We start from the raw sequence: 67,087 nt of genomic DNA on the forward strand, positions 1-67,087 counted from the left end.
TGTTCTATATTTTAAAAACATAATAAAAAAGACTTTTTTAAAAAAGAACGGACTGAGGAGTTTTGGACTGTTAAACTTTTTTGGTTGTTAGTGCTGATGTGTGACTTAATACTAGAAAGAAATGGTACTACATCTGGCTCTACAAATTGAAATATTATATTTTTCCCCATTTAATTATACATTTATTATTTATTCAATCAATTATTATACTTATTATAAATGACTTATAATGTAATCTATATTTATTTGTGGTGTGTATTTCTAATGATCTGTCCTTTTGTACTACTACTAATACAAATCAGGAGTACTACATGCTTCTGCTCGCCTTATTGATCGATAATTATTCATCATTTGATGTTCACTTTTGTGAGATCACTGCTAAAATAAATAGAATTAAAACTAATGTTAAAATATAGCTGTAACCCAAACCCTAAAGTTAAAGCACCTATATTACACAAAATTGAATCTTCTGCTTTGAGCTTTAATGTTTCCTCCTAAAAACAGACCTGGAGTAGTGCTTTGTTTCATTCACATGTTTGAGTCACACTTTATTATTAATCTGTAACATCTCCAAACCTCAAAACGCTTTTACCTTCAGTTCAGTAGAGATTGACAATTCCAGGACTGAAATGATCCAAATGATTCTAGTGAGTACAGCGGAGCACTTCCTGTATCACCACATGATGACATCACAAGGTGGAACAGAGTGTTTTCAGTTTGAGGAAGAACTCAGCCTGAATGTGAAGGATCTGTGTCTTGAACATGTGTGAATGAAACAAAACAATATTGTATAGATCAGAAAACGTAATATGGGCCTTTAAGCCATTTTTCCTTTTGTCAAGTCACACAGTTCAACACATTTGAACGGCAAAACAGTGCCCCTGGTGGTGGATTGCAGAATTGTTTAGAGAAAACAAATGGCCTGCTGAAATGTAGGAGCAGAACCACAGAATTCCCCAGTCCCACAGGCCCAGAGCTCTGCAGTGGCAGTGACTTTGCTGAGAGGTGGTTTGGCAAAGACACAAATGCAACTGGAAGCAGCGTACAATAAGAATGCTGCATGACACTGACTGACTGGTTTAATCTGGCTGGATAAAAACAACAAAAATAAATGTATGAAGGATATATGGCATTTCTGTTTGATTTGTGTGAAAAAAGAGAGATAGAAACAGGGATTGGTAATGTTTGTATTGTTATTGTTTTTGTGAAGTTATTAAAAACAATATAATAATAAGACCAGCACATTTGTGTAATAAAGTCTGCAGATCCATGGCTTTCAGCTCGTCGTGTTTTTAAAGTTAGGAAATGGGTTATGGTTACTGTTTGGTTAAGATTAGGAACAGGTCATAGACTGTATAAAGAAGTGGACTAAGTGAGTCTGACGTCACCCTTAGCGTTCAGCTCCAGTCAAATGACGCTTGTTGAGGCTAGCAGGTACAGGGAAAATTTGGAGCCAAGTTTCATATTTGGAATTCTGACCATGAGTATCATCTCAACCAAAGAATCAATCTGGAGTGAAGCTGATGATGCACCGCTGCTTTGGCTGGGAGCAGAGCAGGCGCTTAGCAACACTGTCAATCAAACGTGTTGCTAACGCTAGCTGAAGCAAGCTTGGGTGATTAATGTTCATATCTTGATTTACAGACACAATAGTGAAATAAAAACACAGGATCATGTAAAGTGTTTTAATACGAACATTTTAAAACCAAAATGACGAGTCTGACAGCAGCAGTTACAGAGAGAGGAGCGACATTTTTTCAATAGAAAGTGAATTGAAGCCAAGACAATGGAGCCGACTGAGGTTAGGACAATATTTTAGGATAGTTAACATGCTAGCAGAAGTAACTTTCAAAACGTGTCACAGGCTAGTCTTATCTCAACTTACACCATAAAATAAAACATACAATTGTTAAAAATATAACATTATAGCTACAGATGCTAACACATTACCATGGCAACCAGAGCTCTGTGACCACTTCCATTCCTCTGACCAAACTATCTCTCAATAACCTCAGTATAAGCACTTTTGCCCATTTTCAAGAATAATATTTAGTTTTAAATTGTTAAGTGCTATGGCAATTGCTAGTTTTCATCATTTTGAAACCCATGCATCCTCTCAAAATGAGTGAATCCAAAATATGTGAAAAATGTTTTGCAGTTAGCATGTTTTAACATCTTAATTTAGCTTATAAACTAAAGTCCATACTTCAGAGCACAAAAGACGTTTTATTCTTTTATTGTATGGGAAATGTGACTGTGTGTGACTCCAAACTGCCCATAATCGCTCTTTGTTGAATTTAAAACAGAAAAAAAAAGTCACTGACTGTTAGTGGTGCCCAGCTGCACGTGTGAAAAAAATGACTTTTCCAGGACTAATCCACAGAAGTTGAACCCGGGGATTCCCATAAAGCACTTGGCAGTAATCCGCATTAGAAAACATACAAAGAGGCATTCAATAGGACGAGCTGTCGTTTCCAGAGGCTGAAGTCAGTAAAGTTTAAATTTGAATGTGATGTAATTTGCTGACCACAACATTATGACCTGAGAATGGGAAAAACAGATTCCACCTACTCATATTTATTCAAAGCAGGGAGTAAAAATGCATTCACCTGCAGTATGAGTGGACCTGTCTGTGGGTTCAGTAAACAATATTGTCTTATGAAAAATGCATATTACAGACTTTGTGAGGGTCCCACAGGGGGTGAGGGGCTCGTAGTGAACATACGGTGCGTTCCAAACAACTGGTAACTGGGATATTTCTCCGTGAACTTGAAAAATGTCCTGGAATGCTGCTCAAACTGGTGCACTGGGAGATGTTTAGAGGACTCTCACTTCATAGGAGATAAACTGTGATGTGTAAATCTGACAATATCCTGTTTTTAAGCCTGTTAGACACATTTGTATAACATTTACCGGTACAAGCTACTTCTGCTGGAATGCTCTGAGGTCTGAACGCGTAATATTCAAGTGGGAAATAACCAACTTCCCAGTCTAAAATCTGGAACAGTCTTCCTGAAGATGTGAGACAGGCCTCTACTTTGACAATGTTTAAATCCAGGCTCAAACGGTTCTATTTATCTGTGCATACGACAAAGGTTTTTATTCTGCCTCTTCTATTTTAAAGTTTATTTTATGATATTTATGTTATGATGTGTTTGTCATGTGATTTTAAAGTCTTTCTTATTCCGTAAAGCACTAGTAATTCAAGTACTTACCATTGCCATTCGCCTGAAGCCCAAATAATTCACATTTAAACTCATGATTCACTCTCAAACTGACTCCACGTCTCCTCCTAGCCCACCCACCGTAACCCTCCTAATCGTTAAAATCCTCATAAAAATATTGCTGGATTAATACACATTGTAGACAACAACTTAATCGATGAAACAGCTAAAGATGTGCACTTTTATGTGTCTGTAAAGTGCAAACCAAAACAAACACAAACGTTGTATTGTATGTGATTGTGAAGAACAGTGGCGATAATCTTAAGAAGCTAATACTAGAGGCATTAACTTTATAACTTACTAAACTTTTGGCTTGTGTAAAGTTTATCTGACTTTCCTCGCAGTAAATCGCGCCTCACCCGCTTCGGTTTATTGCCTTGTGAACTGCGCTTGTTTGTGAGCGTTTCCATGGCAACTCAAACGACCCAAAGTGAGAAGCAGCTGCAGCCTGATTACTCCCTGGTCTCTGTGCTATAACCCGTCAAGTTTTCAGCCCAAAAGCAATGTTCAAATGTCCATATATTCAACAGAAACACCAAACGCATAGCTGGCTAACCACGCTCTGACGGTCTGTGCTTCATGTTTATAGTATATTTACATTGTCTGCATGCTCTGTGATAGCCCAGTGCACATGCAAAGCCATCCAGAAATTCTTCTCCTCCCACACATTTTTCTCTTGACTCAATACTGGGAAAAAGGGAGCAAGAGAGACATCATTATTAAGTTAGTTTTTTTGAGATATCTGCTATTCTGCATTGGTTCTGAAAGCAAATTAGAAGCATTCAGAGCTTCAAAGGGGAATAACACACCACAGTGCATTTGGACTATTGTTCATGTGACGCTACTGTGATGTCCACTGAGTCTGTCTACATCTGCACAGCTCAACATGCTCTGCTCCACCTTGATGTCATGAAGTGGTTTTCAAGTTAACAGCTCCTTTTACCTTTTCTTCAGTAGAGGTTGTGTGGAGTTTAAAAACACAGTGGAGCACTTCCTGTATCACCACATGACATCACAATGTGTAACAAAGTGTTTTCTGTTTGACAGAAGAATTCAGACTAAATATGGGGGATCCATCCATCCATTTTTTCCTCTTATCCGGGGCCGGGTTGCGGGGGCAGCAGTCTAAGCAGGGACTCCCAGACTTCCCTCACCCCAGACACGTCCTCTAGCTCCTCCGGTGGGACCTGAATGTGTTCCCAGACCAGCCGAGAGACATACTCCCTCCAGCATGTCCTGGGTCTTCCCCGGGCCTCCTCCCGGTGGGACATGCCCGGAACACTTCTCTAAGGAGGCGTCTAGGAGGCATCCTGAGTAGATGCCTGAGTCACCTCAACTGCTCCTCTTGACGTGTAGGAGCAGTGGCTCTACGCCAAACTGCTCCCATGTGACCGAGCGCCTCACCCTATCTCTAAGGGAGCATTCAGCCACCCTGCTGAGGAAACCCATTTTGGCCATCTGTATCCATGATCTTTTGGTCATTACCCAGAGCTCATGACCATAGGTGAGGGCAGAATGTAGATTGGCCAGTAAATCGAGAGCTTTGCATTTGGATTCAGCTCCTTCTTTACCACAATCAGAATCAGAATCACTTTTATTGATCCCCGAGGGGAAACTCTCTTCGTTACAGATGCCACCGACCCAAAATAGAAAAATTAAAAATAAGTAGTGTCATAGTAGTTCACAGTGTTAAAAACAATAAGAATGAAATAGAGTTAATAAGTAATTAAAATAGAGTCTATAAATATTTACAAACAACATATTTGCATCGATGTACAGACAGTAGATGGGATATTGCAGTACTTGTATGTGATCAGTTACAGCGAAGAATTGAACAGTTTGATGGCGACAGGCAGGAAAGATTTTCTGTGTCTCTCAGTGGAGCAGCGTGGCAATATCAGTCTGTGGCTGAACAAGCTCTTCTGATTGGCCAGCACCTTGTGGAGGGGGTGGAAGGGACAGTCCAGAATAGTCCTGATTTTGGCCAACATCCTCCTGTCCGACACAACAGTCAGAGAGTCCAGCTCCTCCCCCACAACATGGCCAGCCTTCCTGATGATCTTATTGAGTCTATTACTGTCCCTCACGCGCAGACTGCTGCCCCAGCAGACCACAGCGTACATGATGGCACTGGCCACCATAGACTCATAGAACATCCTGAGCATTGTCCTGCAGATGTCAAAGGACCTCAGCCTCCTCAGGAAATAGAGGTGGCTCTGACCCTTCTTGTAGACAGCGTCCACGTTTCTGCTCCAGTCCAGTTTATTATATCCAAGTACATTCCCAGGTACTTGTACTCCTCCACCACGTCCACACTAACCCCATGGATGGAGATGGGAGTCACAGCAGCTTTGGTCCTCCTCAGGTCCACCACCAGTTCTTTTGTCTTGGTCACGTTTAGTTGAAGGTGGTTCTTTTCACTCCAGGTGACAAAGTTGTCCACTACAGTCCTGTACTCCCTCTCGTCACCACCGCTGATGCATCCCACCACTGCAGAGTCATCAGAAAACTTCTGAAGGTGGCAAGTCTCATTGCAGTAGCTGAAGTCTGTAGTGTAGAGAGTGAAGAGGAAGGGAGAGAGGACTGTCCCTTTTGGAGCCCCGGTATTGCTGACCACTCTGTCCGACACACAGCCCTGTAAGTGTACATACTGTGGTCTTCCAGTAAGATAGTCCATGATCCAGGACACCAAGGAGTCATCCACCTGCATCACAGCCAGCTTCTCAGCCAGCAGAGCCGGCCTGATGGTGTCAAAGGCCCTGGAGAAGTCAACAAACATGACCCTCACAGTGGTAGCTGGCTTGTCCAGGTGGGGGTAGACTCTGTGGTGTAGGGTCAGGATGGCGTCGTCTACTCCAAGGTGGGGCTGGTAGGTGAACTGGAGGGGGTCCTGCAGATGTTGGACACTGGGCTGCAGCTGCTCCAAACAGATGATACAGTGACTGCATCACTGCAGACACTGATTGGCTTAATAATGGTGCATTTGTACTGGCCCATATTCTTTTTTTTAAATGTAAAATTGAGCCCTATGAACTAGAGATGCACCGATCTAGCTTTTTCCATTCCGATGCAGATAGGGACTGAAAATGGCACTTATTTCCTTAAAATACAGTTAACTTATTACTCAAGAGAGCCAAATGTGTTATGTAACTGTTATTTATCCTTCAACTCACTACTGAAAAACTCTGGATGAATAAAAGTTCAAATACTATGAGACGTTCAAGGTCAAAATCAGCCTGTAAATAGTCGTATTATCCCTAATATGAAGCATGGGACAATATGCAAAACAATAGGCAACTTCTGGCGTAAACACAAGCACATATTAAACACAAGAGCATTCGTCCACAATGGCACACACTTGAAACTTCCTTGAACACAGAGTTGAATTAAACCTGAGAAAGAACAAACAGATGGTGGCTGCAGCACTGTTAGGTTTTGCAGTTATCTGTACAGCGCATGTTAGTGTCACGTTCCTTCCATTTTCTCCTGGATTATTCCCAAAGCAAACGGAGCCGTGTGGAAGTCCTGGACAGGATCTGGTCCATGGATCACGTGTCGGAGTGACTCAGTCTGTCCAGAGCTTTATGCCAGGATTCCTACTGTACACCATGATAAAGGGAACAGTCCAAAACATTGTGGTCTGTAACATGTGGTATTAATTGAGTGCATATACTGGGTTAGGGTCCTGGGTTTTAGACATGAAACATTCAGAATTTAATTAATAAAAAATGCACTAAACCCATATGGGTACGTTAGTTCAGGGTGGTTGTTAGGCACTAAGATGAATTAATTGCAAGATAATTTCAAGATGTAATTTTTATTTTTATTTACAAATTGGAAATTATTCATACATTCAGATAAAATAAAATGGTTATGCAGATAATTTCACAACCTTAGAAGTTTATCAGTGAGCGGCAAAGGTATATGTGGGCGACAGTAGCTCACTCTCAACATAAACATCACTGGCAGAGCGGTTCAGCTTCCTGTCGTTGTGTCCTTGGGCAAGACACTTAACCCACCTTGTCCCCAGTCTGTGTACACTGGTGTATGAATGTGTGTGTGAGTGGGTGAGTGGTTCCTTGATGTAACGTGCTTTGAGTGCCTTGAAGGTGGAAAAATGTGACGATTTATGTGTGTCGCTTTCACCTGTAAAAGCTCAAAGCTAATCTAAAATGTAAAAGAGATGCTGCAGTCTAATGACAAATACAAAAGTCTACAACTCTGATAAATATTTAGTTTGGACTTGAAGAAAGAAGAAAATCAACTCAACAGTAGAAGAAAACCAGTTAACAGTGAGTTAAACAATAGGAACTCTGCAGGATATGCTCACAGTCATTGATACACTTGGGATCAGACACAAATAAACCTTTCTCTCCTTAAATAGAATGTTTCTGAGTCTGTGTATGGAGGAAATAATTATTTTGGAGCGAAAAATAACAAAGCTCCATGAACAAAAATAAGGCAATAAAAAGCAAAGAAACACATTTAATCAGTTAAGCTGCTCATAGGGGGCATTGTGTTTAAATATAATGATGCCAGTGCATGATTGCTCTGTTCTGTCCGCTCTTTGTTTGTGCAGTGACCACTTCCAACCACCGGGGTCGCTGTTTGATGAGCCTGAAATGATTGCGTGTAAGTTTCAGCAGATAACACTGTGCTAATTAATTAAAATACATATTGTGTTGATATTCTAACTCAAAATACGAAGTCACTGCTTAAGATAAAGTATTTTGTTGTCCCTTGGTTTCACAAAGCTAGACCGGTTGTGTGTAAGTATAACATTACATTTCATTAGCACTCAGTTAGCATTAGCATTAGCCTAGCTTGCATGTAGCAGTCTGTTCTGTTTAAAGCAGGTTTACAGCTAAATTGTTGTACATTATCAATAGATACAACAAAGGAAATAACACATTTTAAATATTAGCCTTACTGAGTATTTAACTATCACAAAAGTTGCATACAAACTTATTTTTAGCTGCATGTTTATGTAGTAAAGATTGCACACCACACCTAGTCTACGTCCATTGTATTATTCACTAATTAACTTTGTTTAGCAGTAGACCAAGCTCATCCAAAGCTCTTGTTTGTTTATTTCAGTGGAGGATGACAGAGACAGTAGTTAAGCTAATGAGAAAATGACAGAACGGGTCACATGGCACAAATCAACCTCCTGAAAAACACAAGCCCAAAGGACAGAAGGAGACAGATGCTGGTAAACAATGGGACTACCTACACTGCAGTAAATAAGGACTTTATTTCATTTGTTTATTTATCATAGTATATATCTTGGGATATTTTAATATATATTTTGACTGAATAATTTAAATTATGATAGAAATAAAAGGTATATACGGTGTTCCCACGGTTTACGTTCTAAAAATAACCCGCAGTAGGCAAGTAGTCAGCTTTATTTTTTATAATTATTATATATGTTTTAAGGCTGTAAAACCCTTCACCACACACTTTATACACTTTTCTCACACAGGCATTAACATTTTCTCACGTTTCTCTCTTGTTTAAACTCTCTCAAAGTTCAAATCTTCGTAAGCGCCTTTGTCGGTGCAGAACGTTTCATCAACATTGTGGGTTTTGTCGGGAAAAAAACTTCACTACACTGTCACTAAATTTGTCTGATCACATTCTGTACTGTACAGGAGACACGGCACGGAGGAGACTGATGGACAATGGTCTACAGTCCAACAGCCAATCAGGACACACAGCACAATGGTCTACAGTCCAACAGCCAATCAGGACGCAGGACACAATGCAAGTTCATATACGGTAAAAAAGCATGCAAAATTGTACAAAACAAATCCGCAAAACAGCAAGACTGCGATATATGAGGGACTACTGTACTTTAACTGTGCAACTGTAACTCATTTGGTAGAGTGTCCAGCGATTTTAAGGCTGGTGGTTCGAATCCCACTCTTAACATACACACAATTTCATAAACATCATTGGTTGAGAGGTCATATCTACTGACCCACAGGTTGACAGTGTGATTCCAGCTCCCCCAAGATGAATGCTGCCGTTGTGTCCTTGGGCAAGACACTTAACTCCCCCTTGCATACACTGGTTTATGAATGTGTGTGTGAATGGATGAGTGGTTCCCTGAGTACCCTGAATGTGGGAAAGTGCTATATAAAAATGTGACTATGATCATTTTATAGTGAAATGCTGTCTAAACAAAAACAAAACCAGGACTGAATATATTTTGAACTTAAAATTGTGCTTTCCCACCTTCAAGTTAACATATTTTTGAAAACATGTCTACAGGGTGAGCACTAAGCAGTAAATAAATAATGCCCCAAATAGTGAAGTGTCGTTGTGGACACTTGAAAAAACATTATACATGGTTTAATAATAGTTAAAGTTAAACATAGTGGGTGCACGTACCAACCGAGCATTTACTTGACCCACCTTGTGCAAACAGTCAGACGAATATTACAATATGCAGTAAACTTTAAACTAACACTGTGTCAGTATCTGTATTTACCATCGGTTTAACCACATATGTTGCAGATGTCACCACAATCAGGACTGTAGCAATATTAATATTTGAAGTTGAATATATTGCCAGAGAAAATATGACAATATAAATAATGATACTGACTGTAGGTCTGCTAATGCCACTATACTAACACTTTTCCTAATGTATTCCTTTAGATATCTGGACTGAGCTCTAAATATAGGTTCAATCTAATGTTATAGAAATGTTCAGAAATGCAAGTAAGGCAGCATTCACACTTGCACATACATCATATTTGTGGCCAAACCCGGTTTAAACATTGTCTAGTTTTGGGTTTATTCACAAATTTGATGTAGTGTGTGTGCACGTGTGAATATCCGACAAGGACACAACAACAGGACACGGCAGCAGTCATCTGTGGGAGCTGGAATCACACTGCCAACCTGAATGCGAAAATGTGAATGTGATGTCTAAACCAGGACTAAACCAGGACTACAACTGGTCTAAACTTTGTCGAGATTTGACTCAAAGCAGCACAAAACTTAGACAAGTCTGAAGGCACCCTTAAAGACACACACACAGCATTGAATCTCCTAAAACACTCTTACAGATTAAACCACCACTGGATTTATAGTAACCTGAGTTTTCACATCTTCTTTATTCCAGTCTATAACACATGACTTGGGGATTAATCCTATCTGGCCTTGCCATAGTCTCCTCATGCATTCACATTTTGGCCAGTGTCCAGAATAAATGGATGCCTCTCAGCTGATAGATATTTCATATATTCAGGCGGGTAGTACTCAGTTACAGTTACTTGAGTAACTGTTTAAAGAAATTGCAGTGCTCCGAGTAGTTCCGGTATCTATACCTCCATTAGGAGCACAGACTGTATAAAGAGGTGGACTAAGTGAGTCACCCATAGAATTGGGATCCAGTCAAATGAAGCTCATCGAGGCTAGCAGTTATAGAGGCGAATTTGGAGCAGAGTTCCATGTTTGGAATTGTGACCATGAGTGTCATAGCAACCAACAAGCCAATCAGGAGCGAGGCTGTTGAAGGTAACAGCCCACACCACTGGTTTGGGCGAGGGAGCGGGGACTTCGCTGTCAATCAAACTTGTTGCTAACGCTAGCGGGAGCAACCTCATGGAAAGGAGTGGCCCCTGATTTGCCTGTTATTAGCGATTTACGGACACAATAGTGAAATTAAAATACTAAGATAGTGTAGAGCACTTTAATACAACCATTTTAAGACCAAAATGACGAGCCTGGCAGCAGCACTTACGGAGAGAGGGGTGACAGTTTACATACACTATATAAAAAGACACATAGGCTTTTTTTTCTCACCGTCTGACATGAAATCAGACTAAACTTTTCCTGTTTTAGGTCAATTAGGGTTACCAAAATTATTTCTATTTGCTAAATGCCAGAATAACGAGAGAAGGATTTTTCATGACTTTCTTCAAAGTCATGAATTTACATACTATGCCTTTAAACAATTTGGGAAAAAACAGATGAGATGTCATATCTTTGGAAGCTTCTGATTCTGGTTTATTGACAACATTTGAGTTAATTAGGGGCACACTTGTGGATGTATTTGAAGGCACACCTGAAATACACTAGTTGTTTATGTAACATCATGGAAAAGTCAAAAGAAATCAGCCAAAGCTTGGACGTAAATGGACAATGGCCCAAAGCACACTGCCAAAGTGGTTACAAAGTAGCTTAAGGATAACAAAGTCGATATTTTGGAGTGGCCATCACAAAGCCCTGATCTCAATACTATTGAAAATGTATGGGCAGACTGTATGTAAACATCAGACTTTGAAGAAAGTAATGCAAAAATTGTGTAAAAAAAAATCCTTCTCTCATTATTCTGGCATTTTGCAAATTGAAATAATTTTGGTAATCCTAATTGACCTAAAACAGGAAATATTTTGTCTGATTTCTTGTCAAACAGTAAGAAAAAATTACATGTGTCTTCTTATATAGTGTAAAGTGTAAATTTCTGGTATCATCTGTATACAGTCTATGGTTTAAAGTAACAGTACTCTTGAGTAAAACGTTTGATTACTGTGGGAAAATGTATAACTGACAAAGCTTTATGGTGACAAGTTGAAATGAATATGTATTGTGCATTATTTCATGTTTTTTATCCTCTAATCTGAAATCAATTCTAAATAATACCTAATTCTCTCACTTAATAATAGTCTCTCAAAAAGCTGTTTACTTTTATTTGAGCAATTTCTTGGAGTACTTTGTACTTTTCCTTGAGTCATATTATTTTGAAGTAATGTTACTCATACTTAGTAGAATTTGTGACTACTGTACCCACTTCTGTTTGTACTGTTTATTCTTTGAACTTGAATGAAAGCAGCAGGAGGAGGAGGGGAGGGCTTTTTTTTCTAGCTTCTTGTTAGCTGGACATGTGATTAGCATTTCTGTCTGGTGCTTAGGTTCTGCCCTGCAGTCAGTCTGTTGGTCTGTCTCCAGAAACAGAGCCCTGGGGATATAAGTCAACAACAAGCCGCTGAGGTAAGTTACATATCACACATGCCACAAACCCTGGAGTTCTTATGCCTGCAAGAACTCCAGGGTTTGTCCTGTGCATATAGCTTCATGTTTTATATTTGTGGGTTAGAGAGATACAAATGTCAGCTTCATTTCAGACACGAGGACAAAGTTATAGTTTAGGATAAGCAGCCATAATTAACAATACTAATGTTTTTATGTGTATTTTGTTTAATTAGTGCAACTGTTTTTTTTTTTTTTTTTTTGTTTTGTTTTTATTTTAATCATATACATAAGTATGCAATTCACCAGTGGTGGAAGAAATACTCAATTTTGTAACTTAAGTAAAAGTACAGATAACAGAGCAAAAAAATACTCATGTAAAGGTAAAGTATTAAGTATTAAGTAAAGGTAAAGTATTTTGCGCAGATTTTGAGTTCTTATGAGGCTCCAGATGTAGTTTGATTTAGATTTTTGTTGAATTTTGTTCAACTGGAACAACTGAGTTAATTTTTTTCCACTAGTTTTTGTTTGTGTAGTTATGTTTATTCAAACTACGAACATGTTAAAAACAAACTCTTTTCTCCAGGTCTTACCATAAAATACTTTTACTTTTCAGTCCTGTTCAAAAATATAGTAGGAGAAAATACAGATGTCTACTCTCAAATGTAGTGAAGTAGACTATGGATGAAAATGTGTAAAAAGTCATTCAGTTTTAAGCCTGTGTTAAACTATAGGTTCATATAATGTTATTGATGTAACTATAAGTATGTGATATTTTGTAGAGAAGGAGCCGCACCTGTGTTTGCAGTCACACCTGGTTGAATGAAAGACTTCCCTTGGCAAACACTCAGATTCTTTGAGTAATTACTTTCTATAACTACACAAGCAGCAAATTCAACAGTTATAAAAAACCAGGTGCGCCTAACATTTTACTAATATTAAAAATGAACAATATTAGTCATTCACCATCTATATCTCTGTTTTTAAACTCTACTCTATCATTCATTTCTTTGCAAGGTAAGATGCATTAAGATCAGTGGTGAAAAGGCTCCAGTATCTGAACTTTTACTTAAGTAACAAAACTAAGCGCTTCTTCCACAACTGATTAAGATACACCCATAAAGCAAATACCACGAGGACACAGTACTTGGTGTTGTTTACTCAAGGTGAATTTGTCCATGAGGCGCCCACGGTGTATTTGAACAGATCTTTGCCATGTTGTCTCCAGACCTGGTCACTGCACTGAGCTTGTTTTAGAATCTCCTGCTACAGAGAATCTAATTAGATTAGGTCAGTGGATGCTTAAAGAGGTTTTGACGTAATTCGAGAAAAACAAGACAATTACGTGAAGGGCAATGCATTCCAGACCTGAGAAAATAGTGTCTTCTTCTTGAGGTGTATTGTGCTTGACTTAAAGGCATATCGTGTAACTTTTTGGGTGGCGGCCTGTCACCTGCTCGTTGCATTATCCTGGAATGTTCCACAGTATGCCATTAAACGTCTATGGAGACAAACAGGTCAGATATGTGGAGATATGACCCAGCCCAATATGCATGTTTTTTTAAAGTACTTTGGGGGCAGTTAAAATACTTGTACATGAATAAATGTAAGAAAATTAGGTTTAATGCAACACTGCGGAACATTTCTAACAAATAACACATCCAGGGGTTCACACAGCCACCAGAAAATTTACATATTGGTTTTAAGTGGACATATTGCAATGGATTACGTTAATAATTATTCTAAATGTATTGAACTACAATAAATAAATGACAGAATGGAACACTTAAGTAGTTAGTTTGCATCTATAATAAGTCATGCAAGTTTATAATTCAGTCTATTACAGTTCAAGTCTCATAATACTTCTGAAAAATACCCACGATAAATATTGACCCCAAAAAATGAAGTCGATGTAGTAATTATCATGACAGGCCTGACTGAGAGGCTTAAGGTTTCCACTTAAGAATCTTGATTTAGATCCTTTTGTAACAATATGATGGGTCACAGTTTCAAATCCCTACAGATCAGATGATACACATACGTTTTATTTTTTTTAAGAAGATAAGTAAAATGTAATAGATAGGGTTAGGGTTTAGGTTTAGGGTTAACACCTCATTTTGTCTAACATGACGTTTTGATGCATTTTAGAAAGAGAAATGTACTTATACCTAGACTAGACTATACATTCACAGACTTAACATCTGCGCAAAACATTTTTTCTTATATATCAGCAGTAAAACATGCATTGGATTTGTATTACATAACGTAAACACATTTGATTGATCTCATTATGAGTCACTTCCTCCTCTCAGTTATGTCATGCACTCATGTCAGACACTTTATTATAACTAGAATGACAGTGGTTTTGGATAATGGGAAAGAAAATTCAATTCCCGAGTTAATCTACTATTAGTCACATAAAATTGGGAACACACTTCACAGTTAAATGGGACATATCATGCAAAGAAATGTTTTCAGCTTTTTATAATGTTGTAAGGTTAAAGTGAAAACGACTGATTCTATTGAAAAATTGAAAAATCTGCACAAAATCATCACATTTGAAGCTTTAGAAGCCAAAGTCTGCGAGAAATACTTTTACTTTTTACTGCATCAGAGTATAAATAGGTGCAGTACATTTTTAAACAGGTACTTTAATACTTTTACTCAAGTAGATTTTTTCATACTTTTACTTGAGTATCATTTTTTACTTCTTCCGCCGCTGGAAAAAAATGCTTTGAATTTTGTAAATGACTTCAAACGCCAGGATCATTACCAGCTCAGGATGCATCAAGTGTGATAATTATAATTTTCTCCTCTGAACTGAACCGTGACTTTATTTACAAACCGTTTTCACACTTGTGATGCACTGAACTGTCTCTGAACTCTCTCACCCAAGGCTCTATTTGAGGCACTGCAGTTTACATAGATTTAAAGTACTGAGAGACCTGACTAACCCAATTCTCTCTGACCTAGTTGTGTTATTGGTTTTGTGGAACCTAATTTTACACACAGTGTTGGAAGAATACTTAGTATATATATAAAAAATAAAAAAAAACCTCAAGTAAAGGTAAAAGTATCACATGAAAAAAATTACTTACATATATATGTATAAGTATTAAAGTACCTGTTTAAAAATGTACTTAATTTTACAGAATTTGAGGCTTTGAGGCTTTATGGCAAAATCCACACATTTGAAGCCTCATAAGCCTTTTGGTAAACATTTGTGCTGGATTTTGTAGTTAAGTAAAAGTATAAAGTAAAAATAAAACATCCAATTTAAAATGTACTTAAGTAAATTGCAGATACCTAAAATTTGTACTTAGAAGTATAGTTGGCTACTTTGGTACTTCATTACCTTCCACTACTGTTTACACCTAAACTAAACACCTAAAGCTGCTGTTGTGAGGTTGTATCAATACAAGTTCAGTTTTTAAAATAATTGATTGCTTCTGGCTCTTATGTAGTGTTTTGTTGTAGTAGTAAAATGAAAAGGCAAACATTGCTGTGTTTACATGCTGCCCATGTGAAGACAGTTTGTTTAGATGTGACCATATGGCACAGAACGCTCATGGCGTTTATGCAGAATAAGAAGCATTTCTTTAATATCTCCTCGCTATTTACTATTCTTTAAGGTAGTTACTATGTCTTTATCACTAGATTTTAATTTTCTGACAGTATAATTTTATGATTTTGTTGCTTTTATAGGAGAAAATTAACTTGTTGATTTACGTTTGAGGCATTTAATGTTTTGAGAAAAAAAAAGGACTTAATCTAAACATTTAGCGTGAAGAATTTGTAACTAAGATTGTTCCGATACCGATACTGGCACAGGCAAAAACTCTGATGCCGCAAATTTTTCAGGTATCGGTATCAGTGAGTACTCAGACCAAATCACGATATGATACCACTCTGTATTCTCCAGAAGGAGGACCGTAGATTTGAGCGCTGCTGTAAACATCTGTGGCTAATGTTAACGCTAACATTCACAGCAGGTTAAATACAGACTGTGCAGACACTTAAAAGATGTTAATAATGACAGAAAAGACATTTGTTTTATCTCTTTGAGACATTCATTTAGGCTTTGGAGTTGACGCTGAACTTAGTAAAATAACTACACTGCTGAGAGTGCAGGTTGCCACAACAACAGCGCTAACACCACAACAGCGATAACACCACAACAGCGATAACACCACAATAGTGCTAACCACAGAGCTAACACGGACTTTGTTTACTCTGTATAACTGGCCATGTGCTCCGAGTAAGAGTGTTTTTTACAGGCCTCACTTTTGTTTTTATGTTCCATGTTCAAGCTTTGTGGTAAAAAGTGATAAGTAGAAAAGTGAAAGTGCCTAAATGAGCAGAACACATCAAAACCATGATACATTTGACTTTAACACTTTAATCCTCTCTTTTATTCTTGTGGATGGTCTTTAGAGATGCTCTGTGAGTAGAGTTATGGTTTGCTCTTGTACTGTAACAAATCTGAGTAGCCTTAGTCTACTTCTTCACACTATGCAGCATCGGACTGGTATCGGCGAGTACGCTAATGCTAAGTATCGGTATTGGATTAAGGAAAAAAAATGTATTGGAGCACTATTTATAACATAACCCTTTGTAAAATGTATAAAATCTATGCAATGGGATATAGTGATGCTTGTTTTTGCAATAATAGAGTTGAGAAATGTTGTTATAACAATTGTTCAGATGATTATTGTCGGCACCACCATTTGTCTCAACAGACTTTGGATCATAATAGGGAGACCATATCAGTGCTACTACTGCCAGTGGACTAATTCTTGCATTTCCTTGTTTTACAGAGCTGAAGAGCAGGGCACAGACTGGAGATCTCGTAGGTTGAGGGTTCAAGATGCCTGGCTCAGTGACCACAGGGAAGAAGCTGGACCTGTCCAAGCTGACAGACGAGGAGGCCAAACACGTGTGGGAGGTGGTGCAGAGAGACTTCAACCTGAGGAAGAAGGAGGAGGACAGGCTCGGGTCAGTACAAACACACATAGGACTGTATGTAGGTGACATTTTGAGGACTTTTAAATTATAAAGTATTTTGTTCAGAATTGTTAATTGTGTCTGTGTACACTGGTTCATGAATGTGTGTGTGAATGTGTGTGTGAATGTGTGTGTGAATGTGTGTGTGAATGTGTGTGTGGTTCCTTGAAAGTGCTTTGAGCCTTGAATTGGAAAAGTGCTATGTAAAAATGCGAACCTTTAACATAACCATTTACAGCAGTTCAAATCTTTCATCCACCTGAAATTATAACAGATGAAAAGTCATATATTAGTTTAGATATAGATGAAAAAAACATAAGCCAAACACAACATACAGCATAGAGGTACAAAAACTCATTAGAAACTGCATTAGCATTAGCAAATATTAGCTTTCACAAACATCCACATTTTGACATAGCCATGCACACCAAGAATTTAAAATTAAATTATTATTATTATTATTATTATTATTATTATTATTATTATTATTATTATTAATAATAATAATAATAATAATAATAATAATAATAATAATAATAATAATAATAATAATGCTTTTATTTATTTTATTATTATTATTATTTTTGTATGCTGGATAACTTCTATATACTACTTTATTGTCACTTGTTTGCATCAGTTTTGCTTTTATCAAATCTGCTCAGGGTCATGTTCGAGATAAGATAAGATCATAAGAGAAGTAATGTACATTACTGTAAAGGCATCCTAAATAGATTTCACAAATTGAATCTTTTATTTAGTGTGGGAAAATCTCCACATACTGTGAGCCTTATGTCTCTACCTCAGTGAGAACCAAGTTTTTTTTAGTTTTCATCAGCTGCAGTGACTTTCTCATGTGGTTCATATCAGTCATGACTCTGCAGTGGGAGGAAGAGCTCAGCAAAAATCATTTTACGGGTGATTAATCCACAGACAATAAATAGCTCATTTTAATTTCAATGTGAACCGCATGAAACTAAACAATGGTGCCGCAGAGAATATTATAAACCAAGAAATGTTTTCATCCAGAACAGTACTTTTTGAACTGTTTTGTGCTCTGTGTTAGTACTGGCTGTACTAACTGATACTTATTCAATATGAAAACTAGATATACCATTTAACAAGTATCATTATGAAACATGGGATGGCACAAATTCTAACCGTGCCTGAATAGTTTTACAATTCAATTCAGTTATTGTATTTATACAACACATTTAAAAACAAGTTCAACTGCCCAAAGTTCTTCACAATCTTTAATGCTTATTTTTAAGACGCCATATTGCAGATCCGTCCCTGTTTTTAACACCACCACTGGCATACACCCACTGCTCTGTCCTTATCGTATTTTCTGGACTATAAGTGGCTCTGGAGTATAAATCACACCAGCAAAAAAATGCATAATAATGAAGAAAAAATTATATATAAGTCACACTGGACTATAAGTCACATTTTTGGGGAAATTTATATTACAAAATTCGAGACCAAGAACAGACATTTTATCTTTAAAGTCAAGTTATAACAAAAACAATAAAATGTGGACCAACAGGCTGAATATCAGTACATCACGCAAACGTAACACATTTATATTTATTCAGCTCCATGAAGCACAGACAGAACTGAACACGTGTCTGGTTTGTTAACGTAAGATATTAACAGTTAATCAGATAAATAAAGCAGAAAAAACAACAAGTTTACTCTGGATCTCACTCCAAATCAATAAATACACTGAGTTCTTCATCCTCTGTGTCACTTCTGAACAACTCCACCAACTCCAGAGGAAGATGGAGCATCACGTCTTCTTCTGTCTGGCTGTCATACTGGTACAAGCCAAGTGCAGTTGTTACTGTGACAATAACTAAGATGTGAAATTATATATTTTAATAATTTCACAAATAAGTCACATCTGAGTCACACGTCCGGACAAACTATGAAAAAAAGTGCGACTAGTCCAGAAAATACGGTACTTTTTTCTTCAATTTTATTTACTTAATTGTTCATGTGCGTAGGATTTATTTTGGTAACATTTACGGCGACGTTAGCTCAGTTTCTAACGCAGACTTGTTTCTTTTATTAAGTCTATTTAATTTATTTTGCATATTATAACATAATGATCCATAGATTATAATTATATACCCGGCTCAAGCACAGTAGGCCTTCTTTAAGATATTAGCTTCAAAAACTCTCCAAATGTGTGGGGTATTTTGTATAATATTATAACTAATTTGTGCTTTGTCATTCTCACAGTGCTGAGCTGTAATCGGTAGCACATGCTTGTACTGACCTCTCTGCTGGTCAGTTATAAAATGCTTGATATTTGAATAGGTTCTGCATGATTAAATGTCAGAAATCTATTCATTTGCAGTCAGTGACCAGACCTCACTTTGTTCATTAAAACTAACAACGAGCCACATGACGTCTTAGCCTCAGTAAATATTGGTCATTGATATCAGTCTGTCAGTCTGTAATGTATTTCAACTGAGAGTGTCCCTTTTGCCAGAACAGGATACAGCAGTAATGAATCACATGAATTCTCCCGGTGTAATCCCTCTCCATATGTCTACACTTACAGGAGAATGAATATTTAGATTTTTTACCTTTTCTAAAAATATATATATATATAAATTCACTAAAGATCTGATTTGATTCAATTGATTGATTCAATTGATCTTCATTTTTGTAGAGCCCAGAGTCATAACAGCAGTTGTCTAGCAGAGTTTCACAAAAAAAAAAAAAAAAAAAAGATTCTCAGACAAATATTGTGATAGCGATTAGATTTGTAATATATAATTAAAAGTAGAATTCTGTTTAGAGGACACATTCTGAACACTTCCAGCAGGATTCACATTTCAGGGAGGACTGAAATATCAACTGATAAACTATTTCTATCCAATGTATTTCAGAACATGTTTGTAGAGGCCTAAACTACAGATAAGGAGAAGATATTTGTTTGAATATAGAGGATGTCTGTTTTTTGCCGAGGACATTCCTTAATCTAAATACTTGCAGTAAGTTTTCATATTGCTTCAAAATAAAAGCACGCTATTGTCCATAAATATGTGTCCCAAGTTCATTTTTAGTTTTATTGTGACAGTACAGTTTTGTCTCCTGTTTTGATCCGTGTGTAGAGTATAAATAGGTGCAGATTGTAATGTGGGTTTCTTATAAAACTGTCATGCCTAAATCTTATGAAACCTCATAGGACAAAAACATTTCATTTGGTTTGAACTTCATCCTTTTATAATCACATATGATAACCATTTGTGCTTCTTTCTGCTTTATTTTTATTGCTTTTTATGCTATATTATAGAGCATTTTTATCCTCCTGCGGCATTGTTAGCTTGCTAGTTGTTAGCATTACTGTGGCAACAAATATACAGTGCCCCGTTAGTATCTATAATGAGTCCTAAAAGTCACAAGTACAGTTCACATTTTGTTGTAAAACCATAACAAAAATTTCCCCCTAGTGGAAAGACCTTTAAAACGGTCTCAGGAGACAAGACTAGCGCCCTTTATAGAACTACAGCGAGTTCCCAGTGAGTTCACACAGCTTCTCCGTCAGATCCACTGTAAACAAAGAGAACAGAGAGAGATGTTGATGTGATTCATTGAATTGTTCAGTGTCTCTTGTCCATGTTTGGGAGCAGCCTGCTGTCTGTGTGAACCTGCAGGCCAAATGTGGATTCCTCTGCTCTGTCTGCTCTAGCTGATATTAAACACTGAAGCGAGACAAATGAGAGTTAAAAGGACTGAATTTGGTGCTGGTACTTGAAATACACACGGTACATTCAAATGTTAAGTTTAGGTTCAGCTAAATTCAGCTTCACTTATAAGCACATACATAGTAACAGAACAATAAAACACCATCATGTCCTGTCTGGCTGGTATTAAATGCCAGGGAGAAGAGGTGGGTTTTCAGTCACTGTGTTAAAGGCAAGGCAGGTTATTATTTGTACAGCACAACTCGTACACAAAGTAATTTAAAGTGCTTTACAGAATAGGAAAGACATTGAAATCACAATACAACAAATCGAAACATAAATAATCACAAATAATCATCATAAAATTAACATTAAAGGAGAAAAGTGCAGAATAAAACCCTTTCAGTCGTATGTACAGATAAATAGAACCTTTTTGAGCCTGGATTTAAACATTGTCAAAGTAGAGGCCTGTCTCACATCTTCAGGAAGAATGTTCCAGGTTTTAGCTGCATAATACTGAAATGCTGATTCCCCATGTTTAGTCCTGGTTTAGTCCCGGTTTAGTCCCGGTTTAGTCCTGGTTTAGTCCCGGTTTAGTCCCGGTTTAGTCCCGGTTTAGTAAGATAGTAAGATCATGGTAGACAAAGTGATTACACTGAAGTCACTTGAACTGCTCTTTGTCCTCATCCATATTCTGCACTGAACATAACTACACTCAAAACCACCTCAGAGCTTCACTCGACCGGCTCTGGGTTCAATTTTATGTCTATTATTAAGTCCTTTAAAAGTAATCTGCTGCTCTTGAACTTTGAGTTGGAACAGAGTAATTTCTCCATTGAGGGACAAATAAAGGTTTGGCATATCTTATTTTATTCAACTAGTGATGTTCAAAGGTTAGTTTGGGGCCTTTGTATCCTCCTCATACTTGAAAGATGAGGGAATGAGAAGTAGAGAAGAGGGGACGGTGGGAGGGCGGAGGATCTAAACAAGAAGACAGAGAAGAAGCGAGTGGGTGACAGAGAGCATACATTTTCTTCATTAAATATAGTCGTCATGATGAAAGACACTGTTAAAATGTTTTCAGTTATTCAGTGTTCTTTCTAAAGCAGAGGTGTCCAAAGTGTTTTCCCCCAGGGCCACATACTGAAACATATTTGAAGACCACAGACCAGTGTCGATACAGGGTATCGACACTGGTCTGACAGAGACATCGTACCTTTAACAAGACTTGGAAGATTATTTTTAGGTCTGTGTCACAGTGCAATGCGATGTTATTCAGGTTATAGAGGTAGAATTTCTTCAGTTTGTAGTAAAAATACTTCCTGATCAATTGGGCCAGTTTAGGAGGAGGCATGAGGGCATCATCATCATAATAATAATAATGCCTTTTCTTAACACTTTCGAGGCGCTCAAAAGTTGCTTTATAATAATACAGACTCTGGTGAAGTGTCTTGCACAAGGACACTTTGCTAAAGAAGAAAGTGCAGTCTTACTGTGATCAGGCATCAGTTTGAGAAAGAACAGAGCCTAAATATGCAGGGTTTGTGTGTTAAACATGTGTGAAGGAAACAAAACACAACTTCAGGTCTGTTTGTGATGAGGAAGCAACATTCGAACAGATGAGAAAAGAGCGTAACAAGGTCATTTAAAAAGAACAAGCAAAAATCAGGTACCACGCCTTTAAAGAAGTCCCTGATCTCCTTCAGTACATAGAACAGTGTGTGTTTTGGTTAACTCCTCACCACAAAATATTGCTGCTATTTTTCCACTGTTTATTTACTAAAAAAACATAAATCCCACAAAACAAACAGGATGGAGCAGAAATAAACCAGATACTTACATGTAGAGCCAAGGGTGCTTTGTGTTGTGTTGCTATGGTGATGATGTAATACTAGCAAAACTCATATGACTGTACACCATGTGGAATATATTTCTGTATTTTCCTATTCATTTGGTGTCATATGAATATTATTTTTCTTGTTATTGAGTTTATATTTAATCTGTCTCTCCCACATAACTAAATGCTAACACGCGCGCGTTCATATTATGGCTCATTTGGCAAGTCATGCCACGCAACTTATGAAAGCATGAATTATATAGCCATTTAAACAAATATCGGAACAATTATTACAATTATTTTTTGGAATTCAGTTGGAGTCCAAATTTTCCAAAACATTTATCACAGGCAATCATGTGGGGGGGACAAAGGGGTCTGTTGTCCCGCGCCTCAGAGTTTTAGGGGCCCCGCTAATAATTGATATTAGAATGGGATACATGTAAGACTTCTTTCCCCAGACCCTGAAATTTCTGCCGACGGGCCTGGCTGCTATAGCTGTAAACAAATACAGTGGTCCCTGGTTTATCGCGGGGGTCACGTTCTAAAAATAACCCGCAATAGGCGAAATCCGAGTATCAGCTTTATTTTTTACAATTATTCTATATGTTTTTTGCTGTAAAACCCCTCACCACACACTTTATACACTTTTCTCACACAGGCATTAACATTTTCTCACATTTCTCTCTCGTTTAAACTCTCTCAAAGTTCAAACCTTCGTAGGCGTCTTTGTCGGTGCAGAACGTTTCATCGACATCGTGGGTTTTGTCGAGGAGAAAACAATTTGCAAACATACAGCACTTCAGAGTCACACTGTGATTCAACATTTATGTAAATTTGGCCAAAAGTATTCTATCTTTTGAATGGTGAAATGTCTTCAAAATTTCACAGGAAGTTGCAACTCATGAATATAATAACTGACAGCACTGCATTTTTAGAGCGGTGAGTGGTTTTAATAATCTCATTATCTTAACTTGCCAGTAACGTTTTTTATGTTTCCTTCACTGAAATGTTTCCTTGATCCAAAGAATTTTATAGTGTCTTGTAGGGCTGGCTGATGAGAAAAAAAAGCCAAGATATATTTATTTTTTTCTGTTGATCAATAAAACAAATATAAATGCAAAATGATCATTAGAAGTCTTGATTCAAATGAGACTAATTGCACAGCTCTAGTTGCTTTTGTCTGCGCACACTGGTGTATAAAGTGTGTGTGAATGTAAAGCGGTTTGAGTGTGTTGTAGTTGGAAAAACGTTATAAAATTGTGACCATTTCGGCGCAACGTGTACTGAATACAGCCAGCACTCTTCTTTTCAATATACCACCTCCTCAGCTCCATATTTACACTTGGACTCTTTTTACTCGTGCCTGAAGTGACTATTTGTGTTGTTTGGGTTTGAGTGGAGGTCAGATTGAACACATGATACTTCTCTTTCCAAATGACCCACAGCTGTTTGCGTGAGAGGTCAAAGAAACGTATTTGTACTTTTAAATGTGTCTTCAATTTACAAAAGTGCTTCAAAATGCCGTTGTGTCGTCTCCATTGTAGTGCTACTCTCCACCCATCCCCTCTCACACATTTGGGACTTGTTATTTGAATGTACTACAGTCAGTGTATAGTGCTGAGTGGGATGCTTAGATTTCAGATATCAGCAGACGGTAGCTCAGAATGCACAGATATGAAATAGAGTAAATGTGCTTTGTATTACCATGTTGTTTTCATTATAGTATATTTAGCTTTTATTTAAATGTTTAACGTGCACATTTGAAAACAGATAGTAGGGCAGATTTTTATTTATTTATTTACTTATGTATTTATTTTTATTTATTTATTTATGTATTTATTTTTATTTATTTATTTATTATTTTTATTCCCACCTTCAAATACACCCAAATGCAGTGTACGCAGCATTCGTCGCCCAACACTTACATAGTATTCAGGTTTGCAATTTGTTTTCAAAATCAAGAGAAGATTGAAATACACTGACAATCAAAGATTCCAGGCTTTTCAAAGTACCAATTGTGTTTGAGTAAAATTAGTCTTGCCCCAGTGCAGATATATCCCATAAGCAGCACTCGAGATCAAAATAAGTACGCTATCCGATAATCTGAAAGTGCGTGTTAGCATGCTAGTTGTTGTTAGTTTTCCCCTCACTGCACTGGTTTCTGCGAAAAGCATTCTTAAAGTCACTGCGGTGAATAATTAGGAGGCATGGAGGTAACTGATGAATAACTGCTAGTTCTGCACTTGTCATTTGAGATTTTCAGTTTCATTGCGTAATATTGTGCAGCTCACAAGATTAGTTAGGTTAACAGCCAGCACATACTGATTTGAAGTTCAGTCTTGTTTAAGGTGACCAGACGTCCCTGTTTACCCGGGACAGTCCCATTTTTGAGCCCTGTGTCCCCTGTCATAACAGATTTATCCAAAACCACTGATTTGTCCCAGTTTTATACAAGAAATGTCCCAGGTGTCTCTATTTTTGACCAATTTGAACCCCGCCAACAGTAAAGAGTGGAATATATTGTCTTTTGTTCGCTAAAATAAAGAAAAGGGTGCTTGAATATGAACATAAGGGGAAAAAACCCTCAGATTATGACTGACACAAGTGCACTGAGAATGGACAATGTTATGGGCTATTTTCACAATTTTATTTATATGAACCCTCCCAACGTGGATGTGTCCCAGGTTTTAATTTTGAAAATCTGGTTACCCTAATCTTGTTGCTTAACACCAATTCATTATCTTTGCTGTTTTGGTGCCACTTCTATTATTACATTGTCTCAAAAGCCTCAGTCTGAGTGTGCCCTCGTTGACATTTGGTGATAGTGACTTGCTGTAGCTCTGACTGTGGCTGCCAATCTACGCCAACATCCCAATGGCCTGTAAACAATGTCTAAATTTAATATTTACTTCTTATCTGGCGACACAAATAGGTTATGTTTGTGAAATTTGATTTTTTTTTATACTTTACCATTAAATATTGCAATAATACTTACTATACATGTCCAGTTATTCATGAAAAAACTCTTGTCTATACCATGTCTATTCAGTTGTGATATCGTTAACTAAACTAAAGTCATTACATGTGTTTTTGTGGCACTAATAATCTCCCTTGTTCTAACCACAGAGAATTGAAGACTAAGATTGAGAAGGAGGACACGAAGAGGGAGCTGCTTCACCAGACCCCCCTCACAGAGTCCTACTGTATCCGCTGTCTCAAACCGTTCAAGTTCCTGGTCATCAACAAAGTCCAGTGTTTGGACTGTGCCCTGTCTGTGTGCAAGAGCTGCAGCCACTACAGCAAGAAGGAGCAGGGCTGGGTCTGCCACCCCTGCCACATGACCAGGTATGCAACTATAGACCTTGTATATAAATGGACATAACGAACCTGCTTGCCTCTGTAGTTCAAATAGGAAGTGAGCATGGGCCCTCGACTCTGGCCCCAATTCACTTTCTGTTGGTCCTCTTTCAGTAACTGCAGCTGTTTGGCTCATCATTTTGGTCTAAAGATGTTTGTTTTAACCTGCTCTACATGATCCTGGTATTTTATTTTATCAAATCAGGCGTCTTCTTTCCCCCGAGGTCATTCCCACTAGCGTTAGCAACTGGTTTCACTGACAGCGTTGCTAAACACCCGCTCCCGGCTAATGCGGCTATGTGGACGGGAAGGGGCGTTACCTTCCAAACATAGACATTATTTTAAGTTAGAAAATTTTAAATGCTAACCGCAAGGTGACCCATTGTTTAAAAGAGAATTAAATCCACAAGAACATAATGTTTGTGCTTTAAAAACACTGTGGTGTGGCTTCCTTTATCTTTTTTTTTTATTTGAGTAATTTCTTACTACTAATATTACTAGTCTTAGGACATGCATTTTTCCATTTTCACATTTCCCTATCCTATTATCCTTAAAAACATATTTTTATAACTTACTTTCAATGCTTGCAGACATTATTAGTTTAGTCTCACAGCTTTGGGACCTCACCTCTATAATTATCCTTTCCCCGTGTGTTTTCTGTGATCATCTTCCATTTTTGGTCAAATAAAATCGCAATTATGCCAATTTTTATAAACATATTTCAATTTTATGAAAGAGAAACCTAATCCATACACTCCTGAAATGTCTTGTAAAATTGTCTCTCTTTTCGTCGAGACTACACTTTGTGGGCCAGTAAAACCTAATACATGCCTCTTGTTATGGCTCCATTATGGTATTGTTTAAGACAGAGCACTTGCACTGGCCCCTCACTGACCCGTGTCTGGAGAACGTCATGTTCTGCTGATGCTTAACATATTCCACATGAACAAAGCCTGCCATGCACTTTATATGGCTCTTGGATTATAATTTTGTACATTAACTATATTTAAAAGTAGTTTGATTGTTAGGGTCTTAATTGAAACCACAACAAACTCTGCCAAGATTGTAGCTTGTGCTGCACTGTAAACAAAGAACATAGAACCTTTTTATGATTTTTTACAGGGTTGGTTAAAATATCATATGGAAACAATATATTTAGCAGTTTTGAAAGGGCATATTATTCTTGCATCCCTTTTATCTTGTGCATTCATTTTTTTAGTCCAGTCACTATATCGCGGTTCACCTTTTGCGGTCTCGCTGTTTCGCAGATTTTTGTGCAATTTTACATGCTTTTTTTACAGTGTATGAATGGGCATTGTGTTCTGCGTCCTGATTGGCTGTTGGACTGTAGACCATTGTGTTGTGCGTCCTGATTGGCTGTTGAACTGTAGACCATTGTGTTGTGCGTCCTGATTGGCTGTTGAACTGTAGACCATTGTGTTGTGCGTCCTGATTGGCTGTTGGACTGTAGACCATTGTGTCGTGCGTCCTGATTGGCTGTTGGACTGTAGACCATTGTGTCGTGCGTCCTGATTGGCTGTTGGACTGTAGACCATTGTCCATCAGTCTCCTCCGTGCCGTGTCTCCTGTCCAGTACAGAATGTGTTCAGACAAATTTACATAAATGTTGTATCTCCATCATTTTTATTTACAGTATAGCAAAAAGTTTATATTTTTCTTTCTCAAACAAATGTTTGGGCCTGAAAACAGGTCTTGATCTTTGGTTTCATTCGATAATACTATGCTTATTTTTTTAAATCTATGACGGTTTGAACTTTTGGAGTGTTTAAACAAGAGGAAAATGTTAATGCCTGTGTGAGAAAAGTGTATAAAGTGTGTGGTGAGGGGTTTTACAGCCGCAAAACATATATAATAATTGTAAAAAATAATGCTGATACTTCGCGGATTTCGCCTATTGTGGGTTATTTTTAGAACGTGACCCCCGCCATAAACCGGGGACCACTGTAACATTTAGCTTTGAATTGTTAATCACTATGGCAATGCTCCTAATTTTCATCTCTCTGAAATCCATGGATACATTGTACAATCAAAATTGTAGAGATTCTAAACAATTTCCTTATCAAATTTTACCAAAAAAAATTATAAAGGTGATGTCAGTCAACATATTAGCATAGAAAAAAATGTTTCTTAATTTTAAACTTTTTGTAACAACTTGAGACCTGAATTATAATCACTTAGATTTCTAAAGTGTTATGAGACCATTTAATGAAAGAGTTACATACACAGCTGTACTTGTACACAGCCTTGTCACTTCTCACCTGGATTACTGCAATTCTCGTCTCTTTGGTCTCCCACAAAAAACACTCCATAAACTTCAGCTGGTTCAGAATTCAGCAGCTCGCATCATCACACGCACCCCTTCCATCAACCACATGACACCGATCCTACAGCAACTTCATTGGCTCCCCATCTCACACCGCATCCAATATAAAATCCTGCTCCACACATTCAGAGCCATCCATAACCTTGCACCTCCACACCTCTCAGACCTCCTCCATATTGCCACACCCGCTCGCTCTCTCCGCTCCTCTTCCTCTCTCCATCTCTCTGTTCCCTCAGCCCGGCTTGTCACCGTGGGGAGCAGGGCCTTCAGCCGCTCTGCTCCCCAGCTCTGGAACTCTCTCCCCCCTGACCTCCGCAATACTGACACACTCTCACACTTCAAATCCAAACTCAAAACCCACTTGTTCAGACTGGCATATTCTTTATAATCCACACCTGCCCTGTCCTTTTTCAATGTTTTTTATCTGAATGCTTTTAACTGTATGTTCATAAATGTTGATTTTAACTGTCTGTATATGTATATATTGTATGTAAGGTGACCTTGAGTGCCCAGAAAGGCGCCCTATAAATAAAATGCATTATTATTATTACATAATCCAAACAAACCTGAAAGGATTTCTAAAAGGTTCGGTAAGACTCTGTGGACCAATAAAAGCCTCTTGTTATGACTGCATTATGGTATTATTTAAGACAGAGTTTAAACGATACCATAATGGAGGGATCAGTTTTAACAGACTGTTTTTTTTTTTTCATTTTACACTTTTTGAAAGAATTTGAAACCTGAATCATAATTGCATTTAGAATTTAAATAATCACCTTATGTTTTTCTGTAGGGTGCTGAAGATCGGTACATTGGAGTGGTACCATGAAAACGTGCGTGCCCGGTTCAAGCGCTTCGGGAGTGCAAAGGTCATGAGGTCACTGTTCAAAAGACTGAATGGAGAGCCCAGTGGATCAGAGAGTGAACTGAGAGGTGAGTGAGGAGCAGAGGGAGATTGATATCAGTCTGGTCCCCATGTCCTCCGTTGTGTCTCAAGGTCAAACGTGATCACACAGTCAGATTTGTTTTGTTGTTTCATTGACACATGTGGAACGACGGAGCTCATTGTCACCTATGATTTACAATTAAGGTCTAATTTATCTCACCTCATTGAAACTGCAGAAATCCGCTGTGTTTATTATCCCCCTGTGATATTTTTTCCTTTACTTCTAATACGGACAGACCACGCGTGTCCCTGATTGGCTAATGCACCTGTCAGTTACACCCATCTGAAAACGAGGAGAGTTTGTATTCTGGATCCCAGGCAAGGAAGTATCTGCTTGTCGTCTAAAATGTCCCATACATTGGTAATAAGACTCAGGTATGCACAGGTTAACCTACATTTCAAGGTTTGGGGTTGAAGACGACAAAGGTCAAAGCGTGTTGTGACATTAAAGAACAGCTATGGGGCGAAATACTGAACACAAATTGTATTTTTAGAAGTAAAATTCACACTATTTTCCCCAAAGACAAAATAGGGAAATGATACAATAAAAAACTAATCATGGCTGCCCATTGAAGTCAAAGGGCCGTGCTCAATGGCGCAGGTCGAAAGTTTAGCCTTTAGCAGCTAGGTACATCCGCTCCTGCCCATGGATCATGTGCAGTTAAGCTACCTCCTCATGAGGCTTTGAGCGACGAGAGCGAGCTGTGAACGAGACAAGGGAATAATAAATAATAATTACCGTAAATTTCGGATTATAAGCCGCTACTTTTTTTCCACGCTTTGAACCCTGCGGCTTGTACAGCAGTGCGGCTTATTTATGGATTTTTTTACTGGATAACGGCCCCTGGGTTTTATTTTCACGGACAAGCCTTCTACACGTGGCAGATAAATATGGCAAAAACAACTTAAGTGCATTAAAAAAATACAACTCACCAAACCGCTGCATCAGAGGGAGCCCTGCGCTGATTATGTGATTATGTCTACTCTGCTCCGCAGTTTCTTTCAAAAACTCTAAAGGCGTATCGTTTAATCCCAGGTGCTTATTCTCCATGTGCCAAAGCAGTTTTGAAGGTTTCATTGCCTTATTTGCTTTTCCCGTATGTTACGTAGAGCGGACTGTGCGCGTGAGTCACCTGCAGCGACAAACCCAGGTTTTAAGTAGGCATTGTCTGTTAAATTTATCTTTCTTTTTCTTGGAGGTGTAGTCTCCTCTTCTGGCTCCTCAGTTGTCCTTTTCCCCTTTGTTAAAAGCTCTCCAAAGACTTTTGTTTTGGCTCATTTTCACTCGCTTGTGGCTCTACTTTTGTGCGTCGTGTCTGATGTGTTATACGTGATACGTCACCGCGGAGACAAGAGCAGATAATAAACTTGCTACTACATCAAATAGATTTCTGTGGCGATTTCCAGCAGGATTTTCATGATACATCTATGGACGAGCTTATTAGTGTGTCATTAGGGACGGGCCAAAGTTGCTCCTGACCCCTGTGCGCACAGCGTCTGAAAATCAGGGCTCTTTACGCAGGACTGTGAGCTGTGTCTGTGTCTGTGTCTGTGAGACGTGAGACGTGAGCGGTGTTTGTTTTGAACATTGTTCCGCGAGTGTGACGCTTATTTTGAGCAACGAAAAATAAGAAAATATAATTTTATTTTAAGATCATAATAATCTTCCAATTTAAACTACAACAAAAAAGAACTAACACAAATAAAATACACTTCAGCCATGCAGAGCCGCAGTATAAGGCTGAAAGAGGCGCATACGGCTCCGGAGCCGCGGGTTGCAGACTCCTGAAATAGAGCCACTGCACGTAAGCTCGACATCAATGAATCCAACTTGGTCAATGTAAAAGACGACAAAAGTTTTCAGAGGAAATAAAAGCAGATTTTCCGTTTTGGTGCAGTTTTATTTTCTAAACCTGCAGATGTGTTCATCCCGTGTTGTTGTCGTGTTGGTTCCAATTTTCAGGCACAGTTTAAAAAAAAGCGTGTCAGTGCACCGTCTTTCTGTGTAAATATCTCATGTTACAATATGAAAACCTGCGGCTTTTATTCAGGTGCGGCTTATATATGTACAAAATTGATTTTCTCTTCAAATTTAGCTGGTGCGGCTTTTAATCAGGTGCGCTCTGTAGTCCGAAATTTACGGTAAATGATCATGTTTATACTTCCAGGAGCTTCTGAAACCTGTGGCTCTGTTGGGCTCGTTTGTATCCCTCACATTTTGTACTACATGACAACTCTAACCAATCAGTGTGTGAGCTTAACTAGAGTGGACATAGAGTGTAGATGACTAAAAAGCATTTTGTTAAAGAAAAAGTTCATGATCTGAAAACAGGTGAAAATCACCACAAAATTCGACCTTTGTGAAAGCTGTCGGGGCCCTGTCAGCCGAACACGAGCAGTTTGCGATTACATTTCGCTCTATGTGAAAATATCCTTTCTGGGCAGGAGGGACTTTTTTTTTTGCAGTACCAATGAGTGGGCACTAGTCCAACAAGAGACAGCTACAAACAAGCAACACCCTGTCCAGTTATTTTAATAGATCCATGGGTAAAACTCCACACACCGAATCATGTGGATGATTTCAGATCTGGATTTGCCCATCTCTACTGAACTAAAGGTAAAAGGAACTAAAGGAGCTGTTCACTTGAAAACTACCACTTTATGACATCACAAGGTGGAACGTCGCATTTTGAGCTTTGGAGATGTGGACAGACTAATAATAGTGTTACTCAAACATGTGTGAAACAAAAGTCAGAGTATGTTTTTGATGAGGTAACAGGATTATGACTTAAAGCTCACATGAATCTATTTTGCATAATATAGGAATAAAAATCAAAATCAAAAAATGCAAAAAAAAAGTAGTAAAAAGTAGTAATGTAGTATGAAGTAAAAAATAATAATAATGATTAAATGATATGATAAATTAGATAGTTAAGATAGTTAATTGCTGATACTTCTCTTCATACCACATTGACCTATGCAGAATACATTTTTCAGGTTTTTAAAAATTACACGTTAGACAAGTTAATGATATTTTGTGTTTTTTGGATGTTTCAGTTATGATTTGATACAGATTTGATACATCTGTAAATTGGTGCCTGCTTGGTGTCTAAAAATGCCTCTCTCTGCCTGGACTTGGCAATGTGGTCTACAATCTTAAGAATGTGCAGGTTAACCTCAGGGTTTAAGGTGAGGGGCAAAGGGGAAAGATCATTTGTCAAACAGAGTGAAACTAAAACACTGTCAAGAAGTAATGCTGAATTGACTGTTTGGTGTGTGCGGCTGGAATGACACTCGTGAAAAAATATATAACCGTAGATCTGAGCCAAATGAAAAGGCTTTGTTTATTGAATTTATATGATCAAGTTGGTTTGACTTGAGGGATAAGGAAGAGTATAGAACAGACTAAAGACAATGACCTCTAAATTACCGAGAGCAGGTCTTTGAAATGGCAAAATGGAGCTTGACTGATTGGGTGAGATACACAGTTAACATCAGCTTTTATCAGAGCTGGAAGAAGGACTCAGTTTTAAGTAAAAGTACGGATACCGGAGCAAATCACATGAAAACATCTATTCAAGTAAAAGTATTAAAGTACCTGTTTAAAAATGTACTTAAAGAGTAAAAAGTAAACATATTTTACACAGTTAGTATGCTTTTATCAGTGCTGGAAGAAGTACTCAATTTTGTTACTCAAGTAAAAGTGAAGATACCGGCGCAAATCTCATCAAAACATCTACTCAAGTAAAAGTATTAAAGTACCTGTTGAAATGCAAAAAGTAAAAGTATTTTACACAGATTTTGAGGTCTTATAAGGCTTCAGATGTAGTGATTTTGATAAAGATTTGTGCTGGGTTTTGTTCAACAGAAACAATTGAATCGATGGTTTTATATGTGTGTTTGCTCAAATTATGAACCCCTCTGCCTTTTCAGCAAACAATAATAAAAAATACTTTTTTCAGTCTGGTTCAAAAATGTAGTGTAGTAAAAGTAAAAAGTATCCACTTTAAAATTTAGTTTAATAAATAGAGTTTAAACAAGAGAGAAATGTGAGAAAATGTTAATGCCTGTGTGAGAAAAGTGTATAAAGTGTGTGGTGAGGGGTTTTACAGACAAAAACATATAGAATAATTGTAAAAAAATTAAGTTGACTACTTCACGGATTTTGCCTATTGCGGGTTATTTTTAGAACCTGATAAACAATGAACTACTGTACAGTACTTTACAAGTTTTCCACTTTTCCACCACTGGCTTTCATGCAGGTTTCTTGATTGAATTTACACTCATTGTTGGTGTTGTCAGTTCGTGTAAGTTAGCAACCAACATGGGCATGGCTAGCCACATTCTTTTATGCTTGTTGTGCTGCTGACACAAAAGGAAGTAATTCTCAATGGCCTTTGGAGGGATTTATAGGATTTAACAAAAAATGCGAATTACAAACACCCGTTTCTCTCAGAGGTTAACCTTAATGGCCTCTTGAGTATTTATTTCAGTCTGGGGCCAAATAGTCATGTCTAAGCTACGTTCCTTACGCTAGCACAGCTCAGATTAGATTGAACATATTATGGTCTGCAGTTTTAAATATTGCATAAGTAGTAGTAGTAATTGTTTGGTCATTGTCAAAAAGGAAAAACAATACATAGCAGTGTTCTATAGGCCAAAAAGGTTTAATTTTTTTTGCCTAACCCTAATACCAACACTTAAATCTTCTTTTAAGGTGCATTCACACATTGGGACTAAACTGAGACTAATCCTGGAACTAAACCGGACTAGACAAGGACTAAACCAAGACTAGAACAGGACCAAACCGGGTCTACATCAGGACTAAACTGGGCTCAAACCAGGACCAAACCAAAGTGAGATGCTGAGCAGGAGTTTATTTGCCTTTCCAGAAAACAATAAGAAGGCATAACCTAGCTCTAAATTATAATCAAGACAAAAATATTACTTTTTGAATATTTTTTGAACCACTGAATCTACAATAAATGAGTCAGATGGACGCCCCTTAAGTTATTTCCGTGTTTACTTTCTGGCATCATTTGATACTCTCTATTTCTCTCTCTTTCCATCTCTGTCTCTCTTTCTCTTTTCCCCTCTCTCTTCCCCTCTGTCTCTCTTCCTCTCTCGTTCTCTCTTCCTCTCTCTCTGTTAGAAATGTTCACAAATTTCCATCTGTTTTGCTCCTGACTTTTACAAGCCCCGTAGAGGAGCTGCAGGTCAGTGCAGCCTGCCAGACTTACACAGCACACAGCTATAAGTCCGTCAAAATCAGCACAAGAAATCCTCCAGAAATGAAAGTCTTTGAACTGAGGTTAGGCAAAGGCAGAATGTGCTTTGTGTGCGCTGGTTGGAAATCTTCTTTGGGACTTTTTAAATGACCTCATCATTGTATAAGAGGACACATATAACTCTGTGTTTAATCATGAGTTGATCAGTCCACCAGAGGTCAAACGCAAACTGTAACCTGCCCAGCCCAGAGTAAATCTATATACACTTCCTTTATTCTGTATATGTTATTTTCAGTAAAAGCTATGCACAGTGTTTGCACACCAGATTTTTTATAGGATCATCACACGTTTTCCACATGTTCTAGAAGTCCTTGAAAATAATTGGCATGTTTTCCAGACATTGAAAACACATGGAAAATGAGACAGTCCAGCAAAACAAAGGTTTTAGCTGGATTTGTTGGATATCAAATTAAAGACTACCCACCAAACTGCAGGAAATGGCACCAAATTTGAACAAAATTTCTCAGAAAAGGATCCCCAAACCCTGTTGATACTTTGCATCAACTGCTACAATAAATGTTTAGCTGCTGTTCTTATTGTCATTGTTTTGTTGCAGTAATCGCTAAAACACAGAGGGAACTGCATAGACCATAATCCTTTGCTCAATTTCAGTGCAGATTACACGACAAAATAACTCAAGTCCCGAGTCAGTGGCCCACAAGTCCAAGTGGAGTCCTCTGCTTTGAGCTTCAAGTCATTCCAACTCGAATGTACCGAAGTACCAAATACAGCTCATATTTTTACAGTTTGTGTTTTTAAAATAAATTGTACCACCTAAAAAGTCATGCTACACATATGGATATATTTTACAATATACAAATCTCACAGTACAATATTGTATTGCAATACGTTGGAGAATCTAACATAATTATAGATATGCCATTTTTCCTTTTAAAAAGACATTAGTGTGAATCATTGCAGCTGATGTCATTAACATTCCCTCAGGATGTGATGCTAACTGTAGGTACTGCTCCGTCTGAAGCTCTGTTAGTCAAGTTAGGCTTTAATCTGAGCTTTGTTTTAACACAATCTGACCAGAAATAACTGATTTAGTTGGAACTACAGCAGGTGAGCTGACTCGTACTGTTCTGTCATCAGTTTTAGTCCCTTTCACCTGTTTGTTGAAAATCTCCAAAACCATGAACGCTTTTATTGATCACAAGTTCCTGAAAATGAGTTGTTTAAATCCATTTTGTAGTTTTCTGACAGTGCTAAAACTGTTTTGTCTGTGTTTGCCAATGTGTGCATTGTGTTTCCATGGTAACTGCTGAACATTTCACCATAGACATACATAAAGAACACCCGTGCATGATGTCTCTGCAAAGTATCCATTACATAAAATTGGGCACCCATTGCTGCAACAAGGCCAAACAGCAGCCCGAACAAAAAGGTAGTTGCTAAAATCTTTCACACTTGTCCATTTGAATCATTTTAAAGGAAGTACATTTGGAATAATTCTATAAAAACAAACCCAACTCTTTCACATTTGTCTTCACTGCACATTTGTCTCCACTTGTTGCCATCTGTTTGAAAGACCCTGTGTTCCCATGATTCAAAGTCACGAGATTAAAATGTCCTCCTTTTCTCTGACAGTTTTCCATCTACAGACTCGTGCCAAATCTGTCAGAAGCATTTAATCTCCGCTTTTCTCTTTTTTGTGGAAGTTTTAGTCCCCAAACAGCTGTGCTCATGTCCAAACTCTTGTCCTGAGCTGACCATTGGACCAGAGACAGCTTGGCCCATAGGGAATCCATGCATTAGTTCATGAGATATTTTCCGTAGCTAGAAAAGTGTGGAAATAGCGTTTATGTTAGATGCTTGTGTTACAGCGAACGGAAAAGCTTAGCCAACAACACAATTCAGTTGCATTTCGGCTCCTCTGGTTAGCCTCTGTCACACTGTTAAATTGTTTTTGCCAAAATGTCATTCTTAGCTGTGCCAGAACTACTTCTTTGAACTTTAAAGGTCTAAGTTACACTAAATTGACTCTTGTGAGCTTTAAGCCATGTTATAATGTCATTACCCTGCCAAAAACATGCCTGAAGTGTTTTGTGTCACTCACACATGTTTGAGTAACACTTTATTATCAGTCTGTAACATCTCCAAAGCTCATAATGCTCTGTTCCACCTTGTGATGTCATGAAGTGGTGGTTTTCAAGTTATCAGCTCCTTTTACCTTTAGTTTAGTAAAGATTGACTATTATTCCAGGGCTAAAATGATCCAAATGATTCTAGTGAAGGTGTGTGGAGTTTGAAACACAGCGGAACACTTCCTGTATTACCACATGATGACATCACGAGGTGGAACAGTGTGTTTTGGGGTTTTTTTGGAGTTTTTTTTTTTTTTTTTTCAGAGAACTTAGCCAAAATATGCAGCGTTTGTGTGCGAATGAAACAAAAAGCTCCAGATACACTTTTGATGAGGAAAAAACACTATAACGTAGATCAGAAAATAGCATAATACAGGCTTTTTAAATGAAACGTCTCATCACTGTCCTGGTTTACAGCAGCCCTACAGGCCAAGGAGTTGTTCATTCTTCCCACGTGAACGCAGACGTTTTTGAACTTTGAAACAGGTCAGATACGCAGTCTTGGTTCAGTGTGGAGGTAAACTGGTTATAATTCAGTTTATGATGTGTTGGGTCAGCCTTGTTTACAGTGGAGCGTATCAAACATGTGACTCCAACAGACTTTCTCAGTTAAACCAAATGAGATCATGACATCCGTAGATCAATTGGCTTTGAAGAGTTGTTTATGCTGCGTCACTGTCGAGTATTCTGGGATCCGGAGCAGAGGTGAGCGGGCGTGTGAGCGGCTAGTCACATGTCCACAAAGCAAGGGCTGGAATAAGATCACAAAGCTGTTTATATGTATGCCAGTTCCATGTATTAAACTTTCCTCTTCACCCATTATACTCTTACTCTCATTATACTCTGGGGGACGTGCCAAGAAAAATCATATAACATTTTTATGGAGCCTAAATCACAATTTAATGTACTCAATATGTTATACCGCCTTTTTCTGGTAGAGGGTTTGCCACCTATCACCAAGGAGATATTATACTTTTCCTGGAATGTACTATAGTATAGCATGAATAGATGATACCTGTAAGATCTGTGGAGAGGGGACACAACTTAGAATGCATGTTTTTCAACGACATGGTAATAAGTCACATTTTTATGGCGCTTTTCCACCATCAAGCAACCACTTTCCGATTCGCACACACACTCACATAGACACTGGGGGCGACGTCGGTTAAGTGTCTTGCTCAAGGACACAACGATAACTGGAATCACACCACCGACCTGACGTTTATGTCGAGAGCGGGACTCAAACGCCGACCTTTAGATCAGTGCATAAACGCTTCACCAACTGAGCTACTGACGCCGATATGTTTGGAAAAAAATAAATAAATACCTGAAATGAAATAAACGCACAGCAGATACGTGTAAAAGCTATACTGTGGAACATTTCAGGAAAAGCAGGCAGTAATCTCCCTGCACTAATAGAGTTTTAAAATTATTTTGCATGTAGAAATAAGCAGAGAGCATAACTATAACTATTGAACACAAACACATATGTACTTAAATGATGTCCCTGCACTAGTAGTTTTAAAATAATCTGTATTAATGTGCAGCAGAGTCAGTCATTTTTCAATCCTGAGCGCTGCATGTGATCTGTGGATTAAGCAGGACATGCATGACTTCACTCTCACATTCTTTCTCTGGGTCTGGAGCAGTGGTCCGCCAGGCCCCTAACGATCCACTGGTGTCATCCGCAGTGTCCACGGCCAGGCCTCCGTATAAACAACACAGGCTTTGTACGCAGACGGGCCAATAGGAAAAACATACTAACTCAATTACAGGGGGGATGCTGACTACAGAGAATCAACTCGTTTTCCAGGCTAATTCTGCATCTGATTTGGGTGATTTTATTTTATGATTCAAAGATGTTATAAAAGGAAAAGTACCTAGTTTAGACCATAGCTGTTGTTTATCCATATTTTTATATTAATTATTTATATGTGTGTTTATATATTTATTTAAAGTACTGAGATACAAGAGATAACCAGTTAAACTTTTCGTATTAATTGTAATGAATCGATGAAATAATTCTAAAGTCATCGAATAACACTGTCTTCATTGGCCTTTGCGATTTCAAGTAGTTGGTGACATTACAAAAGACTGCCCTGATTACAGCCAGGTATTTTGGCTTGCCAGCAGCTGGAGAAGGGAGAGTTTCGAGTGTGAGTACCCATTAGACCAGTTACACCGTTCCTTATTCCCCCCAGATCCTGCCCGCCCTCCTCTCATTCTCTTCTTTAGTCCTCCAGGTACTGCTCAGTTTAGTGTCTATATTTGAAATGTGGTTGTGGAGGGAGTTTAGGTGTCCCACTTTAAGTTTAACGTTTCAACACGGTATTAGTATAGTTTACAGCACCCCTACAGGCCAAGCAGTCTCACTACACTATTTAGACTAACGGTGGGATACACTTAAACAAAATAATGAACATGAGGAAGTTGGTTTTGTGTGTAGATTTACATTGTAAGTGCATCGGTTTACTCTAGTGATGCAAAATGTAGCACACATCTACAACTGTCAAGTATCTCCATTGATATTTTGGTTTCTCCAGAGGTTTATCTTCAGATTTTCTATTTAATCAAGAGAAAATCATCAAGAGAAAGGAACAGTCAACAGTGTGGCTGATGTGACATGCTACTGTTGTATAACAATGAAGGGAAACTCCAGTTGACTTTGTTATCTTTGACATTATACAAGAACTCATTTGTCCTCTGACATTTCAGCAAGTTCATAAATAAATGTGTTTTGTGATCACTGTAATTCAATGAGTCCTGTTTACTTCTGTGTCTTGTAGGACCCAGTGACTATGACACGAGGAGCATGCCAGACAGTAAGTTACCTCATCTCTCTTTTATTGAGCTTAATATTTAGCAGAAGTCATACGCTTTTGTGTTTGTATTTTATGGTTTTAAATAAAGGTTGTGAAAATAAAATGGTAAATGGCCACATTAAGGAACCATTCACCCATTCACACACCAGTGAACACAGACACTGGGGATGAGGTGGGGGTGGGGTTAAGTGTCTTGCCCAAGGACACAATGACAGTATTCATCTGTGCATGTTGTTGTCATCATGTTGTTTACACCAACCAGTGGACAAACACAAACGGAGCTACTGTCACCCATACATGTGAAAACATGTATTCTATGGGTCAAAATAACTAAAACCCTTAGACATTCAAAACTGAAGTGTTGATGTAGTTTTCATCATCTCACCCAGCCCTTTTTAGCCAGACATTTTTTATAATTATTTAATAGATTTTATGAAATAAAATCAAATTAGTAGTTGCCTATTTCTAAAGCTAAAACATAAAAGTACACGCTTACTTTGTACTTTCTTCCATTACATGAAACAGTAGTTGAGCTTCAGTGGCTTGGAGGGCCTGGTACTCATGACTCACTCTTAATAATTGTTGCCGGTGGGACCTCCCTGTGGATAAGCCCTTTTTGTGGGTGGTCTGAATGTGCCATTTTAATAACCAACTTTATATTTTCATTTTATACTTTCAAATCTAACAGAGCAATACATTTGTATTCACAAAATCAAACATTAGAAGAAATAAACACTAGAATTGTTGCTATAACGCATCGGTTTGGAATGACTCGGAGTTCACCAAAATGTCTAAGTGTAATCAGTGTTTTGGCTTTTGGTGAAGCGGCTAGATCCATGAGAGTTAAGTGCCTGGTTTAAAGCTCTTAATTAAAGTCATTTATTGGGAAAGCTTTCTGCTGAAGCTGAGTCTACATCTGTAAAGTTTTAGAGGCAATTTGTCTCAGTAATGTGGAAAAATCGAATGGGAAAACGAGGATTTTGAGAAGCATGTCCAGTGTTTGTTTTCTGCATAAGCTCTTAATTGGAGTTGCTAAGTGGATACGGAGCTGTTTGTATTCATGTATTTCCACTGACTAAAAGAAAGGTGTGCAATATGACAACAGTATCACCATTTTCTCAGGGCCCACTTCCACATTATCAATATTATCACAATAATCTACACTTAGTGTCTACAAATGGACTTTTTGGAGGTGGAAAATCAAATGCTTGATTCCATGGAAACATGCACAACACTGACTCTGTGTTTGGGCAAACTAACCCACTGCTTGGGCATGACAGTGATTGGTCCTCTGTTGGTTATTTTTGCCCTGCCATGAGGAATCTTTGGGTGACTGACTCCATGTTCAAACTGGACAAGCATATTAACTCTGTCATAAAGTTCAGTTTCTTTCAGTTGAGGCTCCTTGCTAAAGTCCAAACTTTCACTGGATTTTGAAAAATTCAATCCATGCATTTATAAGATTGTGTCTGGATTATTGTGTTTCTTGTATGTGAGGCTGGGTCAGGGCTCCCTGCAGCGCTCACATAATGTCCAGAACATTGCAGCTCATCTGCTCACCAAAACTAAGAGACGGCATTACGCCTGTGCTGTACAACCTGCACTGGCTCCTGTTTCACACCTGGTGCAATTCAAAATGTTATGTTTAAATATCTGCATTCTATGGGTCCTCTTTATTTGAAGGAGTCACTACAGCCCTATACTCCTCCCAAAGCCCTGAGGTCAGAGGTCAGCTGACCTGTTGGCTCTGCCCAAAGCCAGGGTCAGGACCAAAGGTGACAGAGCCTTTTCTGTGGCAGCACTCAGACAATGGAACAGCGCCCTCTGCCTGTCAGATCCTCTCAGTCTTTAACACAGTTTAAGAAAACCCAGCTCTTCTTCCTGGCATTTAATAGTAAGTAGACAGGATATGTTGGTGCTTTATTGTACTTTTCCTATGTATTGTAGCATCTGTATGTTTTTGTTGACATTTATGTGAAGCACTTCGGCCATGTGAAGTTGTTTTAAATGTGCTATATAAATAAACTTGAACTGAATTGAGTTGGAAATAGAAAGTTAATACTGCACTTGGAAACATTCTCCATGGATATAGTAAGTTTCTTGCCAAACAGTGGAAGACAAATAGGAACAACATTTACGTTGAAACCTGCAGTAGAAGGTTGTCCAGGCTGAATAATAGTCAGTTGGTGTTTTACAGTGCAACAAAACAGCAACAATAAAAAAAACATGCATTTATTTTAGTCAAATTTTGTCTAAAAAAGTTATATACTATGGCTTTTAATGTCCACTGTAACTTTTCTGGTGGATGGTATGCCACCCGCGTCTCATGTTTTACCTGGAATGTTCCGTAGGATAGCTTTCAACTTTTCTACCTCCATGGAAACAAGCATCTGATGTAATGTAACATCTCTATTGTTTACATCCTAACATGAAGGATAGACAGCACTACATCCTGCTGTTGTATCCTTCAGCAGAGCACTAGATGGTTGTATATAAATAAATGTAAACCAAAGTGTATTTTCTGTGTTTATAGCAGGTGGATTTGAGGACAACAGCATTGATCAGTCAGACGGACAGCACTACAAAGAGGTGAGTCAAACCTCAAAGGCCACATGACGTATTGGTTGCACTGCTGCTTGTAGTTTAAACCATATTGAACCTATTAACATTTTTAGGTGTTAACATTGTGCAGAAAATATTTTGGTAACATGCCTCATAAACAAGAAGCAGATTTGAGGCTTTTTGTGTGGTATTAGCATCATTTGTACTAGGGCTGTTCAATATATCTAAAAATATCAACATCACAGTATTTCCTAACACAATCATTTATATCAGTTGGGAAAAAAAACATAGTTCACAAAGTTTACAAATCTGTTCATATGATTTAGATTTATTTATTATTATTTTTTTATCTAATAGTTAAAAAAAGCAGACTGTATTTTTTCATTTTGCTAAACTTATTGTCTCAAAAAGTATTTTAAAACATCAAAGTATTTCGTCAGCCACCAACAGTGCAAGTTCTCCCACTTAAAAAGATAAGGCCTGTAATTTTCATCATCATTTTCATCATCATCACAGACCTGTAACTTCTTCTTTAAAAGGCTCCTCTGTCTTGCACAATTTGTGGCTGACTAAATACTTTTTTGCCCCACTGTAACGCAATACAAAATGCAGTTATTGAATACTGCATCTTTACCTCATTATTGTCTATGTACCGACCGCAAGTATCATAGCAACCAAAGAGCCAATCCAGAGCAAGGGTGTTTAAAGTAACGGCTCTTCCTCACTGCATCGCTGGTTTAGTAGGGAGCGAGTGCTTAGTAAGGCTGTCAATCAAACCTGCTGCTAACACTAGCGGGAGTGACCTCAGGGAGAGAAGGCGCCTGATTTGTCTGTTATTAATGTTCATATCTTGGGTTAGCTCTGTCCATTTATATTTACAGTCTGTTTGTACCAGACTATAGCTCTGGAAGCTAATTTCCATCTGCAGGCTATGAGACATACACAACACTGAATACACAAATAGGATAAAACAATTCGGTCTATATGCACAAATAATGACATTAAAGAGCACTATCCTCTTCCCCTTGTGAGCTTAATCAGATACAGGAAACACACCAGTTTCACTAATGTTGGCACTGTTTATTTTGTACATTTACTTGTTCAAAATACTGAGACAAACCAAGAAATACCATGTGAAATCTGTTGCCAAATATGTTCGAAAATGTGTTTAACTTTTGTCCATATATTTGAATACTTTTGCTTACACTGTCCTCACATGATCGAGTCCAGCCTCTGCACTGACAGCCGGTTATGACTAAGGTTATGCACATTCAAACCACCTCAGACCGCAGTGCATTGTGGGTACATTCCAGGCTGTCATGCTCACACAGTCAAAAGGCTCAAGTCCTACTCTTGTAAAATGTCCACACAGTCCACTGGAATCGATCAGAAAACTTAGATTGCTATTGTCTAAAACCACTGTGAAATGCAGCAGCCCTGTTTTCAATTACTACTGCTGACTGTGAAAGTAAAGTTATAGTTTACGTTTTTGGAAATTTCTGTTTCTGTTTTATACTGTTTTTGTAATGCAACTCCAGAATGAGATTTCATATTTTAGTAATTGTAATTTTGAAGATTACATGTGAAAAAACTCAGCAACAGAGTGAGGCAAAGAAGGAAGTCTGTTTCTACTTATACACAGTGCCCTCTAGTGGTACATTGGGTTTAGTGCATTGGTAACTATAGTGAGGCACAACTAGGTTAATGGATTTTGAAGTCAGAATATTTACAATTTTGGATGGAAATTTGAGATAACAGAAGCCTATCTGAAATCATGCATTGTAAACAAACAGAAAATGTCTACATATGTAAGGTGGATGGAGTGTCTTGCCTAAAAAGCTGGGATTTCACTGCCAACTTTTGTCATGCTGGTAGTATACATTTATCACACCTGTATAATATGAATAGATAAAATGAAATACTTCATTAGTCCTACAATAGGGAAACCTTTTGTCTATCAAAATGATGAACAATTAGGACCGTTGCCATAGCGATTAACACTGTAAAACTAAATATCCTGTCTATTGAATGGTGAAAGTCCTCAAAATGTTGCCTATAACTGTAAGATAAAGCCCATGAATTGCAATGGCTCTCAACGTTTTCACTGTGAGTAATATCAGATCTAAACAATTTTGGGTGTGTATCAGGGTTAAAACATCTCTCATAAGACTAAACCACCACCACAGAAGTTCTAACCAATAATGTGTCCAAGGGAGGACAACATGTGGATAAAACTGAGGCTTTTCTTAAGCCCCATTCACACATGCAACCTGACTAACTCATTTCCTTGCATTTTTAATCTGGCAATTTCCCGTGTAAATTACTGTGAATATGCAGAGTAGGTTTGTGTGTGAATAAAGTGATGGGGTTCAGATGACATCGCAGCATTCTATAGGACAATGATATTTAACACAGAGGGGGGCACCTAAAATGAATCTTGTTAAAATGCAGACCTTTGTGGTAATACAGTGAGCTCTGCCAATCATAAAAATGATCAGGTTTAACATTTGTGAATTTATCTTTTGGATATTTCATGACAAAATACAGTTTAATCAATAGAAAAAACTTGATCTTGTCATATCTGGAAGTATGACATTATTACATTCTATTCCAACACTTTGTTACCACATTTAAGAGCTTGATTTTCTTGGTTACCAGCATGGTCTCATAATAGGCTCTTTGCACAGCATTCGCACTAACTAGCTCAAGGTGTCTCAATGCTACAGTCACTTTTAATCAAATCAGAAAACATGAAATATGCAACTATTAAAATTCAAATGATTTAAAATAGACACTACCCCATTATTTGTATTTGTAGTATATATGTACATATATGTAGTGTATATGTAGTATATTTATTATGCCTCAAAATTAGCAGTAGCATTAGCATTGAGACACAATCATTTCTCTTTCTAATCTCAGAAGTGTCCGCTGAAGTATTCATTTCATTTGTGTTTAGCATGTTGTCAGTGACGTCCATCCACAGCACCTTGTCCACTGTCAATCTTTAAATATGTATTAATTTTAGCGTGACTCTGCAAAAATCTTATAGAGATGCAACTGGACAGGAAGCAGTGGCGCCGTTGTGCACAGAGCTTATTACACTATTAAATGTGGAAGATCAATACTGGGTTTTCTGGCATTTTGTACCCAACAATTTACCAGAAACTATGAGTGATTTGTCTTTGCTCTTCTTATGGTGATGGGTTCTTTCTTCTTCCTTCTCCTGTTAAAGATGAAAAAGCCAAAGCGCCGCCTCACAGTGGACCCCATAGAGCTAGGCTTGGGCTTTGACTATCTGAGTGAATCCAGAGGACGATATTATCAGGTACAGGGAAAGAGCTGCATCCTTTTAAATCTGCATCACACTTTCCAATGCATCAATCATTTCAATTCTACTGTCAACATTATGATCTCTACCTTTACAAAATACATATCCTTATCTCAGGCTCGGTTTTATTCTGTATGTTTGGTTTTGATCCAGACATATTAATTATATAAATAACCTTTTCTTTCATTAGCCCTTGTGCCTCTTGTTCTTTAATCTTTCAACCATTGCAGGCAGACTGGAGTATCTGTAGTAATAAGAAAATTGTAGACAAAGTTTATATATACAAATGTGTCAGTACCCTTTCTTTTCTGTTATAATTACTATAGTACCCCAATAGTACCACTGAACACTAGTACTTTCCTGTACCCACTGTTTCAGGCCCACAGCCCCAGTTATAGTGTGAGTGAAATGGGGAAGAGAATGAACGACAACAATGGACTGGACTACAGCCAGGGGGTGGAGTCTGCGATCAGCCCGCATCAAGGTAAAAACGCTCAGCTGCAATATATTATCAAATGTAAGGTGGACTTTGAGTGAAAACCAATGAAAAAGATATTCATTGATGTTTTTAGTGCCGACACCTGCTCAAATGAGTATCTAACTTTTCGATTTGTATCTGATTTTCGATACTTTTAACAACCCTAGTCACTAATATCACTAATCGTGCTAGAAATCTGGATCTTTTCCCCCGTCTAGGAGAATAACATCATCACACTGTAGAATTTGAAAAGCACCATTACCATAAGACAAATAGAAAGTACTTTGAAATATCTTGAATAAGTCATTAAAAAAAGTAAGTGAAATGATCTCATCTCCTCATTTTTCGCTCAGATGAGTTGGTGTACTCGGAGGCCTCTGCTCCTTCCCGCTCCGTGTCCCGTCTCAGTTACTCATCCTGTGGCAGTGGGAGTGCAGGGGGCCCCAGGAGCTCCAGGTTTCTCCCAGGAGCAGAGGACTCAGAGGAGGATGAACACTTCCACACCTTCTCCCTGTACCAGAGTCACCTGTACAGACACAACTCCCAGGAGAGCCTGCAGTCCAACAACCCACAACAGGTATGAGGTAGCACTGGAGTAGTAGTAGTAGTAGTAGTAGTAGCAGTAGTAGTAGTAGTAGTAGTAGTAGTAGTAGTAGTAGTAGTAGTAGTAGCAGTAGTAGTAGCAGTAGTGGTGGTTGAGTTTTAGATATTTTATGGAGTTAGCTCACTGCAATAATGGCTGTGATGGAACAATTCTGCCACTTAATGACAATATAATGAAAAAAAAAATGTTTAACTTCCTTCGCGCTGTTAGAGCAGTGGAGATTTTATTGCAGTGCCTGGAATGTTCCACTGTAAAGCATTAAACTTACCTCAATGGAGACAAGGTGACGTCACAAACCCGTTCATGGCACAAATGCTTATTTTTCAATCTATTTTATAGCAGTAAAAACAGGTGGGATTGATTTACGCAAGATAGAAACAGTGAAATATTGCAGGTAAAGAAGTATTTAAAGTATCTCCATGGAGACGAGCAGGTGGCAGAGCAAGTTCCATAGTGCTCCTTTAATAAGACATTTGACTTTTTTATCATACTCATCCCTCACTCCGGCTTTTTCTTTACAATCTGCATAAATCCACTTCTGATTTATGTCGCTAAGTATCTTGTTTAGTGCTTTGTGGTTCAAGGGCACTCATTAACCATTTTCTGTCAGACCATCTCGTTCACATTATGAATACACCCACAATAAAAAAAAATGAGTTACAGTTTAATCACATTACAGAATAAATTCCCACCCCTGGCAGTCTGATATCAATAACAGCCCATATGGTTTAAAAGATGTAGTTCAAAGCTTTGTCTTTTTGGCAAAATATAAAAGAACTGAGAAGACACAAAATTTGAACATATTGAAGTATACTGCCTTCCTGGGATTCAGAATATACACTACTTCAATACAGAGATATGAGTCTGGTCAGCATTGAATCTTCCCGAGTTCAGATGGGCGTGATTGAGTTCAGATGGGCGTGATTGAGTTCAGATGGGCGTGATTGACAGGTGGAACAGCCAATCAGGGACACACGTTTCATCCATATCAAAACAAATATGGAAGCTCACGACGAAAGGACAAAATATCACAGGGCACCACAAAATATTTCTCTAGAAGCAATGAGTGAAGCTCTAAACTCTGTTCATCAGAGGTGAGAGAAATGTCATTTTGAGGAAATTAATATTGAAGCCAAAAACTGATTGGTCAATTTAAATCTCTTAATTAATGTGCCCATATTAAGCTTTTTTCTCATGTTATAATCCTGTTACCTCATCACAAACAGATCTGGAATTGTGTTTTGTTTCATTCAAACATGTTTAACACAAAAACCCTGCATTTTCAGCTCTTCTCTCACACAGAAAACGCTCTGTTCCACCTTGTGATGTCATCATGTGGTAATACAGGAAGTGCTCCACTGTGTTTTTAAACTCCATACACTTTCACTAGAATCATTTTGATCATTTTAGCCCTGGAATTCCCAATCTCTACTGAAGAAAAGTTAACAGGAGCTGTTAACTTGAAAACTACCACTTCATGACATCACAAGGTGGAACAGAGCATTTTGAACTTTTGTAGATGTAACAAACTAATAATAAAGTGTGACTCAAACATGTGTGAATGAAACAAAACACAACTCCAGGTGTGTTTCTGAGGAGATAACATTCTAACAGGGCTAAAAGCTCACAAGAGTCCATTTTGTGTAATATAGAACCTTTTAATTACTTTCTGTAAAAAGTGAAAAAGTGTAAGAATGAATTTGTAAAATCTGCTGACTATCTAAATAAGTGCTGTACTGTGAACATGTGGATAACAAGTAAAGTAATTGCTGCTTGATAAAGACAGAAATAGGTACAGTTAAACACACTGCTTTCTATCAGTGCAGTTGACACCAAAGTGCCATACCTGCTAAATATAGGGACAGGAAGTGACTGGAGAGAGACAGGTCAGGGAGGACAAGTCAAAGTCCTAGTCACTGCACAGTAAGCTCGAGAAAACCAACTGTAGTCAACTGAGAAGAGACAGCCCAAAGTGAATAAGAGCGACATAATTTCACATCTTAATAAACAAAAAATAAGTCACATTTACAGAGTACTCAGTCAGCTTTTTCCCTTTTGTAGATTAAAACTAAGGCTACGTCTGTCATAGCTACACTGAAAAAGGAAATAATTATGGTTCATGTACTTGCATGTAAAGCTCAGGGTAGTACAGCAGTTGTCCTATTCAGCTTCCTGTTTATACACTCAATTTCGAGCACTTCTCTCCATTCAAAAGATATAATATTTTTGGCAGTTTTGCTTGAGTTTTCATCTCTCTCAAACCCATAAATATCTTGACAGTTGGCAGTTTGAATGAGCGAGAAAAAGACATTGATGCAGATTGTCAGCCACTGCTCATTCAAATCCAAATTTATCTTGCTCTTAAAGTCAAAATAGGAATCAGTTAGAATGCTAGTTATTGTTAGCATTACTGTGATGGCAAAAATTTGTGAAAAGTGGTTATAAACTCACTGTGGTGAATAAATAGGATGCTCATAATGCAAAAGGCAAGTCAGGAATAACTTTATACCACTGCAAACTGTTTAAAATTAGCTGTTTTTATTTTGGATTGGCGTTCTATAGCATACTGCTCTGACTCTAATGTCATTTTTAGATAGTATAGGGAAGATCTAGCTGTACATAATGAAGAAAAATTCAGCCCAGAGCTCAGCGTGATGACCTTTCCGCCTTACCCAGTGCTGTAAGGTATTACAAAAGACTATCCTGTCCATTAGTAACACCAGATAGGAGCTGTAATAATAAACAAGTGTTAACTCATCATTTTGTCCGCTTAAGCTCGCCCAACATCTCAATGTAAACAGAGCCAGGGTTTTTCCAGTTGCACGCCTTGCAGTTTGTTTCTAAGTTTATCAGTGTGACATGTTGAGTGATGCTGGGGGACAGCTGCGTCTGCTGGAAAGGTTAGTTACATTACATCAGGCTCTATTTACGCATCCCAGTCAGAGAAGGCGTTGAGAAGAATCATAACAACTGTTCATTAAAAACATATTGTGTTTACCATTAGTTAGACTAAAGCTGCTGCTGCTGCTTGGAGGAGAAATCCAGAAAGTACATATATATATATATATATATATATATACATACACTATATTTTCTGGACTATACGTCGCTCTAGAGGATAAGTCACACCAGCGAAAAAATGCTTAATAATGAAGAAAAAAACATGTATAAGTCGTACTGGTCTATAAGTACAGCACGCTAACGTAACACATAGACAACAAACTGTCTGGTATGTTTACATATGATATTAACAGTTCATCAGATACGCTACGCTAATGTAACATATGCGGCTTGTCCACAAACACGAGAGACGAGAGAGTTCTTTTCACTGATGTTTACTGTGGTCTTACTTCTTCATCACAGTTCACACCGTAGAACGAGCAAACACATCAAATATAACATCAGCTCTGACTCATTTTATTTCTCAATTGTTTCTTAAATTGTCCTCTGTCGGGTAAGACATAGCATTAGCGTAAAAGGCTGAACAGGAAAAGAAGAAGTAGTTTTCACGACCTTAAACTAGACTTATGATAAACGTTTACAATATTGTTCCAAATGATGAAGGGAAAATAAATAAGGGGAAATTAAATATGAAATGTATAAAACTAAATGAGTCAAGTAAATTTTCTTACAGGTATTACAAACACAACAGCACCATCTAGTGGTCAAAAAAGTGAACTGTAACATGTATAATCAACCTTTACATAACACATACTTAAACACATACATGAAGCACAGACAGAACTGAACACGTGTCTGTTTTTTCAATGTAAGATATTAACAGTTAATCAGATAAATAAAGCAGAAAAAACAAGCAACAAGTTTACTCTGGATCTCACTCCAAATCAATAAATCCACTGAATTCTTCATCCTCGGTGTCGCTTCTGAACAAATCCACCAACCCCAGAGGAAGATGAAGCTCCACTTTCGCGTGGCTGTCACACTGGTATAAGTCTAGAGTGCCCTGGTGCAGTTATCAGTGTGACAATAACAAAGATGTGAAATTATATATTTGAATAATTTCACATATAAGTCACATCTGAGTATAAGTCGCACTCCTGGACAAACTATTTTAATAATATGGAAAAGCACAACGGCAATAGTAAATGGTTTGAAATGGTCCATAGTTATTTCTCACTTTCTCAACCAGTTTATAAGCACTTTTCACAACTTTTAGTCACAGTAAACATAGCAACAACTACCACGCTAACGTGCACTTCCTGATTATAAGACAACACTTTATAATTAGATGCAGACAGCTGGCCGCTGACATATTCTGACCTCAAGAGCTGCTTGTACAATATATCTGTACGAGGGTAAGACAACATCTGCTCAAATACATGTGAAATATTGGGTAGAGACATAACAGCCCTCCATTCCCAGGATTCCCAGACACAAAACAGGATTTAAACTCCTCTTTATAATCCCAGATTTAACCCTCAACATGACAGGAGCAGCAGACAGGCGTGAGTTTACTTAAATGAATGTTGTTTACAAAGAGGAATGTGGGTCAGAATAATCCCAGCTGCTCGACTGAAGACGTGAAGTGAATAACTCCCCCATGTGACGTCAGTTTGACAGTTGCAGTTTTTAAGGCTTAGTATTTCTATTGCGTAAGATAGCATTGTTTTACTACATACACGATGTTTATATTCTGCAGTCTGCCAGTTTATTGTTAGTTTATTGTGTGATGTCTTTAATAAATTGACAAATGAATTAATACAGCAAATATGAAGAACTTATTTTAAAACACATACCACCAAACCATTATTTTGATCCTTTTTTTGTATTATTACACAATATGAATAAAGTATTTCAAATGGACATTTATTATTTTTTCTTTATTTGTTTATAATTTATATATTTTTACCTTTATTTAAACCTCCCATAGTACACAAAATTGGCTCTTGTGACTTTAAACCATGTTATCAACCTCATCAACAACACACCTGGAGTTGTGTTTTGTTTCATTCACACATGTTTGAGCTTTATTAGGCTGTCGACACGCTCTGTTCCACCTGGTGATGTCATGAAGTGGTAGTTCTAAACTTAACAACTACCTTTTACCTTTAGTTCAGTAGAGATGGGTTGAAATGATCCAAATGATTCTAGTGAAGGTGTGTGGAGTTTACAAACACAGTGGAGCACTTCCTGTATTATCACATGATGACATCACAAAGTGGAACAGACCGTTTACTGGGCAGGGTTTGTGTGTTAAACATGTGTGAATGAAACAAAGCACAACTCCAGGTCTGTCTGTGATGCGTAAACAACATTATTACATAGATCAGGAAAATAGCGCAATATTGACCCTTTAACCAGGTCAGATCCAGTTTTCAACGACAAACAGGTAACCACAGGGTCCTATGTTAAAATGGGTACTATAATACTTTACAATACTTTCTACAATACTTCATTCACAGCCAGCCGATCGACCACATTAGCTAACTACTAAACCTCTGCTGAAACTGTACACCAGTGTTGAGTGTTGTTTCTTAATAGTCATGTTCCTATTACAACTATGTTACTAACTTTATACCAGTGTCCCGCAGCATGAGCCCTTGTGCATCTGATCCTGTTGACTGTCAGCATCTAATAGATTTCTATCACACTCACTTTGATGCCAGCTATGATTTCAGCATCAAACCCTCACATTCAGATAAGCACTGTGTGTAAGATTAGACCGAGGTCCACAGAAGCATGTTAGGCAGGTTTTGATGTCTGCAGACTATGTTTAGTATTGTGTTTGTGTTTGCCCTTTGAGTTCAAACTGCCATGACATGTGATCTGAAAGAGGTTTATCAGCCCTGAACCAGATGGGACTGAAACAACAGGGCTGTAGACTGAAACTGCTGAGACCAATCATAGAAAACAAGAATATTAAAGGTCCTATATCACACAAAACGGACTCTTGTGAGCTTTACATCATGTTGAAATGTTGCTGCCTCCTCAAAAACAGACCTGGAGTTGTGTTTTGTTTCATTCACATGTGTTTGAGTAACACTATTATTTGTCTGTGACATCTACAAAGCTCAAAATGCGACGTTCCACCTTGTAGTTTTCAAGTTAACAATTACTTTTTACCTTTAGTTCAATAGAAATTGGCAATTCCAGGGCTGAAATCATGATGATTCTAGTGAAAGTGTATGAAGTTTAAAAAACACAGTCATATGGTGGAACACAGTATTTTCCATTTGATTGAAGAACTCAGCCTAAATATGCTTATGTTTATGATGAGTAAACAACATTATAACAGATCAGACCATTGCATAATATAAAACCTTTTAATTGTAAATATTTGGCAGTTCTTTGGTACAAACACTCTAATCATTTTAACCTTCCTCATTTGCTCTTAAGACAACAAAATGTGATATACAATAACTTAAAGCAATACATATTTATAGCAGATGTATTAATACAAAATAGATTATTTCTAGATGTTTTCTCCGGGTGGAGGTGAGTCTCTGCCTCAAGTATCTCGGGGTCTTGTTCAGGAGTGAGGGGAGGATGGAGCGTGAGATTGACAGTTGGGTCGGTGCAGCGTCTGCAGTGATGCGGCCGCTGTATCGATCTGTTGTGGTAAAGAAGGAGCTGAGTGGAAAGGTGAGACTCCACCTTGTTTTTTTTGTTTGTTTTCTGTATCATGTTTTTGCCCAAAAAAAACATGATACAGAACGTTACACAGCAACTTCACAAACTTGATGCAGTGTGCAGTAGTTTTATTTGTGGGATGCAGCTGATAGTGTTGTGATAGTGCTCTGAAGGGGGAGTGACGCACAGAGAGCAAAAGGAGGGGAGAATCAGAGCATCAAAAACGAAAGTGAAACTTATAAATCATGTTAATATGTTTTCAAAGAATAAAGCATTTATATATAGCATATACTGAATAAAGAATAACATCAAACCAATAAAAAGGTCACATGGTGATCCAAATATGTTATATGTTAGCAGTCAATACCCCAGAGAAGTAAAATACCTCCTCTTTAAGCTTACTAGGAACCCTGACAATGATTTTCTGTTTAATCTAAATAAATACTGTCCATAGATCACTGACCTGAACAGGCGCATGTCGGCTGTGGAGTCTCTGCTGAACCGACTGGAGCAGAAAGTCACCTCCACTCCTGACCAGGTATGTTCAAATACTGTGTATTAAAGCCTTGGGTGTGGTCATGGGCTGAACTATGTGGAGGGGAGGCCAGGGTTAAGTTCTTTTCTTTTTTGTTTCAATGTCTTTGTGTATTTTGTGGCCTCAGTTCTGCCTGTCTTGAGCCCAGAAGTGACATCACATATAACTCTATAAAGACCTTGGGATTTTTACGTATCATCACAATTTTCAGTGAGCCTAATGCTAAACCAGTGGAGATTTTAAGGGTACACTGTTTTATGAATGTGTGTGTGAATGACTCCTTGATGTAAAATGCTTTGAGTGTCTTAAAGATGGAAAAGCTCTGTATAAAAATGTGACCATCTACCATAAATATATTTACCAGTACTGGCCCCGCAGCTTGTTTATTTGTCACTACACTTTTGTTTACTTTTTAATATTGTTTTGGAACATGCAGATTTCCATGGTAACGGTCCTTTTTGACATCCCACCCCCAGCTCTATTTAGTCTGTAGTTTTCAAGGAATGTCCCTCGTAGTAATGGATCATCTCTGTGTTTGATTGGTCACAGTCATTTAATAAATAGCTCCCATCTCGTCCCATCCGTGCATCTGTTTTTAACTGAACTCTGTAATCCACTGGTTTTGTCAAAGACAGAGCGAACAGAGCGTTTAATGGGACCCTGCCCTTTGCTAATTACAGGCTATCTGACCACAAATCAGGGTAATATCGGACAGAGGCATGTTTCAACCCTCTTTGGTGGCAGACCGCTGCTTTGGTCAATTAGTGTTCTTTGCATGTTGGACTGAAGAAGGACTTGGCACGCAATACAAATCTACTGGCTTTGATTAGAAACTGAAGAAGTATTCTAACATATTGGACTAGTGTGTGAACAGGCAATGTTTTTCTTAGTTAATACGTGGAGCGCACATGACTGAACACTAATCAGTCATTTGATATTACATCCATGAGTAGTTTTTTTTTTATTAAATTAAAAGACCACATAAATACCATCCCATACACTCTACTTACAAAGGAAATTATATGTATTATTTAGTAACTCTCCGTAGTTGGTGTTAAGCTACTTCTTTAGCCACAGTTTTTTATCATTTTTGCAAAACATATTCTTATTTCTTTCTTCATTCTCATTATTATTATTTCATTTAATTGTGGCCTGGAATGTTTAATTTTAATTTGTATTTTTGGGTGGGCAATTTCACTTATTGCGAGGGCTATTTCCTTGGGTGTAAATAAAGCAAACTCACCTCTGTTTAACTCACCTAATCCCTCCCCATATCACTTTTATTCACGTATAAGTGCTCATTTTCATACCAGCTCTTCTCTCCAGCTCTCTCTGCAGACCCAGACTCCCAGCAGCGTGTCCCCTGTGCCCGATTGGGAGGTTGAACTGGAAGAGCAACAACTCAGACAGAAACTGAGCGAAATGACCAACAATATCAGTGACCACAGCCTCAGTGACGAAGACGAAGAGGAGGAGGAGAACCAGACCAGCCGCCCTCTGTCCTCCCTGGACATCCCGGCCTGGAGAAGCCCTCTGCAGGGGGACGCTTTCATCAGCAGGATTCCTACCAGACCCTCCTCCAGACTCAGCAGTGTCAGCATGGGGGTCAAAACTGAGGAGAACGCACAGCAACAAGGAGAAGAGGCCAAGGTAGTGTCGTGGGACCATTACAGTACAGTACAATTATGCAAGTCCGTGCTCATTTCAAAAACACATCTAATCCACAGATTGCATATGTAAATGGATAGAGTTAACAGGTTCATTTGACTGGAGCCAGATGCAGTGGGTGCTTTGTCCATTTCTTTATACAGTCTAAAGTAGGTCTAAAGTATCACACTTTAGTTTAACAAAAAAAAAAAAGTTCTAAACTTATAACAAGACTCTTCACAAGCTTATATGATGGTGGATGTAGCACACATTTATTAGATTAAAAAGTAAAGGCAGAAGTAGTGGAGTAGAAAGTACAGATGTAGTGAAGTAAAAAGTATTCACTGTAAAATTAACTTGAGCAATGTACTGATACCTAATAGTTTTACTTAATTAACATACGTTTACTTTTGTACTTACTTACTCTCCACCTCTAGCATTAGCCTTAGCATTAGCCTTAGCTTTAGCACGCCGCTGGCTCACATCTGGAGCTCAGCACATTCCCCCACAGTGAAGGAATCCTCTGGCTCTTTATATCGTCCATGTTCAAACCAGTCGCTCTCTCGTAAATCAACTCAACTCAAGCTTTGGGTTTATATTCCCTTTTCTCCTTCTGCCCCATTTCCAGACAAACTTTTTCTCTTTTCCTATAAACGTAAAATGTGTAACCTAATAAAACCCAAACTCCAAATGCTTTTTTTGGCTTATTTGATCTGGACTGATCCAAGTGTTGTTAAAAAAGGTCATTCGACAGCTGTCTTTGTTCTGCTTAATGTCAAATGTAGCTGCACACGGTTTTGCATGAGACTTGATAGTGTTTGTATAATCATCATTAGGACTTTGGCTTTGGTGTAAAAAGAGGTTTACAAATGTATGCAGTAGTTTTGGGGACACCTAGAGTTTACATTAGAGAGTGTGTTCATTACATTAGATGATGGAATTAAATTAGCTGGAGAGAAATGTGCTGGTAATTTACTGTAATCTTGTAAAATTATAATTATTCAACTGCAAAGTCAAACCTTAGTCAGGCTTTGTCAAACATTTGGAAGTCTTTATCCAAAATTAACTTAAAATTGCAAGCACACACATTTTTCATCAAGTCCACATACAATGTTTAAAGCTGGACCAGGCTATAATCAATGTACATAAGTTGTATTCATGGGTTTCAGTTTCCTGTATATAGGCTCCATTTGGAGTACTTTTGGTCATCACACTGTTTTGTTTTGTTCATCACTCTAAAACTACACTTGTATATTTTTTAACTTGCTCAGTCTCTTTATGACTGTAGATACCCCAGTTCTCTGACAGCCTGGACCGTAAGTCTGCGTCTCTCAGAGGGTCCACGGCTCTTCTGTTCGAGCTCGAAGATAAAGTGGCTCAGGCAGCGGCCGATGTCCAGAACACACAGAGTCAGGTAAGAAAAACACTACATTTATGTTTAAAACGACTACAGCTACACATCAGTGTTACAAATACACACATATTATTTTACTCCCAGGTCTCCTACATAGAAAACAAGATAGCTGCGCTGAACGCTGCTGGAATGCCCATCGACAAAAGGAGGAAGGTATACATTCATTTTATTTAAATTTTATCAGAGCTAGAACTTAGAGTAGTCCTTCTAGTATAACTGGATTGCTTTGGCTTGAAAGTTCCATACTATGGTATTAAATGTTCCAGTTGTTGCATTTATCAGGACTGTAATGTGGCCTCGTGCCACAACTTTCAATGCACAGTGTTTTTAAAAGTTATGCTTTTTAATTATTTCATCTTTTGTCTTTCCTCCAGTCCGCGATCCCAGTCCAGACTCGGAGACTGTCCCAGAACTATCCCACAAGTATGAAACACTGTACTGGGGACACAGCACTGGGGACACAGCACTGGGGACACAGCACTGGGGACACAGCACTGGGGACACTGCACTGGGGACACTGCACTGGGGACACAGCACTGGGGACACTGCACTGGGGACACAGCACTGGGGACACAACACTGGGGAAACAGTACTGGGGACACTGCACTGGGGACACAGCACTGGGGACACTGCACTGGGGACACAGCACTGGGGACACAACACTGGGGAAACAGTACTGGGGAAACAGTACTGGGGACACTGCACTGGGGTCACTGTAATGGGGACATTCAATCAGAGACACTGCACTGGGGGACACTGCACTAGAGACACTGCACAGGAGACACTGCACTGGGGACACAGCAATGGGGACACTGCACTGGGGACACTACACTGGAGACACTGCATTGGGGACACAGCACTGGGGACACTGCAATAGAGACACTGCACTGGAGACACTGCACTGGGGGACACTGCACTGGGGTCACTCTAATGGGGACATTCAATCAGAGACACTGCACTGGGGACACTGAATCAGAGACATTGCACTAAATACACTGTAATGAAGAGATTGTACTGTACTGACACTGCATTGGGGACACTGCACTGGCGACAGTGAATCAGAGACACTGAATCAGACATAGTTCACTGTATGAGCTGTTCTCAGGACGTCCCAAAGTCAAAACATCTTAACATCATTAGACTGTGAGAACATGCATCACTCACAAATGATCAATACCACAAGACCCAAAACTCTACACAGAGGAAATGTGTTTGAAATGCTACATGTTTGTATTATCATGTTAAGTAGAAAAAAGGACGCAGTTGTAGTTTTTTGTAAGTTGGTGGACTTGTAGGAATGGTATTGTTTGTAGAAAAAGTATATTGCCTGTGGTGACGAAAGTGTTTTAATTAGCGAATGTGGAATCAAGTTTGTAATTAGTACTTTTACTTAACTACAAATTAGACATCAGTACATTCACGTGTGTAATTGAGCACTTTTTAGCCATGTAACTGTCATTTTTCCAAGGGTTTGAATTATGAGTACTGTTGGGATTGTGATAATGAAAGAGGACCTACAGTTCACTGGGGGCGTTGGAAATGGTTAGAAACATGTAATGATTGGATTAACAAACATGTAATTATAGTTTTACCACAGTTGATGATGTTTTAGACCTCAATACAAAACATGAATGTATATTTTCAGCTCAAGCCGACAGGTTTGTGAGGAACTGCAGCTACAGGGGGTCTCTGACTCAAAGGAACCCAGTCCAGAAGCCCCAACCTCAGGCAAAGTGTGCGGTATGACCCCCTACAGCGCTGGAGCCACGAGAGTTCACTTCTACTAGTTTTATTCTAGCAACAATATGCAAAAAACATTCAATCAAATCATTCAATTGAAATATGAAAAGTCAGTGTTTATAGTGACCGGTGGGAGTGAACTCTTCATTTGCGGTTTGGGCTTTAAACGCTTGCGATCATGTGACGCTTTGGTCCAATCAGGTGGTCCAGCGGGTTTTTTCCTGCAGATCATTCTCTATAATTACACTGTACTGTCTCTTAGATGTGAAAATCATGTTTTTGCTATAATTATTTGTCTCAATCTTCAATATCAAAGCTCATTTTCTGCAGTACTAAAATGTTAAATTGTTAAATGTTAAATTGATATAAACGTAGCTCTGTTATATTAAATTCAGATGATGAGCTTTGATGTTTGTCTGGTAGTTTCATGAGCGCCTCCTGTGGCAGTGTTGCTAATTGCATTGATGTGTGCGCCGTGTTCTTTCATGATCAGTGTAGTGTTGTGTAGATGTAGAAGCTTCACTAAGTCAATGGAACAAACAGTGTGCGTCTTAAGTTCTGTCTGATTTGTGTTTAGTTTGGAACTAATGGGCAGATTCATGGCTTTGTCTATCTCTAATGTGTCTCATTGTCACAGACTTTTTAATGAAATGATCTAATTTCATTCTCTCTCTGTCTCTCTCTTTCATTGTTTACTCTCCCATCTTTATATCCCTCACCCTCCTTCCACTTTGCTCTCTTCTCCTTCTCCCACTCTGACTTTCTCTCTGTCTCCTCTAACCCCTCTCGCTCTTTACTTACTCTCCCTCTCCCTTTTTTTACTCCCACCTTCTCTTCCTGTCTCCCTCTGACTCTCCTCTTTCTTCTACTTCTCCTCACCCCTTTCCTGTCTCACATCTTTCTCCTCTTTCTCTCTCCCCCTCCCATTTTCCCTCTCTTGCTCTCCCTCTGACCCTCCCTCTCCCTTCCTCCCTTCCTCCCTCCCTCTCTCTCACAATCCGCTCCTCTCTCCTCCCTTCCTCTAACCCCCCTTTCTTCCTCTTCTCTTTTTTCCATCTCTCTCACATCTTTCTCCTCTTTCTCTCTCCCCCTCCCATTTTCCCTCTCTTGCTCTCCCTCTGACCCTCCTTCCCTTCCTCCCTCCCTCTCTCTCACAATCTGCTCCTCTCTCCTCCCTTCCTCTACCTCCTCCCTCCCCCCCCTCTCTTTTTTCCATCTCTCCTATCTCTCTCACATCTTTCTCCTCTTTCTCTCTCCCCTCCCATCTTCCTTCTCTCTCTCCTCCCCCTCCCTTCCTCCCCCTCTCCCTCTCTCTTCACAGAAGCCGGTCATGACTCAGGCCTCATAAGACGTCGTCTCAGTGTGATCTGATGGGGCTCATTTTCAGAGGGACTTCAGAGAAATGTGGAACAAGACATTTTAAAAGTATTTTCCTTCGTTAAAACTGGACCTGATTTCTCTGTCTTTTTATTCGCACATTGAATCCAGTCAAACACAAGGTGCAGTTTCATAATAACTACACCTTATTTAGCCTTAATAAAGCATGAAGAAAGCCTGAACACATAATGAATACACTGACACAGAGGCAGAACTGGCGTCTGAAGGTTGGCTGTTCAGATCCCGTTCTCCCCGTGGACATCATCGGTTGAGCGGTTAAATCCACTGACCCAGATGTTGGTGGTGTGATTCCAGCTGGTGTTGTGTCCTGGGGCAAGACACTAAACCCACCTCGCCCCCAGTGTCTGTGTACACTGGTGTATGAATGTGTGAATATGTGAGTGGTTTCTTGATGTTAAATGCTTTGAGTCCATTAAAGGTAGAAAAGTGCTGTATAAAAATGTGATCAAGAATGATTCAGGCTTAGTAACCCCTTAATGAAGGGATTAGAGTGTTAATTAAGGCTTAGTAACCCCTTAATGAAGGGATTAGAGTGTTAATTAAGGCTTAGTAACCCCTTAATGAAGGGATTAGAGTGTTAATTAAGGCTTAGTAAGTACTTAATATTACTGCTGTCATTACTCTCAAGTTCTAGGCTGATGTTTGCTCAAAGAAATATTATTCACGCTTCAAACTGGGGTTAAAATAGCCTAGAAGTAATAGTGCAATATGTTTACTGTTAAAGATATTTCATTTTGTGCTGTTATGTCATACAGGTCATTATAAGTAGACCTATGTTATACAGACGTTATGACATTTAATCATGAGGTGGTTCTTTAAAGCAGACCTATTGTGTGTGTGTTTGCTTCATACATACAACCTATGACACCCGTGGATCATATATATTTATGATTAGTTATAATTTGGACATTTTAAATCATAATACAGTGGTCTCTCACTATATCGTGGTTCACCTTTCGTGGCCTCGCTGTTTTGTGAATGTTTTTAGTGCAATTTCACATGCTTTTTTTTTACAGTGTATTAAAATGCAATGTGTTGTGCGTCCTGATTGGCTGTTGGACTGTAGACCATTGTGTTGTGTGACCTGATTGGCTAAGGGACTGTAGACGATGAAACGTTCTGCACCGACAAAGGCGCCGACGAAGGTTTGAACTTTGAGAGAGTTTAAACGAGAGAGAAATGTGAGAAAATGTTAATGCCTGTGTGAGAAAAGTGTATAAAGTGTGTGGTGAGGGGTTTTATAGACAAAAACGGAGAATAATTGTAAAAAATAAAGCTGATACTTTGCGGATTTCACCTATTGCAGGTTATTTTTAGAGCGTGACCCCCGCGATAAACCAGGGACCACTGTATTCATCTAAAGTGACATATTAAAAGTAACAAGTCCTCTCACTTCCGCGTTAGAAAACTGCAGTTTCCAGTGAGAGCCGACATCACAACAAAGAGTCGGCAGCTCCAACAGACATCTGCAGATCACACTAGCCCTTTTTTCATTTATACCAAAAGAGACGCTGCCGAATCCTGCATGTATATCCGATTAAGAAAACAAAACTGGAGAACAAAGTAACTAGAGAGCAGTGAAAACAGGTTCATCAGCAATATGGCGTCTTGAAAATAAGAGTTTAAAGATTCAAACACGCACAAATCACTCCAAATACAGCTTCGGATGAGTAAATGGTGACGGGAAACAGCTATAACGTGGATAAAAGCTCTAAAAAAGTAAATTGTGCATAATAGGTCTGATTTAAAATTGACAGTTTAACAAATGTTCTAAAGCTCTTTTAAATCATTTGTGTCAAAAATCATATAAACATGAACCAGAATTGTAAATAGTAAGTACAAAAAGTATACATTTAATTATTATTGATATTTTGCCTCTGTACATTTATTATTTTATTCATGATGGTATGAACAATAAACATTATAACAGTAACAAAAATAACTTGTATCTATATTTTGGTATTTAAAGCCACAGGTTCATCATGTTGTTTGAATCAGTCTCTTATCAAATGAACGACACATTTTCATTCAAACGCAGTGTGACGGGTGTCGTTTATGTCCTCGTCTGATTAAATTAAAAGTATATATCTCTCCATACTGATGTGAACGCACTTTCTGATGTCAAACACGTGTAAATATAAATGTGTGAAAATGGACGGGTGACATCAGCCTGACAAATTGATGCTCCTCCTTCTCTAATAAAAACTGGACACTGAACCAAACCTCGTCACAACAAAACACAACAGGTAAGATCCTCTTTAATTGTGCTTATATTTATTATTTTACATTCAAATATAAATGACTGAATTGAGATTTTGTTTCTTCTAGTTGGAGGAGCGTTCATCTTGTGCTGGAGTTTACACTTTTTCCAGGTAATTGTTTTGTTTTTTGTGTTACTTTTAAATTGTGTCAGAATGAAATGTAAAAAATATTTATATGACGAGTTCAATAGAAAAAACAGATTGTCTTGTGTCTTGTTGTGTTTTGATCGCAGTAAAATATGTTTGGCTTTTGAAAATATTTCTATACAAAAAGTAAACTACAGTAAAGTCTCCGGTCACTTTTTAAAATGGCACTTATCTGTTTTTGAACGGTTCATATCATTTTTCTCATGTGTTGTTCGTTTTTGTTTGCAATATAGAATAATACATTTACCATTTGAGACTATACATGACTTTATATATGTTTAATTCTATATCATTTAATACTGTGGAATCATATTGGGTATACTGAATTACAAGACAAAACCTAGACTAAACCTGGTCTAAATCCAGACTAGACCTGGACTAGACTTGGACTAGACTTGAACTAGACCAGGACTAGACCTGGACTAAATCTGGACTAAACCTGGACTAGACCTGGACTAAATCTGGACTAAACCTGGACTAAATCTGGACTAAATCTGGACTAAACCTGGACTAAATCTGGACTAAATCTGGACAAAACCTGGACTAAATCTGGACTAAACCTGGACTAAATCTGGACTAAACCTGTACTAAATCTAGACTAAATCTGGACTAAATTTGGACTAAATCTGGACTAAACCTGTAGTAAATCTAGACTAAATCTGGACTAAATTTGGACTAAATCTGGACTAAATCTGGACTAAACCTGGACTAAATCTGGACTAAATCTGGACTAAATTTGGACTAAATCTGGACTAGACCTGGACTAAATCTGGACTAAACCTGGACTAAATCTGGACTAAACCTGGACTAAACCGGGACTAAACCTGGACTAAATCTGGACTAAACCTGGACTAGACCTGGACTAAATCTGGACTAAACCAGGACTAAATCTGGACTAAACCAGGACTAAATCTGGACTAAACCTGGACTGAATCTGGACTAAATCTGGACTAAATCTGGACTAAATCTGTACTAAATCTGGACTAAACCTGGACTAAATCTGGACTAAATCTGGACTAAACCTGGACTAAATCTGGACTAGACCACTAGACCAGAGGACATATCATAAAGCTAGTTGTTTATCATTATCATTATTTTTATTACTGCAAAAAATAGTTTTAGTTTTCGTTTTCTGTAAGTTGGTGGTTTTGTATGAATGTTATTCTTTATAGAAAAAGTATATTGACAATGATACGGCAGGACAACTTATAAAAACTGAACTCAGGGATCGTGAAATCAAGTTTATAAAGAGAACTTTCACTAGTCATGGTCTAGTACAAGACTAGACCAGGATTAGGACCAAACTAAATCTACCTCAGGACTAAACCAGAATGAGCCCAGGTTAAGTGTGAGAGCGGCCTCTTTAGCAGACAATAGTTGAGACTTGTATTGCGTCTTTGTTACAATATTAAATAAATGAACGTCTTTGTCTTGTTTTAGGTGCAATTGCGATGCGTGCGTTTGCCGTGGTCTTCGCTCTTGTACTGACGCTGACTCCAGTCGTCTGTTCACCTCATCAGCATCAGGGAGCGGCCGTGATTATCAGAGGTGAGGCGTGTTTATACTAGAAAAATGACTTATTTAGTTGATCTTTAAGTTCTGTTGACTTGGGAGGCAGTAGTGCACCTTTCACCTTGACTGTAATGTGACTGGTTGTGGATTTCAAGTGTGAATAACGATCAGATTAGTTGAACACTACATTTAATATGTTTTTTTTGTTTTGCTTTATAGATCCAGATATAAAGTCATGGTACACAGGGAGAGGCATCAGACCAGTCGGACGATTTGGACGAAAAGTGATGAGAAGAAATGTATTTTTTCTGCGAGCTCACAGACCCTCTGCCTCAGCTGACAGGGACTGGCTCTCCCACTGAGGACAGCAGCCATGGACAGTCTACACTTTCACACTGTAAAAACCAAAAGTGAAATCTGTCAACTGGACAAATCGTTGTAGGAGTGAAGACGTTTCGCTGCTCGTCCAAGCCGCTTCTTCAGCTCTGGTCAGATTACTGCTGGACATTGCCTTATATCTGTCTAAAGGGAAGAGCTAACTACATTGAAACTGTAAACGTGCTATTGTTTACAGTTTCTGTTTGTAAGCTCGGTCTGTTGAGCTACATTAAGTGTGCACTGTGCCTGAGTCATACTTAGCTTATTCATTCAGCTCTTAATGGGTGATTTTACATCTATTAGCATCCTGGCTAGGTAATAGTAATAGAAAGACAGGAATGTGAGCTTTAGACATCATCTCTCCATCCTCAGACACAAAGCAAACAAAGGAAACAAAGCAAACAATAGAGCTAGCCAGTAATCTGATCAGAACTCAAGACTCTTGGATGAGCAGTGAAACGTCCTCACTCATGCAACTTTTTGCCCAGTTGACACATTTAACTTTTGGCTTTTACTCTGGGTCAGACCTGGACGACTGAGGATTACTCAGACACTTTCACATTCACAAATTGTTGTATTTGTCATTCGTCATTACACTGGACACACAAATCGAATAACAAAATTAGATCCTGAGTGACTTCAGCTATGCATCAAACTGCACCACACTCTGGGCTATGGTGGAAAGTACTACTTACATTTACATCAAGTAAGACGTACTTTTTAATTAAAATGTACTTCTAAGTGTAGTTTTCAGACACCATACAGTACTTTTACTCCTACTTGAGTAATATATTTGAGTGTGTAGCAGTACTCTTGAGTAAAAGTGTTTCCTCTTCTCACTGTGACAAAAGCTTTAGACTGAGTTAAATGAAGTGAACATGTGTCTTTCTTGGGCTGTTACTTCAGAAACCAAATTTTGTCTCATTTTGCATTCTGTTCTTTGAAAATACCAGATTTTTGTGTATTATTAGGCCCGAGCCCCTACAGGGCGTAGGGCCTATTGCTTCCGCAACGATGAGTGCGAAGCACTCATCGTTGCAAACTGTCTTCACGAAGTTGCGCGCAAAGCGCGCAACTTCGTGGCAGCACCGCGACCTTGCACAGACTCCTGTGTCCTAGCAACCCATGCCGTAGGCATGGGTTTTCATATTTGTTGTTGCTAGCATGTCAGCGTTAACATCGAGTCAATGGGCGAAGCCCATTGACTCGATGTTAACGCTGACATGCGTTAACAGGAGTCAATAGGAGGAGTCGTCCCCCATCGCCCCCTGCACAGACTCCTGTGTCCTAGCAACCCATGCCGTAGGCATGGGACATGCATATTTGTTCTTGCTAGCATGTCAGCGTCAACATTGAGTCAATGGGCGAAGCCCATTGACTCAATGTTGACGCACACAGCGCGAAGCGCTCATGTCCCCAAACACACTCCTGGCATCGAGCCCTATCCAAGCCCCCATGCCGCAGGCATGGGCCATACTTGTTACTGCTAAAATGAATGGAAGTCAATGGGAGGTCAATGGCGGACCCCGACGTCATGGCGAATGACGAGCGCGTTAGCGCTCGTCATTCGCCATTGACCCCACGGTGACGTGGGGAAGGTCGAGAGCTTTCAAAAAACGTATAATATGTGTTTCTAATGTTATCGGATATATTGTTTTTGCTAAAAATATTATTATTTTTATTATTATTATTATTTTTTTTATTCTTCTGCTCTTTGAGCAGTAATTTGACCCCCTGAACATATTCAAAAACTCACCAAATTTTGCCCAAAATTCAGGTCTGCCGAAAAATTTATTTTTTTATGTGGTGCATCATTGGGCATAAAAAAGTGGCGCGACAGCGCCCCCTGCAAAAGTCAAAATACATTGCGTCAATGGGAGACGTCGCGACGTCAAGTTTGGCGTAGAGCCACGAAATTCGGTACACGCATTCCTCAAGTGATGCCAAATAAAAAAGATTATTATGGCCACGCCCCCTGATGCACCGGAAGTCGGCCATCTTGGATTGAAAATTCCAAAACGCCGAGTCAGCGTTTTCGCTGACCTCGCATTTACGTCAACTCCTCTGAAGGCGGTTCACCTGCAAGGCTGAAATTCACTGTACATCATCTAGACAAGTGGGGCATCAAAAGTTATCCAATTCATGATGATCCCTATTACGGTTTCCGTGCGGCGAAGCCGCAAATTTCCATCGGAATTTTAGCAATTTTCAAATTTCAAAATTTGCTCCCGTTTGCGCATGCAAAGTCCGATTTGGCTCAAATTCAAATCAGTTGTAAAACTTATGGGCCTAAAGCTACTCATTATGACAGAAACTAAATTGGCGCGAAAGCGCCCCCTACAGAACATCTAATATATTTGTATGGAAGGCCAAAAATTTAGTTTTCCCAAATGTTACCAAATTTGACACAAAATTCCATTGGGTCATCCCAATCAATAAAGCCAATCAGACCTATGTCGTCTTTTGCAGCGTGTTGCCATGGCGATGCGCCAAACTGCCAATGTTATCCTAATGGGAAACCTCCCAATTTTTCCCATTCATGGGAAAAATATTAGTTTCATGGAATAATGTGAAATTTGGCACCATGACTCCTCATGTCATCCTGATCAAAAAAGTCAATCAGACCCTTGTCATATTTTTCACTGGGTTTCCATGGCGATGCGCGAAAGCGCCCATGTTATCCTAATGGGAAAATTTCCAAATTTTCGTACATTTCAAAGTCTTATAACGACTTATTACCGTCAACGACGGACATAAAATTTTGCACAGTGATTCTTCAGGTCGTCCCCGACAAAAAAGTCCGAGGGGCCAAGTTTGTATTTTGCACGGTGTTGCCATGGCGATGCCTGCAAAACCCATGTTTTTGCATTTTGTGCATCAGCACTTCCCATGTGTTT

At 38.5% G+C, this 67,087-nt stretch overlaps 1 protein-coding gene across 4 annotated transcripts; it reads left to right on the plus strand.

Annotated features, from left to right (window-relative positions):
* Positions 1–12,152: 12,152 nt before the first annotated feature.
* Positions 12,153–60,067, plus strand: mlphb (melanophilin b). Of its 4 annotated transcripts, none has more exons than XM_055230516.1 (16): positions 12,153–12,230; positions 17,027–17,204; positions 25,872–26,090; positions 29,240–29,379; positions 39,557–39,592; positions 42,126–42,181; positions 45,390–45,482; positions 45,864–45,969; positions 46,317–46,540; positions 53,613–53,696; positions 55,020–55,343; positions 56,629–56,754; positions 56,839–56,907; positions 57,129–57,177; positions 58,400–58,494; positions 59,816–60,067. In XM_055230516.1, exons 2-16 carry the CDS (start codon positions 17,077–17,079, stop codon positions 59,840–59,842), a joined length of 1,776 nt encoding a protein of 591 aa, XP_055086491.1. In that variant the 5' UTR covers positions 12,153–12,230; positions 17,027–17,076; the 3' UTR covers positions 59,843–60,067. The 4 variants fall into 4 exon arrangements, with proteins under 4 accessions (XP_055086491.1, XP_055086490.1, XP_055086492.1 ...); XM_055230515.1 differs by having other exon boundaries at positions 12,169–12,234; positions 17,047–17,204; XM_055230517.1 differs by lacking the exon at positions 58,400–58,494 and having other exon boundaries at positions 12,169–12,234; positions 17,047–17,204.
* The last annotated feature ends 7,020 nt before the right edge of the window (positions 60,068–67,087 follow it).

The sequence above is a fragment of the Periophthalmus magnuspinnatus genome, chromosome 21 (genome assembly GCF_009829125.3).
Source record: "Periophthalmus magnuspinnatus isolate fPerMag1 chromosome 21, fPerMag1.2.pri, whole genome shotgun sequence".
In the NCBI taxonomy this organism is placed as follows: domain Eukaryota; kingdom Metazoa; phylum Chordata; class Actinopteri; order Gobiiformes; family Gobiidae; genus Periophthalmus; species Periophthalmus magnuspinnatus.

Excerpts from the sequence above, each read along its gene's own strand:
- mlphb (XM_055230516.1), top strand. The coding sequence starts at position 17,077 with ATGCCTGGCTCAGTGACCACAGGGAAGAAGCTGGACCTGTCCAAGCTG. Across the intron at positions 29,380-39,556 it reads ATCAGAGAGTGAACTGAGAG|GACCCAGTGACTATGACACG; the intron begins GTGAGTGAGGAG and ends TGTGTCTTGTAG. Across the intron at positions 46,541-53,612 it reads AGTCCAACAACCCACAACAG|ATCACTGACCTGAACAGGCG; the intron begins GTATGAGGTAGC and ends TACTGTCCATAG.